The sequence below is a fragment of the Myxocyprinus asiaticus genome, chromosome 38 (assembly GCF_019703515.2).
Source record: "Myxocyprinus asiaticus isolate MX2 ecotype Aquarium Trade chromosome 38, UBuf_Myxa_2, whole genome shotgun sequence".
Classification (NCBI taxonomy): domain Eukaryota; kingdom Metazoa; phylum Chordata; class Actinopteri; order Cypriniformes; family Catostomidae; genus Myxocyprinus; species Myxocyprinus asiaticus.
In genome coordinates, this window is record NC_059381.1 from 17,437,870 (window position 1) to 17,509,958 (window position 72,089).

A 72,089-nucleotide genomic window follows, 5' to 3' on the forward strand; every position below is an offset into this window, starting at 1 on the left:
CTAGAATTGTGTTACTTTAGTTCATTTTAATTAAGTAAACTGAACAACCTGCAAAAACCTTTTTTTTTTTTATTATTATTATTTTTTTAAGTACAGAAAGCTCACTCAGTTCTGGTATTTAATTATTTTATTTATTTTAATGGGACCGATTCTGAATAAGAACCGATTCTCGGTTGCCAACCCTAAAGGCAAGGCTCTTCAAGTTGCTCCAGGGAAAGTGCCTCCTAGAGTCAAATAGCAGCATTTGGAAGGAAATAACCAGTGTGCTGCTTGATGGTAACAAAATGAATAACTAATGTGTCTGTTTTCCTAGTTACTAAGAAGGCTTATGCAAGTGAGTCTTACTCTGAGAGTGAAGAAGAGTCTGAACCCAACAGTCAAGCCAAGGACTTGAACTCACTCAAGCAGTCATTTGGAAAAGAAGAGAAAAAAGAAAAGGGTCAGAAGAAGAGCACTGCAGCTAACAAAGAAACCAAACAGCCATCCATCATGGGATTTTTCCAAAAGAAATGAATTTTGTCTTTCATGGACTTTTAAGAACTTCTCTTTCAGTGACCTACTCGCATTGTTTCCCATGAACCACAGATGATGTTGTAAGCATGATATGTCATCTTTTTCACTAAAAGGCTCTCCAGAGACAAGACGAGAGTGGATTTCTGCTTATACGTGAAAAAACGTATGTGTTGATTCTTCACCCAACTTCACATGCTGGAATTTTGTCCTGGGCCTGTTGTGATTGTCTGTTGTAGTCTGTAAATGTAGTGGTCCTGCCGAGCTAGCAGATGTCTTTAAAATAAGTCAGTCTGCAATTGGTGAATCATTGACACTTCACAATGTTTCTGTAATGATCATAATCATACTCACCGGGAAACAGTCTTTCCTCACAAATTTGTGTTACATAAGCGCTTTGTGGAATCAATATTCAGAAGATTGTAAAAAAAAAATAAATAAAAAAAAAAACAATTGAACACTTATGACCATTTTTAAAATGTTTCTGGAAAATAAATCAAACATCATCATAATTTGCCTCTTGCTTGTAACAGATATTCTATAAATGTTTGAAATTGCATGCCAGTTTGTTTAGCCAGGAACTCAGGATTTTTTCTGGCTTTCATTAGTTAAGCCAAGCCAATCAATTTAAAAAATAAAATATAATATAAAATGTCCCTGCTGTCTTGGTACGTTATGAGTATTTGCTAAACATGAGTTGTTTTCTCCTCTGCGCTTCATATTTCTACATGACATCAGTCCCTGGCACCATAGTTGCATTGATCTTGGACATTTTGATTTATAAAAACAAAACATACTGTGTGGAATGGCATGCCTCTGGAAATGCATATCAGGATCAATCCAAGCTCTTCTGATCTGGTGCCACATACATGAAATTGAGCATTTTGTGCCAAAACATCATTCCCCCATAAACTTTTTTCCAGAAGGAAAAGTTACTAACCTTGGGTTTCAGTGTGTGCATTTAAAATTAGAATTGTTTGTGACCAAATTCAAGAACAGAGTGCGCTATATATTATTGTAAAACATTTATATTGTGCTTTCAAACATGAGGTCTGGATAAGTAATTTTCTGACTTTATCCCATTTCCTAGGTATAGGTACAGTAAAAGTATTCAAATTTGTTTTCATCTTTGTGATCGTTTGATATCTAAAAAAATAAAATAAAAAATGTGCTGTATTAATGCTTACCTAACCCTAATTATCTTATCCAACTGCATGCTATGAAGAAGGAAAACAATTTTGTTTCTTTTGTTTTGCAGTTAGGTATTTGCTAGTTGTTCCCTTTGCATACCCCTTGCAGGCCCTCTCTCTGAGCACTCAGACTTTGGTGAGGCACCTGTCCTGGATAACTTATCAAACAGACATTTAAAATTGTGGGTGCCTCCTTGTCTTGGAGAAAATCTTTTGCTCGATTGCATAGCTATCATTGGAAAAATGAGCCATGCTTTTGGCATGGTGATGCTCCAGTGTGAATAACTGTTTCCAGGTTCACCTTCAGTCTTCCAAGGTGCACTTGTTCAGCTACCTGCTGGGAATTGTAAACCTTATGACTTATGGAAATTTATGGAAAAGGATTCCATATGAACCAATAAAATCCAATGATAACAGTGGAACATTTACTGCATCTTAAAGAAATGTCCAACCTGATCTTACCTTGAAAATACTGTATTATTGGATTGATAGTGAAATTGTGCTTACTGAATAGACTCTGGAGGGTGATAACTACAAATAAACTTTAAATGGCTGGTCAGTTTTAAGGAATGTTCCAGGTTCAGAACAAGTTTAAGCTCAATCAACAGCATTTGTGGCATAATGTTCGACTCAACCCTCATTAATTCAAATGTTTAAATACACACTGTTTCAAAAGTATAGCCACAACATATAAACATTATAGATGCTTAAACAAGGAGCTGGTTGAAATTATTTTATTTTGTGCTAATCTACATTATGCCACATTCCTGTAAAAGCTTCATCATCTGGTGAGGTGGGTTATTACACAACACTTTCATCTTAATCTGCAAAGTATCCCACAAAAACAGGTTTATTTTCAGTCCAGTATTACACTGGTTTTATTAAATAATATTAATAAAAATAATAAAATTGTAAAAATATATTATAAAATCAATTGTTTGTTGATTATCAAAGTATTATATCTGTACTATGATTTACTTTGATGAATACAGTCATTTATGTAAGTTTTCACTTCACACCTTGTTCTCGCTATCCATTTGATTTAAGGGACCGTACTTTTTCAGTTATTTTCTTCTTGCATAGCTACTCAGATGTGGAATGCACTTTTCAGCCCAGGTGGAATAAATCAATAGGCATTTTCTAAATATAACAAGTGAACCCACATTATTAAATTTAAACTTTGTAAAGTCATAAAATATGAAGTATTACCCCATATTTATATAGTTACATATTTACCCATGTGACCCCTAACACTGTTTGAAATAAAATTAAGTATTCTTCTGAATAACTAAAACTCAGAGTAATATTTTCCACAAGGATAATTGTCCACAAGGACTAATTTGTGACTGTTAGTGTACATTTAATCAAGATGTTTGTAATTTTTTAAGTTTCTTTTGAAATGTTTTATAGACCATCATAAAAGTTTATTTAGTGTAAAACAATTAATACTGAAGATGTCTTTAAAGTGAGGACAAAAGAGAATTCTCCTTGAGGGCATGTGAGAGTTTTGCTTTGTAGATTAATGGCAACAAAACACATCAAACTCAAACATTCAGCAGTGATTTATTTCTATAATCCCCCTCACTGTTCTCATGCAGAGTTCTTAAAGAATAAATCATTGTGTATTAATTGAAAGCAGATTTTTACACATGGTCGTCTGACTGGGTGATATAACAGTGCTTGGCTGGAGAACCACTATTCTTTGTCAGAACAGGAAAATATGCAACACATGATTGTAAGAAGGTGGAGCATGCATCACCTTTCTGGGATTTGATGTTTTAGGGACTATTTTTAGTGTTCGTGATGCCTCACAATTGGACCTGTCTTTGAAATCAATACGAATATTTTAAAATGCATTGAAACACTATCCCTGTGCTGAGGTTGGCATGAATACAAGCCAATACAAGCCCTGATTATCTCTAAAACACCTAGCCTCATCATTCATCACCATGTCACAGTTAACAGGCCATATGACACACATCCATCATGGAATGATATGGCATTCACTTGTGGCTTAATTACTGTTTTGATGGCAGAGAATACTTGGTCTGTTCTCACTCAATTAAGTGCCTTTTATTCTACAGACTTTGGTTAGGGTTTTTTTTTTATTTATTTATTTTTTTTAAACAAGAGCAAAATTTCTGACTGTAACTTGTCCCAGATCTTTCTAGCTACATCCATCAAATACGGCACAGACCTTCAGAATGTTCTGACTCTGGATTGCAATTACATTTTTAACTGATCATACTGTGCTTATTGGGTTTCCCTTACCGGCTGTTCCAAAATCCCAAAAGTCCCTTAGACTTGCATTTACAGAGTGTTCAAACTGGCTAAGACTCTTCAAACTGCAATTGTCCATCAATAAATCTATAACCTTCAAACTTTTAAAACTAACTAACATCAAAGTTTGTCTTGTCAAACCTATTTAACTATCTAGTTCATATCTGCTTTCTTTTGGGCAGTACATCTGGCATGTATATATACACCTTACTGTTTAAGGTTATGTTGGCTTGTTAAAACCAACATACTGTTATTCTACAGACTTTGGTTAAGGTTTTTTCAAATTCTCTATACCAAGACAAACATTTCTGACTTTAACTCAACCTAGAGAGGTTTCAAGCTACATCCACCAAGCTTGGCACAGACCATCAGGCTATTATGACTCGGGTTTACCATAGCATATGATTCAAAATCCCTTAGACTTACATTGACTATCTATCTTGCTCAGTGGTTCCTGGAGGACCCCCAACGCTGCACATTTTGTACATCTCCCTATTCTGACACACCCAATTAAGGTCTTGGAGCCTCCACTAATGAGCTGATGAGTTGAATTAGGCGTGTTTGATTAAGGAGATATCCAAAATGTGTAGTGTTGGGGGGCCTCCAGGAACAGGGTTGAGAACCACTGATTCTAGCTAGCTAAACTCATTCTGTGTTTACTGAAATTCGAAGCACTACACCCAGTGGCCGAAGCGGGAAGTGTTTTTGAAAGTAAGGGCACATGTGAGCTCCAGTTTCTGGGTGAAATGCCCACAGAGGGGCACCAAAAAATTTGTTGTAAAGGATGTAATACAATGAAGAGGAATGCATATTTTATTTACTCTCCAAAATCCCAACCCTCAACCTGTAAAAAAATAAATCTTAGAGGGAAAATGGAATGTCTGAATCATGCTCATCACTGATTATGTGAATGCGATTACTTCCTGGTTTCAATGCGGGATGACCCGGATTTCCAACGCTCCTGACACAATGCACTTCAAGTCACTCCACAAAAGAAGGTAAACAAGTTTGAACCAATGCAATAAGGTCTGATGGCAGATGGTACTTGTCAATAACTCTGCAATAACAGGGCCAATGTCTGGGTAAAGGAACATTCTAAATCAATATTCTGACTTCCTGTGTGATCATGTTGATTGTTTTGTGTTTTTAATGGATTAGTTCACCCAAAAATTATAATTCTTACTCACCTTTAAGCCATCCCAGATGTGTATGTCTTTCTTTCTCCAGCAGAACTGAAATTAAGATTTTTAAAAGCACATTTCAGCTCTGTATATCCATACAATGAAAGCAAATGGGTGCCATGATGCTGCTGGCTGTCTGATGGTCCAAAGGTCATATTTAGGCAGCATAAAAGTAATCCACATGACTCCAGTCGATCAATGAATGTCTTCTGAAGCAAATCAATAGGTTTGTGTAAAAAATAAATAGATAATTAAAACTTTATTAACTTTTTAAAAATGCTTCGTTCTACCAGTCGACCCATCACGGAGCTGTCGCGTGACATTAGCGCAATGGCGCATTCACACAAAAAGTCGGAAGCGCGTGCTTTGTATACAACAGGAACGAACATCACGTGAGAGTTATGTCATTTCAAATAGTTATACAGTGGTGGACGGAAGCAACAGTTTAAAGTTAAAAACGTTTTAATTATCAATTTGTTTCTTAAGCCCTATTCAGACTGCAATTATTTTACATGGGGATGTGAGGTAATTCCAGAATTTACAGGGGGTAGTCAGTGATTTTTTTGCCATCCGAATCTGAAATGTTGTGGGTTTTTCTCCCACCTCCCACGAGAAAATTCCCGGCCAAATTACCTACTGTTTTTTGACAAACAACAAGGTCGTGTGGTAATTTAATTACTGTCAGAATACACATCTCTGTGTTTATAATCCAAAAGCCATTTTGGATTATTCACGTTTGTGCTTTGCGTGGTAACAGCTCTGGTGGTAATGGACAGTTGTGAAAGTTGGAGGACTGTTATTCACAATAATAACCACAGTGAGTGGGTACTCTTAAGTAGAAGGGAAAGAAAAACGAGAGCCATCACGTAAACTTTTGAAATGGTCCATTATTATGGCAGCAATGTAATACATTTTTACACATTTTAATGTAGAAACATTTACTAAATACATTTATACATAGGGCTTGCATGACTACTCGTTTATATATGGGTTAAGTAGTCCCAGAAAAGTTGTTGGGTTAATATCTATCTTATATAAAAGGTTTAATTTCCACCTCCACTTTTTAAACACCATCAGATAATTCCAAATGATGTCCGTCATTTTGATAGATAAAACATAAGAAAACCACTTTTACCCTAGCTCCTCAAATTTCATTTTAACTATCTTTACTTTCCTTGATCTATATCTCCTTGCGTGCACTTAGGAGAGATTTAATTCAAATGAGGTTATGGGGGTGACAAAACGTGTACCCCCATTGCCAGATTTATTTGGCTGCGTTGATAAACAGTCGTGTCCCTACAGTTTCTTGATTCGTTTAATTGCTCTTTACAGACGTCACCCTGAGAAACAATTGCTGTCCGAATAGGGCTTTACACAAACCTATTGATTTGCTTCATAAGGCATTCGCTGATCGACTGGAGTTGTGTGGATTACTTTTATGCTGCCTAAATATGCCTTTTGGACCTTCAAACAGCCAGCTGCCTCACGGCACCCATTCACTTTCAAAATAATGAAATAAAAATAAAAATATAAAAATATATAAAAATCTTCATTTCGGTTCTGCTGAAGAAGGAAAGACACACATCTGATGGCTTAAAGGTGAGTAAATCATGAGAGAATTATCATTTTTGGTTTTGGTTAGTTTTATGTAGTAGGGCTGCCAAAGTTAAGGCATTATCTGATATAATTTAAATGTTAAATGGCATTAATATCTAGTGCCATTTTCATGTTAAATGAAGATGGGTCAGAGAGGTTTCATATTTCATAATATACAGTACTGTTTTTCAAACAAACATTACTTTGGGGTTATTTTTATTTTAAGATTTGTTCATGAAAGGCTACTCATATTTGTCAGCATATGCATATTATTCAGATCATTCCCTTGGAATGATGGGGGCAGCTTAATTAAGCTGAGAGGGAGGGTGTAGAAAAGCAGCACAATTAGAAGATTTCTGAAGAATTTTGATGGCATATTCATTCATAGGTTACATGAACACCTTAATCAGCTATGAAAGCAAACACATCCATCAGAGTTAATTACTTTAACACAGTTTAACTCCCTTTGAATCAAGAGTCTTTCATTTGCAATGCTTCAGTTGCTTGGAGACTGTGGATCTGGGAGGCACTGTGCAGAGCAGCAGTTCAGGGGCAGAAATTTTACATATCGAGTTTTCTCATTTTGCCGTCACCCAGGACATCATACTGTGCAGTATTTTTCGGACGTGTCTGAAGTCCTTGACTCAGATACATATAAGAACAATTTAGCTAATAAAATATGTGACTTTCAAATACTTGATGAATAAAACAGTGACATACAGTGGCCCAAAAGTATTTACACACAATTGGATACTTAAGTAACACCTAAAAAATGTCTAAATGTCATTGTCATTAGATAACAACATAAGTTCAAAGCAAGTGACATTCGCAAACAAATTATGTTAGACCTTGATGTTTCATTGCTATTTTTTCAAGTACATTACATAAGTATGGACAACCACTAAGTTCCAATAAGTTTAACAACTAGCAAGTGTCCAAATACTTTTTTCTTAATTTTTAACAGTATGTTAAAACTCCTTTTTGTCAAATGTTTTGCATGAAAAGAGTGTTTTTGCTATCTATCTTTAAAGTAAATGGCACTTGTTTTGATATTTATCTAATGCAATGACATTAATAAATGCTTAAGTGTGACTTAGGTGTCCAAATAGTTTTTGGGGCCACTGTACAAGTACAACTGAGCAAATAACACCAACTGATTTTCAAATACTTGAAGAACATAACATTGACATATGTAAGAGTGTAACTCCATTCACACTTTAACACACGCTATTACAATGGGAAACAAGACGGGAACACTCACACAGAGAACTGACCCATTCACCTGATTTATACCCACTGACTGCCCCCAGCTGTTCAAATTGCCAGAGCCAAGACAAAGCATGCATAGCTGAATGCTGTTTAGAGGGGATTCAAAACCTTTAGCAAAAAATGAAGAGACCATGTAGGTGCCAAATATTTAAAATCAAATTTGTGCTCCAGCAGCATGTGTTCAACTCCAGTGAGATAAAATTACTTCAAACTCTATGAAATCAACTTAGATTTAATAATTACTGTGCCCATAAGAACAAAACAATCTCAAATGAGACCTTGTTCATATCTCAGTTGTCTCTTCTATACAGTACTGAGATTAAATGAAAACTTTTGCTCATGTATGCTGCTTCTCAGATGTTCTCCTGAGAAAAAGACCCCAGTAATCTAACATGGGTCTCCTCTAAAGTTTCAGAAGAGATCACAGTGATGCCTCAAACTGTGCTCAGATTAGCAAGACAAAACCTGCAATCAAAAGTCAGAATTTCAATATGAACTCTCATTTGCTCATCAAATTCTTGCAGGGCCAAATTATCTGAGCTTTATAGCTCTTTAACCATACTACAATATATGTCAACAATTGTCTTTTTTGTTTCTATTATTTCTTTAAGAGAAATATCTGAGGCAAAATTTATACTTAAATGAAACATAACTAAACTCTGTCAACATGAACTCATCCTCATTTTGTTCCTACCCAGGACTTTCATTTCTCCCTGGAACATTAAATGACATGTTAGGCAGAATGTTAGCCTCAGTGACTGCTCACTTTCATTACATTTTTTTTTTTTTTAAACAATGAAAGTTAACATTGACCAGGGTTGGGCAGAATACTTAAAGAAAATATTCTGGGCTGAATATTAAATAATCTCTCTTAAATGTATTCAGTAATGTATTCCAAAACATCACATAAAAAGTAACGTATTCAGTATACAAGAATACTTGAATACATATTTATACAGGCAAGGAACAATTGGAAGAATTATGTGTGATATGTCTTCATTGTCTTATCTGAACCGCTACATCTCCACTATTAACATCTAATTGAGTCTAAATAGCCAGCTAGCTATTTGTCAGCAAATTTCATGAATTTAGCACTTCCTTGATGTCTTTAATCCACAATAGTACACATACACATTTATTACACTTTCACATGTCATACCTTAAAGCTAAACTTTTCTCAGTTTTGTCACACACACACACACACACACACACACACTCACTCTCTCTCTCACACACACACACTTTCTCACACACTCTCTCTCACTCTCTCTCACACACACACACACACACACACTCTCTCTCTCTCTCTCACACACACACTACACACACTCTCTCTCTCTCTCTCTCTCTCTCTCAAACACACACACACACACACTCTCTCTCTCTCTCTCTCTTCTCTCTCTCTCTCTCACACACACACACACACAAACACGTATTATATATTTTAAAATAAGAGGGGAAGTCAGAAACTCTTTTTTTTTTTCTTAAAAATTCATAAAATTCAAAATATATCAAATATTCCTTTGGATATGTTTTACTTAAGTCCAAATGATATAAAAAGTGACATGAAATGATTTTTTGGCTAATCACTTCCCATTCTTGCCTGGTCAAGGGTTAAATTAGATGTGGAGTTTGACGCAGAAGTTTTCTTTTTTTTTTTTTTTTATGGAAGGCAGAAGGCAAAGAGGAGGCGGTCTGCAGTCAACTACAATGCCTCATCCATTTTCCAACAAGAAAAATGCCTGTTCCTCCAAGACTCAAAAGCCCCTAGCTGTGACCATTGTGGCTGCCAAGCAGGGTTGTTTGTGAATGTTCAGAATGGTTTTTAGCTATTTTAATTTTTTTTTATTTTAATCTTCTTCTCAACCCATTATTTGATCGGACTGAAAAAGATTAATACATTTTGACACAAAATTCGAGACGAAATGCAAATTAACCATATTTTTGAGATGATAACTGGATGCTACTTGCAGAAATTAAACATGCAACATAGTGAGTTCTTGTGACAACAGTGTAGTATATGAATAATTTTAACTAGGCTTGCTTTCATATTTAGGCCTTTTTATTCTTTGTATTTTCTATTTCTTTTATTACTGACACTTGAGTGCTTTTAGTTCTTTTACTCATTTTATTTTAATTGTCAATTTGAGATTTTTGGGGAATAAATGTATTTACACAGCAATTACAATCTCAGGAAACAATGTATCATGCACTCGAATGTAATATTTGTGTAAGAATGTGGTTGCCTGTATTGATTCTGGTGCACAACTGACTGCTCACAGATTAAGAAAACAACCTTTGGGTGCGGTTGCCAGATATTCAATCGCATGGTCATTATACATGACTAAGACGTTGTATTATCATTACCTAGTAGTGTCTACTACTAGATATGAGAGAGAGAGAGAGAGTGAAAGGACAAGTGTGCAACACGCATCTGCGCTGTTCAGAAAAACAATCAAGTCTATCACTTGATTAACAGTGATTAAAAAAAAAAATGCCATATTTTGTGGTCATTATGAGATAAGTAATAAAAGTATTCTAACAAAATTGTATAAAGTAACTTTTTTCTGTATACAGGTGCTTGAAAAGGTAAAGGGGCTGAATACAGATACTTCATTTTGTATTCTGAATATGTAACGCATTAGATATATTTAGTTTTAGCCCAACCCTGACGGTGACTATAGCTGACAATCTGCCTTACATCTCCTTTTGTGTTACATGTAAGAAAGAAAATCATACAGGTTTGGAACAGCATGAGAGTGAGGAAATTATGATGAACTATGACTTTAAGTTTCTTGAGTTATGAAAGAGCACTGTGTGAGCAATCAAATTTTCCTCTGGGTTAATAAGGTGTAAATCTATGAAAGGGTCTTGACATTACAAATTGCTCTCTTTGTAAAAACAATGGTGAGAGTATGGATCAAACCCAACGTCCGACCATCCTCTTAAACTAACATACACAAAGGAAGAAAATGAAATAGGAGCACAGCCCAAAATCCCCTTTGTCTCCCTCCAAGCCGCTTAAAGAGAACAAATTGCCAGAAACTGTTAGATCCAACAGCCAGCGGAAATAATTCACAGCTTCATTGTGTGACTATTAAGGTCTGCAACTGAGGGGCTTCTGTTTCAAAATATTTTGTCAGGCCTTCAGTGAGAGATGAGCAGCACCGTCTGGCACTATGTGTGAGGCCAACACAATGACTCATTGTGAAAGAAGAGGAAAGTGGGCTTTTGGGATCTGGAGAGAGTGGATGTTAGTCACAACTCCGTGAACTGCCCCAATCTGGGTTCGTCGGCCACTCTGAGTTCACCGCAATGAGCATGACTGAAGTACAAAAGGGGATTACTTCACACCTGGTGACCTAAACAAGACTGTTGACAGCCTATTCACAGGCTGTCCCTTGCCAAAACATCGACATTTACCAATAAACCGTGTCCAGAGCCCTGCCATGGTGCACTAGGCACTGTGATGTGCCACAACAGGTTTCTACTCATTTTTCCCACAATGGATTGTTCATTTCTGTTCAAAGTAAACATCCCAGATGTCTCCCTCTCAGTTAGTTTCAATGACTGTGTGAACTAATGACCTGCTATTGTATGTGGATGTTCGATACCTTGAAGGGATACCTTAAAATAATTCATGTCATTTCAAACTCATATGTCTTTGCTTCTACTGTTGAACCCAAAAGGTGAATTTTTGAAAAATATCCTGGCCACTCTTTTCCATCTAATAAAGGTGAATGAGGACTTGGACTAGGGTTGGGAACCGAGAACTGGTTCTTATTCAAAACCAGTTCCATTTTCTTAAAAATACTGGAACCAAATGATTTTCATTACTTTTGGTTCTGTTCACGGTTCTCAAACGTGCATTCTTCTGCTAATGTGGACTGGACACCGTGCTAAAATAGTCTGACAATGAGCAACACCGTTACTGAATAAGCAGCACAAAATATACAGCGCGACTAGTGTGGTCTTATTACTTAATGAATGACTCTTATTTGCCGGTTCATTTTAGTGAATGCAACTTACTTAAACTGAAAGTCTACTGAAAAGACATTTTGTCATGTCTGAAATTAAATGATCTCATCATAATAGGCTGCTAAAAGTAGTAAATTCAAATAGAATTGCATTTATTATTTCCAAATAATTATTTCTTTAAAGTCCTAAATGAATCCCCGTTGGGGAACCGGAATGGTTAAATTCCTTATAATTCCCATCTCAAACTTGGACTGTCAAGCTCCAAAATGACAAAGTACCATAAAAGTGGTCCATATGATTTGTGCAATATATTACAAGTCTAGATATGATTCTTCAAACATTCTCCTTTTGTGTTCCACGGCAGAAAGAAAGTCTTGCGGGATTGGAACAACATGAGTAAAAAATGAGAGAATTTTAATTTTTGGGTGAACTATTCTTTTAAAACCTGTTAAACCTCAACAATCAACACATCTCATTGCTTCCAACTTCTGACCTACATTTATGGCATTAGTAGGAATTCCCTTTAATACATTTAAGATCATTATAACTCTTGGAAAACAAGCAAACAAGCAATAGAATTGTAATTTATGCAACAGAGCCTTGCACTGTAAAAACTGAAAGTCGTATTGTTCAGTGTCACACCAGGACATTAGCCCAATATATTTATGATCATTTTAAGTGCATAGGAATTATACATAACCAGATCAATACACATACATGCTACATGCATGACAGTGCAAAACATGTTCTATTAAAAACATCATTCTATTAAAGTTATGTTTAAAGATAATTATGTTTGCTGCTTTAAATGTACAATAAATAGTGTAGTTTATTCATGATACATATATGACTGAAGTGTAACTAAGTACAGAGGAAAAAAGGTGGCCTATGTCAACTTTATAAAAGCATTCTGGCCAATAAGCTGTTATCATCCTGTGCTATTCCTTTTATGTACATACAGTGGATGCTTGCTAGAATAACATACACCATTCCTTTTTAAGGGATAGTTCAACCAAAATGGAACATTCTGTAAACATTTACTCACGCTCATGTCATTCCAAACCCGTATGACTTTCTTTCTTTCATGGAGCACAAAAGGCAGAATGTTAGGGACTGACAGCCTCAGTCACCATTCACTTTCATTGCTTCTTTTTTCCATACAATAAAAGTGAATTGTGACTGAGACTGTCATTCTGCTCAGAAGAAAGAAAGTGTTACAGGTTTGGAACAACATGAGGGTGAGTAAATGATGTCAGAATTTTCAGTTTTGGGAAAAGTATCCCTTTAATGATGATTGCTTTACACCCTTTCTTTCTTGAGCACACCTACAACTTTGGCCCACTTAGTAGCCTACTGAGACATTTGCATGTATTCACTCATTTTCCATCTCAAATGTAAATTTTCCAGCAATGCCTGACCTCAGCCCGATTCAAGGCCTCTGAAAAAAGCAAGGTCCTACAAAGAATTCTGAGCTGTCAAACTCATAAAGACTTGTGCTGAACTGACTCATAGAAATAAACGAGATCTTTAGACTACCTGCTGCCAGCATCTGGTTTTGTACTACATGCACATTGTGTGGGGGTGAGTGTGTTCTTTGGGTAATAAAATGGGTGTCAGAGACTGGGTTGGCAGTGTTAGAGAACAGGGAGGAGACTAAGAACTGCAAAGACTGTCCAGCTGTTCAGGGTTTAAGTACTTCACTACTTCCTTTATTCCATCTTCACAGCTCCTAATCTTACTTAAGTCCTTCTGCTTGTCCTCCTCTTCTTTGAACTTTCTCCAAGTGTCTGTGCAAAAACATAGAAGGAATAAACAAATAGACAAATGTGTAATGACTCTGCCACTAGCATCACCAAATGGAATTGCAACACCAAATAATGACAACAGTTTTCTAAAACACTAGCCCAATCTGCCATTGGATGGACAAAAAGATAGTTTTAAATGCATGCCACTGGTTGAGTCAGGTTGAATCTACAAATGGTTTACTTATAGTTGTCTCTGCATATAAAGTATTGCAACACTGAAAAAATGACACACTTCACATATATGTCAGGTACAACAGTTTTGTTACTACTAAGTCTAGCACCTGTTTTAAGATGAAACACAGCAAACACACACAAGAAGCATAAAGAGTGACTGACTGAAATAGTTAGACAGAAATTTTTTAAAAAGGAAATTAAAAAGCTTTCCTTTATTTTTATATAATAGATGTTCAATTTCCTTTGGTCTCCTCTACTGTCTTATATTTTCTGACAGATGAAAATGCTCTAAGCGCAAACATTTAGAGTAGTCCCACGTAGAATCTCAGTTTTCAGGACTGTTTTAAATATAATGTTGGTTGACATAGAGGAATACTTTTTCCTTTTACTCACTATAATATCAATAAGGGGCTCTCCAGAGTTATCTGTCTGAGTATTCAATTCAAACTCAATTTAAACTGTATCAAAATATGCAGTGGATTTGTTGATGCTGTAATGTGTATCGTATGACTTTCCCTGTTTCATAATAAAAATGTATCCTAATGGAAAACAAATGTGTTGAAATGAAAAGAACTACAGGCTTATGACCAAACATACCCTCATCTAATGTGGTCAGTAAGATGTAACTTTCGGGATGTTCTATGAGGTCTTTCTTTTGAACATCACCTGTTTCCATTAGATGCAAAACACCTGCAAGGAATAGAAGACAGTGTCAAGAGACAATCAAGGTTAACAATTTTCATGACAATAAAAAGCTGAAGTGTGTAATTTCTGCGCCACTAGTGTCACCAAACAAAATTACAAAAATAAAAGTTTTCAAATTATTATTATTATTTTTTTTTTTTTTTTTTACAAAAACACCCTCCGTCTACCATTAGTCAAACAAACAGATAGTACTGCCCCATACTCATGTCATCAGTTGAATTACCTTTTCACCCCATTTTTTTCTTTTTTATCTCAGCACCCAGTTCCAGGGCTGCAATATCTGTAGTGTCTTTGATCTGTCTGAAAAGCAAAAGTACAACATTACCTTCAACTGTTTTCCAAACTTGCACCTCAACCTCAGTGGTTCCTTGTCTCTCGATGGCTATCATCCTCACTTCGTCCTCTAATTGAGTGGCAGATGAGGATTCAACTTTATATACCAGGAGACTGTTATTGTCCTGGCCAAGGTAGCACTCTGTCCTATTGCTCTCTGCTTTGAGCTCTGTAAATTTTAAAAGAAACACAATGATAAAGCATGTGGATCACTGACGTTATGCCCATTTTTTATTTATTTAGTTATTTTTGTCCAGCTCTATTAAATTATTAAAAAAGAAATAAAAATGCAATTCACACAAAATAATTACTTGAATACACCTCTTCTATCATGAAAAAGTAATTTTGATATTTTTTCTAGGGCTTAATGTCTTGTGGTGTAACCGTCCAGAGACAGTACACTGTTATCACTGATGTTGTTTTAACCCAAATAAATTGAGTACAATAAACATAAATCCTAACATATTACCCTCCATTACTTAAGTGTCTTGAGTAAGGTGGATAATTTTTATGATTTCTTTAATACTACTGGCAATGGCAATGACATGAACAAGATTTTTTAGAAAAGTGCTTTTTTTTTTTTTTTTGAGTTGGCACAATTTGAAATTTTGAAGTCAACTTAACATTTTAAAGGTGCAGTAAGCGATTATTTCACGGAAAGGTATGCAAAAATGTGTCCTACCCCTTATGAAATAAGTGTCCTGAGATATCTTACCAGTTTCTGTGACAGCTCTAGACTCTGTAAACAGCAAACAAAATATGTCCGTGGGCTAAGGTCTCTGACGCTTTCTGCCTGTCAATCATTTTGCGATTTCTCCTAGTATTGTAGTTGCAGTGAATTATTGAGGCTTAAAGCCATTTTTATGCTATGTTTTTCATACCAGCTCTCAGTTGAGGGCGCTATTTTGCTACTGTTTTGTTTAACAATGTGTGGAATAACGGTCTTCTGCTCATTGTCAGCCTCTTTGGTATCTTTGATGTGCCGGGTTTTGAAAAGAGGGGGCGTGGCTAATTCAACGGCTCAGCATGTGGAAATTCCAGAATGGTAAAATCGCTTACAGCACCTTTAAGTTGTCATTGTATCAATTTGTACACTTAAGTTGAATTAAAAAGCATACTTGCCATCTCAACTCAAAAACATATGTTTAATCAACTACATTTGGTGCCAGATAACTTCACATCATTTATCGCAAGATCTTCAGTACTAAGAAATGTAAATTACTTTGAATCTAAACACATGTTAGACAAACAATATCACCCTAAATGTTGCCCCAACTAGCTTAACAGTTTGTTCAGACAACTTTATCTAAAAGTGCACTCAGTAACTTTTGTCTTTGTTTCATCTTGAACTTACACTGACACCTAGCGGCTTGGATGCAGCATCAGTTATCAGTTTTCAGTTTCAGATGCCATTGTAGAAATGTAGTACTCACAGTCAGACTTATTAATTTAATAAATGAGTTAAAGTGTCAAATAACAGGACGATTACTGAGATTAAGCAAAGTTTTTGTAGCAAGTCAGTCCACTGTCGGCCATCTTTGGAACACTCTCTGGAGGCTATTTCCAGTCATGCCAGTGCAGCTCCTATCTACTTCAATGTAATCTACATGACCGAAATCTCCTAAACGGTTGGTCAAGATTACAATCAAAGAACATATTTCAAATCAGCAGTAAAATCTGACAACACTGGAATCATAAATTGTGATACTGTAAGGCGGGACTTGCTTTCTACATCCGCTGACCGTTGGCTGCCGTTGGGCATTCCAATTTCTCCCATTCATTTTAATAGAAGCGGCAATCTCTGGATTAATCGAGTAGTATTCAGCTGACCATGCGATTCTAACATGGCATCCCCCATGAGGGGACCCTCTCCATGTAAAATAAAACAGCTTACTGATTACTGAAGGTTACTGATATGACTGGAGTCTTCTTTTTAATGCGAGTGGTCATGATTTCCTACATATATTGCAAAATTACAGTTCATGTCTTTAGGAGTTAACCTTTTTTAATGAGGAAAAAAATTACTGAGTGCACCTTTAATATTGAACAATGTTGCTGATTTGCCAGCTCCCAGCATGAATTGTGGCATGAATACATTTTCATGGTTAGACTTTATCTTTGTTGTTGTTGTTTTCATTAGTATTGTTAGTTAATGGTTGTGTGATTCAGACCTCTAGCTTAACAAAGCAGCATATCACCCTGGAGTTCTCGCCTGGTTACCCACTGAAGCTAAGCAGGATTGAGCCTGGCTAGTTCCTGGGGAAAACTAGGTTTGCTGCCGGAAGTGGTGTTAGTGAGGCCAGCAGGGGGTGCTCACCCTGTGGTCTGTGTGGGTCCTAATGCTCCAGTATAGTGATGGGGACACACTGTAAAAAATATCTGTAATTTTAACAGTAAAAGACTGTAAAAATGCTACAGAAATAAAATGTTAATTGATTAACAAGTATTAACTGTAAAATATACAGTAACATTTTTTAATATATTTTTAAGACAATTCAGTGGTTTTTACAATAAAATGTTGTAAAAATTACATTTTTAGATTGAAAAAGTATGATTTTCCTGTATAATTAATGGTACAAAATGTACATTATGTTTAACAAGAGAGTACATGTACTTTTTACAGTAAATTATTGTTAAACTTACAGTAAAAAAAACAGTAATCGTGCATTCCCACAATTCCCTGCGTGACCCATTATATTTCATTATATTTTATGGGAATATTTAAGAATGTTTCTTCTTATTTTTAATATCAGTTAAATATAACTGTAGTTACTATGGTGATTAACAAATACCTTATAAAGTAAAAAGCAGATTTGTACAGTTTCAGAAGGCTAATATCAAGTTTATGACGTTTTTTTACTGTAAATGTAACACTTTTTTTTTTTTTTTAACAGTGCCATTGTGGTTTTAAACTGTAAAATTTACAGGTTGTTCTGTAAAGTTGTTTACATTTTTACTGTATTTTTTACATAATTATTCTGGCAACCACAGCTGCCAGGTTTTTTTTTTTTTTTTTTGTGTAAAAACAACAGAATTTTATTTTTTTTGTCTTTCAGATGAGATGTTAAACTGAGGTCCTGACTCTCTGTGGTCATTACAAATCCCAGGGCACTTCTCCTTAAAATGTAGGGGTGTCTCCTGGCCAAATCTGCCCATTGGCCTCTATCCAATATGGCTTCCTAATAATCCCCAATATATATGATTTGGTTACATCACTGTACTCTCCTCTCCACCAACAGCTGGGGTGTGGTGGGCATTCTGGTGGCACACAGGTGGTAGTTGAGGAGACTGTAAAGTGCTTTAAGTGTCCAGAAAAACACTATGTGCAGTAAATGTAACAAAGTATTATTATTAATCTTTTTACTTAATGATGTTTGTTGATTGTCACCATTACTGAGGTCTGTGTGTCAAGTGTGGAGGTCTATGTGCCTCCCGGATTAAATATCATGTGCTGCGTTTGCTTTGCAAGATGCTTGTACTTTATGTGTATACTTTATGTAAAGTATACAGTCCGAACTTTGCCCCCTAATGCACAACAGTACTAAGGCTACATCATTTAAAAACACATTTTTTTCTCAACATTTTGGCCTCAACCTCCACATTGCATTCTTTTAAATGCGACGGGAAGTTTACTCGGAATTGGTGTCCGGCGACAGAACACAAGGACAATTGTGTTTCAGCCCGTACATGCAACGGCGATTTTTCGCATGCGCAGTAAAGGGATTTAAGCATTTTCAAACATTTCATTGTGGACGAGCAACTTTTGGAAAACTCTTGAAAACAGCAGTGTGGACGGAGAGCGTTCTGAAAATGAAAACGCTGTTTTCAAATGTATCCGGATTAATGTAGACGTAGCCCAAGAACAAATTTAATTAATTAATTAATTAATTATATTTAGTTATTTGAAATAAACAGGTCAAGTCCACATTACTTAAATTAATCTGTTTTGTCAATTGTTTGATCTGTTGTCTCAACAAGACTTCTTATGTTTAATTTTTTTATATATTTTTATATCAGTGTAACTTGAGTCAAAGCAGAAAGTTAACAAAACTAAGTCAACACAAATTCTTTACCTCAGAAAAATTAACTTTTTTAGGGCAACGAGTTTCAACAAAATGTTTAAGTATACTGTATAAATCAACTTGTCCTGGCTTAAAAACATCATGGTATTTGTAATATTATATATATATATATATATATATATATATATATATATATATATATATATATATATATATATATATATAGTGTACACAACTTAATAATTTCAAAAACATTTTCAAACATATTGTTAAGGTAATATAGTGTATTGATATTTATATATATATATATATATATATATATATATATATATATATATATATATATATACACACACACACTATATTACCTTAACAATATGTTTGAAAATGTTTTTGAAATTATTAAGTTGTGTACACTTTCGAGGTACAAATAAAGTATTTAAATACCATTTACTTAACAATTACACTACATAACTTTTTTAAAGTCATTAAATATAGTTTTTATATTTTGTAGAAAATGCTGTAAATTTTTTTCTAAAAATTTGTGAAACCAATATGGACACAAAGATTACATTTTAAACTTGATTTTTAAAAGGTTTCTAATCTTTATCACCTCGGACAACCTTATTTGTCAATGACCCATGTGCTGAAAGCTGGGATGTAGAGTAATAAATCTCTTGAATATTTCCCTTCTTGATTAGAGCCCAAATTTATATAAAGCAAGCCTGTTGAATGAATGTTAATATCTTAATGTGTTGCCTAAAAAATACCAGCATGCTGTAAGTTTTGGATGCTTGTGCTGGTGTACCTGCCAGGCTTCTTAACTAGCTTAAGTAACAAAACTTCCTTGATCAACCAACTTCACCAGAGAGGCCATGCTGGTCAACCAGCTAGGTTGAAAAAGTTTTGCTGGTGGATAGAATAGCTGTGCTGGTCCAGAAGCTAGACCAGCACAAACCAGCATTAAGCCTTGACCAACATGGAAATTGAAGCTGGTCTTTTCAGCAGGCATGCCACTGACAAGCCTACCTGGACAAATCTTGCAGCAGTTTCCCACTGTCTTTATGGGATGTTGGCATGGATACTGGCTGGGACATGTGATGCGCCTGCATTCTTGAAAGCCATCCATGCAGGTGCACAGAATGCACTCCAAGACTTTGCCCAGCACCGGGTGCCACACGTCACCATGGGAGTAGGTCTTTCCGTTGTACACGCAAGCTTAGACAAAGTCAGAAACTCTTTGAGAGATATGATTTGTGAAGTGATTCTGAAAAAGCTAATTCTGTTGACATCTCCGTTGAGATGTATAAAATCATTTTTACCTCTCTGGTGTTTGCGCTGTAGAAGAATCTTAACAGTAGTCTCTGCAGCTCCTTTAAGGTGTAGCGTCTGTAGGTTGAGGCCTCTTGGAGAGCTCTGCAGTGTTGACGGTGTGGCCCTAACAGAGCGACCCCTGACCTGGTCCCCAGCACAGTGATCCACAGAATGCCTCTTGTGTTTCAGGACAAACAGCAAAAATTGTGACTCTGGACTTGTTTAAAAACAATCTAACTATATAGATAGTTCAGTGCAGCATGAATGAAACAATGGAATTGATGGTTTTAATGCATTTTAAACTAGCTGCTGCTGAACAGAACTGATTACTGTAAATACATACAACTCCTCTGTTAAGTTGTTGTCCTCCATCCCCAAATGAGGCAGAATTTATATCAATTGCACCCTCTGTTTATTCAAAAGAGACAATATTATTTCATTCACCATGATATTAAGGTGTGGAATTATACCTAAAATGAGAGTACAGCCACTAATAACCATTCGATTTCAGCCTAAACTACATTTTAGTAACATCTGAAGACTACAATACATACAGTAGTATGTTAAATAGGCTAAAATTCTCTAAACCAGAAAATAAATTATAATGTCACCTTTGCACACCAAGCAGCACGTATCTGGAACTGAAACTGGTGAGGAGCATGAAATGGGGTGACATGTTTTCAATGCACAGAAAATATTTCCATTCTATAATGAAAAAAAAAATAAAAAATGAGAAGAACATTGAGTAAGAACATTTATAAAGCTACGAGAAATAAAAAATTTTATAATTTTTTTTATCACAACTAGTAATAGTGATAGTCAGGATATATCTGTCAGGGTGCTTTATTGATAAGATATTTGGCTATTTTGAGATTATCAACAATGGTTGATAACTGTGCCCAGCTGGCTGATTAAAAGAAGTAGTTGTTCTAGTAAGTGTCATTTCCAAAACCTACCGACAACCTTGTCGATGAATAGTGCACATTTTCTATTTTAAAATGTATATTAGTGAATTGAGTAAAAAATCTGTGTAAAGTTATATCCAATTTCACATATTATTCCTGAGAGATATACTCTGGTGAATGCAACAAGAATGAATACAAAGAAAATTGCATGACTTACAGAGCAAGTGCACATGACACATTGGTTGGATTGACGGGATGGGAAGAGTTCATGGTTGGTAAATGTTTCCCCTGTTTGGTATATACTTCCATTATACCTACAGGTTTTAATGGGTGCCCGAAGACCAGCAGGAGTTCTGTGCTCATCTGTAATTATGAAAATATTCATAATATGGACCAGTTAGAAGAAGGTTCAAACAATGGTGTATTTGACATCAAATGCATCAGTGTGATTTATAATTCTGGAGGCATAATGCTACCCAAATATCAAATCATGATTGAGTCATATATAGTTATTGAATCCCAACATAAAACTACCTTAAAGTAATTAGACCTGAGGGGTGTGAAATTTTACCTGCACAACGAGGGCAGCACTGCTGTGAGTGAGTCACTGGATTTTCACATCGCAGAACAGGGCATTTGATGGGGTTGCATTTCACATGACCAGACTACGAGTAGTTACAAGGTTTACATGAATGTAAATGTGGTGATCGCCCCCACATGAAAGGAGACAGAAACACTGACAGATAGCAGACACATAACACATAGTAGGTGATTTTGACAAACCTGTCAAGAAAATGTCCTGGACCTATTTTACTCCAAAATCAAAAGAAACAAATAAGGAATTATATTTTACGTCTAGAAAATGAAGCCTCTTTTTAGAAATATTAAAAATGTTTTACACTGTGACATTATTTTCATGACCGCAATTCGAAAAAAGATAGTCATTGTGATATTATAATCAGTGTTGGGTGTAACACAATTACAAAGTAATTGGTTACTGTAATCTAATTACTTTTTTAGTCAAAAGTAGTGTAATGCATTACATTTTAAATTCTTGTAATCAGATTACAGTTACTGACTTTCAATTAATTTAATTACTTTTAATTACATTATAGGGTTATTTGTAATATATTATTAATGTAGAATACATGAATTATGGCCCCGTAACGAGTCACTATGAAGGAGAAATGTTAGGTGCTGAGTTAATGACTTGTGTGTAACAATTAACAAGAAAGAAATATAGACATTATTTTTCATTTGTTGAGCAGAAAAGTGTTTTAGAAAGGAGCTTAAAAGTAAAGTAATTAGTAATGTGATTACTTTTTAATGAAGTAATTAGTAAAGTAATCTGATTACAAGTTTAGATCAATAATTAGTCATTTGTAGTGAATAACTTTTTTTAAGTAACTTACCCAATTCTGATTATCATTACCGTAATGTGAAAAAAAATGACATATTATTTCAATTGTAAAGTATTTATACATCATCATAATATTCCCAAAGTCCTGTTTTCATTTTCACCAATTTTTATTTAGAATATCATTGTACAACTGCATTGTTTTTACTGTATAGGCTACAGCAGGGAAAAGACTGTTATGGTAATGAAAAGCATAATTGGAAACAATGGGAATAATGGGAATAATAAATGTAAAATGTCCGGATGTGTAACAGTAATAATTATAGGCTTCATTTTCAGAGGGCTGACGCAAGCTTGCTCATACACCCACAAGCGCAACTGAGAAAAGCAAATACAATTTAAATTTATGGGGAGATAACAGTATTATACACTGCCTGGCTGAAAAAAAATCGCTGTTTGAATTTAAATAAGCAGATACTTAAGAGCCTATGATTGGATCATTATTGCAGTGATTAATGTTTCAGCTGGCAACAGTTCTCTTAACCCTAACTGATGCAGTGTATAGCTTCTCATTTCTTAAACAACCATGTCGGAAGATGTATCCCGTGGTCTTGGAAAAGATGTTACTGTGTTTCAGAAGGGGCAAATTATTGGCCTGCATCAAGCACAGAAAACAACTAAGGAGATTTCTGAAATCACTGGAATTGGGTTAAGAACTGTCCAACGCATTGTTAAAACCAGGAATGACAGTGTGAACCATCAGCTTCACGGAAGAAATGTGGTCGAAAAAATCTTGAATGATCGTGATCGGAGATCACTAAAATGCTTGGTGAAATCACATCGTAAAGAAATCGTCAACAGAACTCACGGCTATGTTTAATAGTGAAAGTAAGAGCATTTCCACACGCACAATGTGATGAGAACTTACAGGATTGGGACTAAACAGCTGTGTGGCTACAAGAAAGCCACTTGTTAGTGAGGCTAATCGGAAAAAAACGACTTCAGTTTGCTAGAGAGCATAAAGATTGGACTGTGGAGCAATGGAAAAAGGTCATGTGAACTGATGAGTCCAGATTTATCCTACTCCAAAGCGACGGCCGCATCACGGTAAGAAGGGAAGCATATGAAGCGATGCACCCACCATGCATAATGCCCACTGTACAAGCCTCTGGAGGCAGTGTTGTGATCTGGGGTTTCTTCAATTGGTCAGGTCTAGGCTCAGCAACCTTATGAGGCAATAACATGAAGTCAGCTGACTACCTGAATGTACTGAATGACCAGGTTATCCCATCAATGGATTTTTTTCTTACCTGACATCACGGGCATATTCCAGGATGTCAATGCCAAGATTCTTCAGGCTCAAAATGTGAAAGAGTTCAGGGAGAATGAAGAATAATTTTCACACATGAATTGGCCACCAGAGAGTCCTGATCTTAAACCCATTGAAAGTCTTTGGGATGTGCTGGAGAAGACTTTACGGAGTGGTTCGACTCTCTGTCATCAATACAAGATCTCGGCCAAAAATTAATGCAACTCAGGACAGAAATAAATGTAGTGACGTTGCATAAGGTTGTCGAAACAATGCCACGACGAATGCGCGCCCTAATCAAAGCTAAAGGCGGTCCAACGAAATATTAAGTGTGATTTCTTTTTTTTTTTTTTTTTTTTTTTTTTTTTTTTTTGGCCAGGCAGTGTATATTAAAGGCAATTCATGTGTCATCAGCCGCTTACCAAAATTAAAAATCGTACAGCTTATTAAAACTTTAAACATTAATTTAGGCTTGAAAAGGTGGGTACGTACTTCAGTGCAAGTACAACGCATGCAGAACATGAATCCAAAGGGCTCCAAATAGGGATGCCAGCTATCTCCTGGCCTGTAAGTCTTCTCTTTAAAAGTGCAAAAAACGCCCGACACTGCATGTAACACAAAGACGACACTCGTGTATGACATGTCATAATAGTTTGAGAATCGATGTTATACCTGGGCATAATCAATTATTCTGAAAATACATCTGGAAGTTCAGTAAACCTATGTAGCCTAATTTAATCAAGATAAAACATCGTTGTTGTTATATAACTTAATCACACAGCCTTTTCAAAACAGTCTGTTTACCAATAAAATATTCTTTGATGTATGGGTAGTCACTTACTTTTTCCAGGACGAATTGCCTCTGTTTCACCCTGAACAAAACATCGCATTGTGACCAAAATGAAAAAGTGTTTCAAGTAAGTCATCGTTTCCTTCCTATTCCTGAAAACTGGGTACAGGATTTTCTTAACAAACTTCTCTGCACTTTATAAGTACGACGGCAACTCGCTAACTTCTGTGGGAGTCTCTGTAGCGCGTCTATGTTTTATCAAAAGCGCCTCCTACAGGAGAATGAACTTGACCGTTGTCTTTAACAAAGGTATCATCTTTTTAGCAATAATGTTATTGAGTGAATTCGCAATGAATTTGGATTTAAATGGTAATTTATTTACAAATGTGAGGTTGGTCAGAGACATATTCAAGAATGCAGTTTTGACATCCTCTCTATCAAAAACTAATTTAAACAGCATTTCATTATTTTATAACTTTTTACTTTCATATTTTATGACTTCATATTAACTGAGAGACATGAATTTTTTATACTTTTTTTTTTTTAAATAAAAAATGAATTTGACACACCGCAAAACTTTAAGTGCAAAAATATAGACATTCTGTTATAAATTGGGGGAGATCAGGGTAGGTTGTCACACTTTTTACTCCAATGAATAGGCATATTTCTGGGAACAGGATTTCAGAATCATTTTTTTCTGTATAAAAACATACCTTAAGGGGATGGTTGAGAATTTTCACTTTCAATTTCTAACCCTCATGCCATCCCAGATGTGTATGACTTTCTTTCTTCTGTAGAACACAAACAATGGTTTTTAGAAAAATATTTCATCTTTGTTGGTCTTTACAATGCAAGTGAATGGTGACCAGAACTTTGAAGCTCCAAAAATCCCATAAAGGCCACATAAAAGTAATCCATAAAACTCAAGTGGTTTAATCTATATCTTCAGGTGCGATTTGATAGGAGTGGGTGAGAAACAGATCAATATTTAAGACCTTTTTTACAATTAATCGCTACTTTCACATTCATATTCTTTCACATTTTGAAAGTGAAAGTGGAGATTAAGAGTAAAAAAGGACTTAAATATTGATCTGTTTCTCACCCACACCTCTCATATAACTTCTGAAGATATGGATTGAACCACTGGAGTCTTATGTATTACTTTTATGTGGGCATAGACCTAAAATCTTGACCTAAAAAAATGTCATGTCCATGTTATTTGTTCATACTCTCCACTTTTAGATGAATGAAAGCTTCTTTGAGGTAATGTCCTCTAGAATGCAATATTCTGTTTAATAATTAACAAAAAATTTTTATTTACACCATTTGTCAGATAGGCATACAAAGTACATGCCCTTACAATTTTAAGTTCTCAGCACATGATTAAAATAAATTTGACCCAAACCAAATACAGAATTAAACAAAATAAAAAAATAGGTCAATTTATTTCCAATCAATACAAAAACCACAAAATTCTCAATAACATATACTGGTCTGTGTAAACGTGTTTTGTTGCCAACTCCAAGAACACTATGAATATGTAAACTGTAACAAACAAATTTATGAAAAAAGAAACAGAATGTAAAGCACCTGATAGTTTAGATTACAGGTCTTCTCATTCTCAAGCTGTTTTTCTTGTTCCACTGTTTTCAGATGGGTCATCCTGTATCTCCTTTTCATGTCCTTCAGCAAAGTCATTGCTTCCTCATATTCTCTCTTACAAGTATCCTTCCCTTTGTTGAGGACATTATCTGAATAGAGATTATATAAAGCTTTACAACAGTGAACTCTTGAAAAAGCCATGGAAAAAAGGTCATATGAATAGCTTACTGAATGAAAGCTGCCAGCAACTAATGGATTTTATTAACATTCTATTGCTATTAAAAGTGGTTCGGAGGTTTCCAACATAGAACATCCACAATAATTCCACTGAGGCTCATGCATGCAGTACAGCCAAATACACTAGCGATCTGTAAAGTGTTGAAATAATAGAGGAACAGCTGCAGAGACAAATAGAGCTTTTCCAAGAAAACACAGTGCTGCATAACCACTAAAACATCTCTACAGTATGCTTGTAAGTTGACCTGTAAATCTTCAAAAACATGTTAGTTTGTGCTAGTTCATGGTCAGATTTCTTTACTGGTACATTTGTAAATGCATTAATGTTGAAGTCGCATCAATTGGTTTGACTTACTTAAATACACTGGATTCCACCCTTTAGCAATTTATCATTTTAATTAAGTAGTCCTATGTGACTAAGGGCATTTCAAAACAAATCCGGCAATAAAATGAGAGGGGTTGTTATTATTACCTAAGGGAACTTTGCTGATTGTTTTCATCTCCTTTATTTGGGTGAGGATTTCCTCAACTTGTTCTCCTTTTGACTTCTTTGGTCTCAAAGGTGGCAAATTCCTAATCTGCAAAAAGAATGCTTCAGCTATGTTAGTGATAATGGACAACACAGATTCAGTAAATGCAATTTATATCTTACTGGGTTTAGATGCTGATGCTGCACATGATTCATGTCCTCTGACCTTTTTCTCTCTTTCAGAGTATGGCTTCTGAGGACGGTCAAGATTTGCATTTGGATCTCTATACACAAGCAGGTTCTTGAAAGTGTGCTCTAAAACACTAATGGCATGTTGAATTCTTATGTCAAAGAAAAAGTCTTGTATTACAACACAAACAAACAGCATTTATTCAAGTAAAACAATAGACTGGTTCAGTTTTTAATCCTAAACCCTGGAAGAGAATTAGCATTTTCTTTTTTTTTTTCTTTTAATTTTTTTTTTTTTTTGGCTTTGCTAAAGTTCATTAGAGTGTACTTCAAAACTCCATCCTGAAGCTTTTTTCCTTTTTGATATTCTCTTGTCCAGTGTTTTTCTTTGTGCTACGAGCCAGTGCCCTGCCCCTTTAAGATTTATTAAAAAGGTCACTGTGCAGTGTTAAATAAATATGTTTTTATTAATGTTAAATTTTAAGAATTCAGAAGCATTTGTGCTACAGTAGTCACCTTCATTACTTGGATGAAAGAATGATCATATTGGGAAACAATTTGAAGGGTAATTTTCTTCATTGTCCAGTTTGTAAATCCCCAATCCTCTCATTTCTTTCAATTAAGTGGTCACCTAGACATCAACAAGATGTGGGCAATTAGGCTACAACAGAACAAAAGAAAGGCTAATGGAAACACTGTTTGTCTGAGAAGCTCTCTTTTTTCCTTTGAGATGCAGACAGACCTAAAAGTTATTATAGTTTTAGATAGCTCTAGGCTATATTAAAGACAGATCAGACATAAACAGGTGCAACATACACTTACTCTACTCAAGTTACAGTAAGCATGATGTTAGGCACTTAACAAAGATTGTGTACTTTAATAAGCACTTTAATAACTCTAGAAAAATAGAGTTACTAGAAAAGTAACTTACACAAACTGCAACCCGTTTCAAATATCTTCACAACCTAGACCTGACGTCCGTGTTGCATGGTATCCTAGCAACTGTGGTGAAACAATTTGGGAAATGTAGTATTTTCAAAATGTTTAACAAGTATGTTGAGATTCTGACTCAATTGATACAATTAGAAAAAAGATTCGTTAGAAATAAATAATTATTCAAGAACCTGTTTCATTAATACAAGCTAATTAAATAAGTTTATATAGCAAGAACAAGAGCACCTTGTTAGTTCTGAACTACATGTCCCACAATGCATTTGCACAAAACACAACGCTGTCATTTGTTCTGTTTGAAGCTGAAGCCCATTGTATGAAGGGGCCTCAGCTTGTTCCTGGGAAGCAGCAGATGTCCTAACTCCGCCCCCACCCTAATCTTTAACATATGAAGCCTGTAAGCAGTACCTTGCAAGGAACAATCAGAGGAACCTTTCTCCCATCGCGGAAACTGAATGGAGAGCTGCATATAAAAAACACGAACTCCGTAAACTCAAAGGATTATCAGCTGAGAGACAGGGGCGAATGGAAGGCAAGTGCAAAGATTGTATGTTTAAACATTATCTGTAATAGTGACTCAAGATTTCGCCTTTGCTTGTGCAACATTAGGCTTATTAAAAAGGCCAGTAGCTACTACACTCTCTACCTTTGCATTATTTTCAACTGCATATCTACATGTCTATGTGCAAATTCACAGAGTCTTTCGTTTTAGCGTTTTTAATGAACTGATATGATTATCATATTTACAATATGGAAATCGGTTGGGGCAATATTTGTAGAGACCTCTCAAATCCAAGAGGATGTATATAACGAGTACGAGTACATATATCAGCATAAACACACTGTACATACAGTCTGAGACCTAGAAACGCGAGTCACATGTTAAAGGTCAAAGTCAGCTGCATTGCAACGTGTCATACAACAACATGTAAACAGTAAAGAAAAAAAAAAAACAATTACATGACGCCAAATACAGATTCATAGAGCTTAACAAGGACAAACATGTACAGTTTTGCTTTAACATAAGTGACTGCATTAAAGAGACAAGTTCATTACAAAAAGCCTTGTAAGATGGAAGAGATTTAGAAATTCTTCATTTGTGAGTACAGAACATTGTTTGGAGTAATACGTTGTCACCACATTTGTCTTCATGTGAAAAGTAACAAATAATGTCTTTAAGTGTCAGCATTATATTTAAATTATTGTCCACATACAAAGAAGTACAATCCTTCCACAATTTCTGTACAAATAGACAATCAAAAGCTAATTATATAACTCTTCCATATGTTTATAAAAAAAATTAATAAGAAAAAAATCTGTAGTTCATACAGTATAAATATCATAATGTCTATGGAGAGTCCTCATAATGATAGCTGCACCAACGTTTGTGTGTATAAAACATTTGCTCTTAATGGTTATCAATTTGTTATTCCAAATTTTCATTCTGTGAGGAGAAAAAGAGGAGATCACCAACTTTCTTAAAAATATTATGGGGAAAAAATCCAAATTGAATTAGGATCACAAATAAATTTTATGATCCAATTTTGAAAGTATTATTAATGTTCATAATCATATTAAACCCTCCTTCACATTTCTTTCCAGCTATAACAAAAATTAACTAACAGTTTGTTAAATTCTTTGCAAGTGGAATCCAGTATGTAGAAACAAGGAAAGAAATCGAGATAAACCTTTTGCCTTAGTCAATAGGACACTCCCTAAAAGTCTCTGTAACCAGTTAGCTATGTTTACTTATTCATCCAGGAACGACTGGCAACATGACATCGAAGAGCTGCCCAGAACCCCACCGAGCTCAGTCTGCACGAACTACATTATTCAAACAGGAGAAAAATGGGAAAACCTACAGAATTCCAGCTCTTATCTACATCAGTGATGGACAGACCTTCCTTGTCTTTGCAGAGGAGCGCAGCACTCCACGTGACAGTGATGCAAAAGTGTTGGTCGTGAGGAGGGGATCACCCCAGAATGGATCCCTCCATGTAATGTATACCTTAACTTACTAGATAATAAAGATGATGTTTTTATATTTAATATTTTATTTCATAATTTCCATTCATTTTGTCCAGTTAAAGGCATACTTTAACATGTATAGTGGCACATACACAATTTAAAAGGATAGTTCACCCAAAAATGATAAGTCTCTCATCATTTACTCACCCTCATGCTGTCTCAAACTCGTATGACTTTCTTTCTTCTGTGGAACACAAAGATATTTTGAAAGATGCATGATGTGTTTTTGTCCATACAATGTATGCAATGCTGTCGAAAATTTCAAGTTCTTAAAAGGACATAAAGGCATCATAGAATAAATCAATATGACTTGAATGGTTTAATCGGTTTTCTGAAGCGATACGATCAAAATTGAAGTCCTTATTCACTATAAATCTTGATGCTGTATCCTCAGTTTCCTTGGTGCGTTCATAAGAGAAGCTCGTTCACACACTTCCTCACGCATTATGCATGGGCAGAGCACTGTATACAAACCAGGTATCAGGTTTGCGGTTTTCACACCCAGTTCAGCTATTTTGAAAATGCAGGCGCAAGTTAAAATGATAGAGTCGCAAGTACCTTTTAAATGTAATGTGGTCGCCAAAAGGTTGATGATAAACACTGGAAAATGAAAATGCAAGTAACTGAGATTTAGTACCTGGCAACTGTGTGCAACGTCAAAGTATCACCCTCTTGACCACCCTCACTGTGTTCCAATTAGACTGGATGTCAAGATTTATAGTGACTAAGGACTTACATTTTGGTCTGTTCCTCATACAAAGTGATTGTATCGGTTCAGAAGACATGGATTAAACCACTCAAGTAATATGGATTACTTTTATGCAACCTTTTATGTCCATTGACTTATGTAGACAAAACTACATCATATGCCCTTTAAAATATCTTTGTTTGTTTTCCCAAAGTCATATGAATTTAGATGACATGAGGGTGAGTAAATGATGAGAGAATTTTCATTTTGGTGTGAATTATCCCTTTAATGAATGATACTGTCATTGTTTACAGTGGTCTCCTGCGCAAACGCTCTCTTCTGCCTGTTTGCCGGAACATCGCTCTATGAATCCTTGTCCAGTCTATGAGAAGAAATCCAAAACTGTTTTTCTTTTCTTTATCTGCATACTGGGTAATACCACAGAGCATAACCAGATTTTTACAGGTAGGAATCAAGCTCGGCTGTGTTACATCACTAGTACAGACTATGGCCAGAGCTGGAGCGGGGTAACAGATTTAACAAAAAATGTTATAGGAGATGAGATTAGCAAATGGGCTACTTTTGCAGTTGGACCAGGACATGGCATTCAGATGAAAAACGGAAGACTAATCATTCCAGCTTATGTTTATTACATACATTGTAGTTGTTGGCCCTTCCATTTTCCACTCAATGTTAGGCCTCATGCTTTGTCCTTCTATAGTGATGATTGTGGTATCACCTGGCAGATGGGGGGAAAAGTCCAAATGAAATCATGTGAGTGTGAAATGGCTGAGATCATAGACCATTCAGATCGGAGTCATTTGTACTGCAATGCTCGTAGTTCAAGTGGCCACAGAGTAGAAGCTTTAAGTGTGAGCAACGGAGCAGCTTTTGACAAATCTCATTTTGCACAGCAACTTGGGGAGCCCCGTCAGGGCTGTCAAGGTAGCGTGCTGAGCTTGCCTGTGCCAAAGCCATCAGATGAAGATGACAAGAAACAAAACAATTGCTCAACACGGTTAGACACAAAGACTTGGTTACTCTATTGCCATCCAACTAATAAAACAAAGAGGGAAGATCTAGGAGTTTACTTGAATAAATCACCCTTGAATGCTTCTGGCTGGGGCCGGCCATGGATCATCCATAAGGGTCCCAGTGGATACTCTGACTTAACGCAGTTTGAGGAGCACTTTGCTTGCCTTATGGAGTGTGGCGAGAAAAGTGAGATTGAGGAGATAGCCTTTGTGCAATTTGAACTCAGTGATGTTATGGATGCTAGTGATGAAAGAGCAAGTTAACTTTATTAAGTTTACCTCGTTTGTAAAATTTGCTTCTAGATTAGGATTTGTATCTTTAATCAGTTGAGAAAATACAGCTGCATTTTAAATAATTTATTGAAATTATTCATTTAAATTATTTGCCATTATTTAAAGTTCCAAAATATCTTTAAAGCATGAAAGTGCTTGCAGGAGCCGTGCAGCAAATTCAGACAGGAAATGTCTGCTTTTACTGATGTTGTAAAGCGAAAGTGAAAGAAGTATACAAAATATTGCAGTATTTAGCCTATCCAGCAAAAAATGTTTTGGAAAGTTTTAAACTGAACATATACTTTTGAATTCTGTTAATTGATGAAAGAAACAATTCTTCATTGTTTTATCATTGTATTTATACAAGATTGCATGAAAGTATTATTGTGATTTGATTATGCCTCTATTGGTATAAGTTTGGTAAGTGTAATGACCTATGCTTTGCCATGTAGTTATGTTTTTGCTCTAACAAAAAAAAAAAGAAGCATTTTCAGAATTATTAACCGTAATTGTAGTATGGTTGTCACTGTTTATTTTTACAAAGTCATGTCTTTTAGCATTGGAATCCTCAACTCAAGGCTCAAACTGTAAATTCTGAAATGTTACAATTAGCATACTGATTATACTTCCTTTAATCATACTGTTAAACTCTCAAACATTGGTTTGTATGTGATTGTGTGTGTGTGTATTATATATTTGTTTGTTTTGGTAAAAAGCATTGCCTGACTGCTCCATATCAACATATGAACCATATTATTGAGAAAAAAAAAAAAAAAAATTATCTGCAATTTTCACTATACTATGAAAGATCACTTGTTTTTATAGAATTTTACATTGGCCTGTTAAGTAAGGGTTTGCGTTATCAGTGGATGGCCAGTACAGTATTTTTATTTTTATTCACTTAAACTGGTTCAATGAAAAAACAAATACGAAGTCGATATTTAAAATGTTAAAAATAATGTATTTCTTTATACCACCTGCTAGTGTCTTGGGGAGTACCTAAAAGTTGTTTTAGTGTTGCATTTGCACTTTGGTGTGTTAAACACTTATGTAATTTTCTTGTAAATATCTGTTGCATCTGTAAGTACTACTGTTGTAATTAATTTAAACATGGTTTAGTCCAAAGAAATGCTGTTTTCATGTAGTATGTGCTGTGTGCCAAAAGAGCCTCAAAATCTGGTTTTTGCTCTGTCATTATGGGTTATGGAGTGTAGACTGATGTGAAGAAAAAATCATTTAAAGCATTTTAGCATAAGACTGCAACAAAACAAAATGTGAAAAAAAAATGAAGAGGTCTGAATACTTTCTGAATGCACTGTATAGGGCCATGCATTTTCACTGCACTGTTTCCAGATTAATGACATAAAAATTTCTGAAACTGTTGATTCAGTTTTTGTCATGAATTATATATAATATAAATTATAGTTACATTATGAGTCTAGATAACACATGTAAACTTTAAGTGCTATGTTGTCTCCAGAATGTTTTTCTGATCCATAGAAATGGCAGTTTTATCATATTTTATTTGTTTAATGACTGGAAGATTCTGGTAATCAACATTAAAATAGGAGAGAATTCACAGAGCAGCTGATATAAAAAAAGAAAAATAGCTGAATTTATGTTTCAAGACAATGCAAAAACAGTCAATCAGTCTTTAAATCGTGTTACATAGATTTAGCAACGACAAAAAAATAAATAAAAAAATGCAGTAAGAAAGTCATCTCATCTGCTTCGTGAAACTACAACTGCTTTTGCATGAGTGGATCACATTAAAGAAAGATATTGCAATACATTTTGACCTTAATACTACATATATTCAAATTTACTGTCCATATACTTTAAAATGATTTTATTTTCAGCAAAATTAATGTGTAAATTTGTATAAACAAAGATTCAACAACTAAGACAAACTGAACAAGTTTCAGACATGTGACTAACAGAAATGGAATGTGTCTCTGAACAAAAGGGGGGTGGGGTTAACATTCAGTATCTGGTGTGGCCACCAGCTGCATTATGTACTGCAGTGCATCTCCTCTTCATGGACTGTTCCAGATTTGCCAGTTCTTGCTGTGAGATGTTACCCCACTCTTCAACCAAGGCACTTGCAAGTTCCCGGACATTTCTGGGGGAATGGTTCTAGCCCTCACCTTCCGATCCAACAGGTCCAAGACGTGTTCAATGGGATTGAGATCCGGGCTCGTCGCTGGCCATGGCAGAACACTGACATTCCTGTCTTGCAGGAAATTACGCACAGAATGAGCAGTATGGTTGGTGGCATTGTCATGCTGGAGGGTCATGTCAGGATGAGCCTGCAGGAAGGGTACCACGTGAGGGAGGAGGATGTCTTCCCTGTAACGCACAGCATTGAGATTGCCTACAACGTCAACAAGCTCAGTCCGATGATGCTAACACACCGCCCCAGACCATGACGGACCCTCCACCTCCAAATCGATCCCGCTCCAGAGTACAGACCTCGGTGTAACGCTCATTCTTTCAACGATAAATGCGAGTCCGACCATAACCCTTGGTGAGACAAAACTGCGACTCGTCAGTGAAAAGCACTTTTTGCCAGTCCTGTCTGGTCCAGTGAAGGTGGGTTTGTGCCCATAGGGGATGTTGTTGCTGGTGATGTCTGGTAAGGACCTGCCTTACAACAGGCCTACAAGCCATGAGTCCAGCCTCTCTCAGCCTATTGCGGACAGTCTGAGCACTGATGGAGGGATTGTGCGTTCCTGGTGTAACTCGGGCTGTTGTTGTTGCCATCCTGTACCTGTCCTGCAGGTGTGATATTCGGATGTACCGATCCTGTGCAGGTGTTGTTACACGTGGTCTGCTACTGCAAGGATGATCAGCTGTCCTTCCTGTCTCTCTGTAGCGCTGTTTAGGCCTCTCAGAGTACGGACAATGCAGTTAATTGCCCTGGCCACATCTGCAGTCCTCATGCCTCCATGCAGCACACCTAAGGCACTTTCACGCAGATGAGCAGGGATCTTTCTTTTGGTGTGTTTCAGAGTCAGTAGAAAGGTCTCTTTAGTGTCCTATGTTTTTATAACTGTGACATTAATTGCCTACCATCTGTAAGCTGTTAGTGTCTTAATGACCGTTCCACATGTGCATGTTCATTAATTGTTTAAGGTTCATTGAACGAGTATGGAAAGCATTGTTTAAACCCTTTACAATAAAAATCTGTAAAGTTATTTGGATTTTTACAAAATTATCTTTAAAATACAGTGTTGTTTCTTTTTTTTTGCTGAGTTTAAGATAACAAACACACAGACTATTGTCGTGTTGTTACCGTATACGTCACATATCTGTCTAATCATGTCCATTGACACTTTGTGAGCTTAATATAGAGTAAATGTAATTTAAGGAGCCACAGCTTGATCTTGTTTTGAAGTCTGTGGGGAAGCAAGCACTAGTAGTGCACTTTCGCTTTGCTGCAGAACATTTCTGGATTTCTGTGAGTATGACCGTAATTCTCGTAGTCTACCTTTGATTTATCATATTGGATGAATGATATAATAAATGTATGTGAATTATGCAATTACGCTCTGAAGATCATAACTTGCGGTGTACTTTCACATTTAATTTCATAAGCATACGGTCATCCAAAATGTGTTAGTATACAGTTATTCTACATGCTATAGCATATTTAATGTTAATAGCAGGAACATACTTCCTATTTAAAGTATATTTAAGTTTGGGGAACAAATCCAGGAACTTCTGCTCTTCATGATTTGATTTGTATGTTTGTTTGTGTACTAGTGACTCGTGGCATATAATTAAATCGATAGAAGAAACGCATGCATGCAGCCATTTCACAACCCAGAAGGATTGGAAACTGCAAAAATAATAGGAAAAGTATGCGGAACATATGCCAAAGCAGTATTAACTTTTTAAGTATCAAGAAAAGCTATCCAGCAACAGAAACATGAGACCTTGTTTTGTACATGAGTGAACATTATGGTCAAAACATAGCATGTAGGCTACATGCACTCTAAGAATAATTAAGAAGAATCACCCTAATGAGAGAGAGAGAGATGTGTTTATCACAAAAATAATTATGGACATTTTCCACTAAGATTAGACTACCAGAAACTTCTCAAATACTTTCTCTTTATTTTGAACAGAAAAAAGGAATTCTTAAAAGGACAATTTCTTTCAGTAAACAAACAACTAAATGACTGCTAATTAAAGAAATTAATGGACAAGTGCTTGAACCTGACTAAAGCCTGCATAGGACATTTTTAGGGCATCAGTGACTGAACAAACAGAATTTCATAGTGATACCATCAAATAAATATTGTTCATTGTTAGTTTACATTTACATCTTACATTTAGTCATTTAGCAGACACTTTTATCCAAAGCGACTTACAAATGAGGAACATAGCAAGCAATTTGTCATACAAAAGTCAACAAGATCTGCAGTATCGCACTACCAAATTAACTGATGTAGTAATTTGACTAATGTTAATGAATGCAATCTTATAAAGTGTTAATGGTTTAGGATTGGGGTTAAACTTAAGAAAATGTGTAAGAACGCTTGTTTAAAACCCTGATATTTCTCTTCTGTAGTACATGTGATTTTCCTATTAAGATTATGGTTAGTTTTAGGTTAGGTTTAAACATAGGAAAAATCATAATAGCACAGTTAGTTGGTTCATTATTTTTCTCTATGGGAGTAAAAGTCATGAGACCGGGTTGGTAAAACTGGTCAGGCAAATATAGCTGAAATTTTAATTCAGATAATTTTCCATTTAAGTCACAGTATCTCTTAATTATGAAACACCATTTGAAATTAAGAAATGGCTCTGATATCTGCATAATAATTCTTGTTGAATATATGCTGGTCAGATGAAATCAGACTGAGCACTGAGAAAAATGCAACTAAGAAATAATCAATAAACTCTTCTTCTCCTGTCTCTGTCTCTTAGCTGAAGAGTTAACAAGGTGTTGACTGGCTTTGGGTACCAGACAAAAATCAGATATTTTGTTATCTTCCAATGGACAGAGAGATCTAGTAAAGAAACTGGATCTATGAAGCGCCCATCTACTGGGTTTCTTTTCATTTTCTTTATCTTATGATGTTCACTTAGTGGTGATTACCCATAATGACACTTGAGACTCGGTCACCTCTTTGATTACATTCATGTCATGCAAATCAGTGTTTGGTGTTATCATTCTCTAAGCCACCAGATGTCCTAATCATTAACTCTTTCCATGGAGTTTAGTGAGAGAGAGAGGAGAAATATCCAGGGTCTGATTGGCCATAGGTAGAAGTGGGACTTTTCTTGGGGGGGGCCAGTGGGTGGCTAGCATTATATAATACAAATAAATAAATAAAATAAATAGCAAATGAAACCAATAAATCGAATTTAAAATATGTTACTATATTTGTACAATATATTTAACTTTGAAAAAAAAAAAAAAAAAAAAAAAAATGGCTCCCATTATGCTTAATTGCTTTTTTCATTCATTCAGTGTCATGAGGTATTTGTACAGTCACATAAATACATACTGTTGCCAGAAAAAAATAATCTTACATAAATTCCAGTTCTTCCAAAACTTTACATGTTTTCAGTGCTATTTAGTTTTTCCCAAAAGGTTTACATATGATTCAAAGTAATTTTTGAATAAGAAATTGGGTTTACAAAGAGCCCATTTTTTCTGTGTATATGGTATTTTCCAAGTAAAATATTTAACTGTACTATATGTTGTTCTTTACATCTCAAAATATAATCTTTATAAAAATCACATCGAATACGCACATTTTTATCATACTTCTCATTTTTTTTCTTAAAGGTTTCCAAATCTTCCAAAACAATCTTGTATAAGTACAATGATAAAACAATGAAGAATTGTTTCTTTCATCAATTAACAGAATTCAAAAGTATATGTTCAGTTAAAAACTTTCCAAAACATTTTTTGCTGGATAGGCTAAATACTGCAATATTTTGTATACTTCTTTCACTTTCGCTTTACAACATCAGTAAAAGCAGACATTTCCTGTCTGAATTTGCTGCACGGCTCCTGCAAGCACTGGTATAAATGTGTGTGTGCAGATATATATATATATATATATATCTGCACACACACATTTATACCAGTGCTTGCAGGAGCCGTGCAGCAAATTCAGACAGGAAATGTCTGCTTTTACTGATGTTGTAAAGCGAAAGTGTGTATATATATATATATATATATATATATATATATATATATATATATATATATATATATATATATATAATTTATTTTTTTATTTTTATTTTTTTCACATTTTAGAATAATATTTACGTCATCAAAACTATGGAATAACATAAATGGAACTATGGGAATTATGTTGTGACTAAACAAAATCCAAAATAAATCAAAACTGTGTTATATTTTAGCATCTTCAAAGTAGTCACCCTTTACCTAGAATTTGCAGACATGTACTCTTGACATTTTCTCAACCAACTTCTTGAGGTATCACCCTGAGATGCTTTTTAAAGAGTATTGAAGGAGTTCCCATCTATGTTGGGCACTTATTGGCTGCTTTTCTTTATTATTTGGTCCAAGTCATCAATTTCAAAAACTTTTTTTTTTATTTAAATTGTAGTTTTATAATATGGTGGCACAATTATATTTTTGTCTACAAAACTAATTTCAAACATTTAAGTATACACCTTCAGATCAAAATATTTTTTCATAGGTGTAATTTTATGTAGGGATGATATGGACATGTCCCCATTAAATTTCAGAAATTCGGAAATGTCCCGACCAACATTTGGGCAATTTTACCACAATTTTTCTTTTTTTTAAACTTTATACTATGTTTTTACTTTCATTTTAACAACTATTAAATGTCCTTAGTATAATTATTAATGTGTAAATTATTGTCCTACCTCTTCTGAAGTAGCACATAAACAGTGTTGTCATGTGGCCCCTGTTAATTTTCTCAGTGTGTTCGCGATGCACAAATCACAGTTGTTTGTAAGATTTAAAAAATAAAATAAAATAAAATAAACTTTTCTGGAGATTGTGCGGGCGGATTTCCATTTGTATCTTACGTCCAGTCCTTGAAATAAGTAGATTTAAACAAGCATACTTTTCTTGTACAAAATGTTAAAAAGTCAAAGTCGAAAAAGCTTCTGAGTTTTGCATGCAGCCCTATGGAGGATTCAGCATTTTCGGTTGGTAAGCACCCTCTTCAGGAACACACCTTAAAATGTTAATGATTGTGTCAGAGGTTCAGGACTTTAAGATGCTAGTATAACTCCAAAAACATATTTTATTTTGCACACTGGAGAAGAGCATCTGGATTAGAAAAATAAGCATTTATTTTATTGTCACACATTATACATTTGCAAATATACAGTGAAAATCTTTTTTTTTTTTTTTTTTCCACATTTCCCAGAGCGCAGGGTCAGCCATGATACGTCGCCCCTGGAGTAGATAGGGTCAAGGGCCTTGCTCAAGGGCCCAACAGTGGCATCTTTATCAGCATGATCCCCCGACCTTCTGTTCGGTAACCCAGAGCCTTAAGCCCAAAGTATATTTCACCTGTCCGCGTTCCTCGATGGTCCATGCACAGTCCACGTGACGTAATTTTCGTCATCGAGTGTCCGCCGACGTCCACCCACAGGGTCCGTGTGCAGCCAGATTTTTCTGTCTGCACGGACGATGCACGTACAAACGTGCATGCGCTAGGCTAGGTTGACTGTTGACACAGAAGAGTCCACTAGGTGGCAACACGCACAGTTGGGCTGTACTGTCAAGAAGTAGTCGAAGAACATATCCTTCTCCATTGTTTTGTTGTTGTTGTTGTTGTTGTTGTTCTTGTTCTTGCTTCTTCTAAATGGCAGATCCCAATTTTTCTTCTTCTTTATCCTTCAGAGCAGATGTCCTGTAAATGACACAACTCGGTGCTGCCCTCTAACATCTGGTAGCATATAACAAAGCAATTGTACTGCATGTGTGGAATGCGTCCATTCGCGTCATTGTCCTGTTGGAAGATGAACCTTCGCCCCAGTCTGAGGTCCAGAGCGCTCTGGAGCAGGTTTTCTTCAAGGATGTCTCTGTACATTGCTGCATTCATCTTTCCCTCGATCCTGACTAGTCTCCCAGTTCCTGCCACTGAAAAACATCCCCACAGCATGATGCTGCCACCACCATGCTTCACTGTAGGGATGGTATTGGCCAGGTGATGAGCGGTGCCTGGTTTCCTCCAGGCATGACACTTGCCATTCAGGCCAAAGAGTTCAATCTTTGTTTCTTATGGTCAGAGAGTCCTTCAGGTGCCTTTTGGCAAACTCCAGGCTGGCTGTCATGTGCCTTTTACTGAGGAGTGGCTTCCGTCTGGCCACTCTACCATACAGGCCTGATTGGTGGAGTACTGCAGAGATGGTTATTCTTCTGGAAGTTTCTCCTCTCTCCACAGAGAAATGCTGGAGCTCTGTCAGAGTGACCATCGGGTTCTTGGTCACCTCCCTGACTAAGGCCCTTCTCCCCTGATCGCTCAGTTTAGCCGGGCAGCCAGCTCTAGGAAGAGTCCTGGTGGTTCCAAACTTCTTCCATTTACAAATGATGGAGGCCACTGTGCTCACTGGGACCTTCAATGCTGCAGAAATCTTTCTGTACCCTTCCCCAGATCTGTGCCTCGATACAATCCTGTCTCGGAGGTCTACAGACAATTCTTTGGACTTCATGGCTTGGTTTGTGCTCTGACATGCACTGTTAACTGTGGGACCTTATATAGACAGGTGTGTGCCTTTCCAAATCATGTCCAATCAACTGAATTTACCACAGGTGGACTCCAATCAAGTTGTAGAAACATCTCAAGGATGATCAGTGGAAACAGGATGCACCTGAGCTCAATTTTGAGGGTCATGGCAAAGGCTGTGAATACTTATGTACATGTGATTTTTTAGGTTTTTATTTTTAATAAATTTGCAAAGATTTCAAACAAACTTCTTTCATGTTGTCATTATGGGGTATTGTTTGTAGAATTTTGAGGAAAATAATGAATTTAATCCATTTTGGAATAAGGCTGTAACATAACAAAATGTGGAAAAAGTGAAGCGCCGTGAATACTTTCCGGATGCACTGTATTGTCCAAGTTTTTATCGCATATCACATTTTTCCTCCTAACCGTGCAGTGGTCAGTTCTTTATTTGTTTATTCTTTAGAAATTCTTAAAACAAAAGGATAATATTTAATATGGAGGGGCAGAGAAATACTGTAAAGAAATTATACTTGTTATATGAGGTAATAATGTTATTTTGCCTATATTACCAGACTGAATTTCTTGCATTTTCTTAATACCAACATTTTGAATATGATCCTTGCTATATGTCCCTACCAACTTTCAAACCAAACCTACGCCCTTGATCCCCACAGCCACCACCATTATCTCCTTGAGCAAGGCACTTAACTCGAGGTTGCTCAGGGGGATTGTCCCTGTAACAAGTGCACTGTACTGTAAGTCGCTTTGGATAAAAGCGTCTGCCAAATGCGTACATGCAAATGTAAGTGTTCGGTGGGTGAACTCAATTCTTTTAAATACTCTAATATGTAAAATTCAGGCAGAAATCAAGCATTCAGTGGGTAAACTCAATTCTTTTAAATACCCTAATATGAAACACTCAAGCAGAAATCAAGTACGCACTCAGTGGGTGAACTCCCTACCTTTAAATACCCTTATATGTAAAACTCAGGCAGAATTCAAGTAAGAGTTCAGCGGGTGAAATGCGTTCTGTTAAATTCACTGATATGAATCATTAAGGCAGAAATCAAGTAAGCATTCAGTTGGTGAACTCCAGATATTAAAAAAAAAAAAAAAAAAAAAACTCAATAAGAAATCAAGTAGGTGTTCAGTGGGTGAACTAACTTCCTTTAAATTTACTGATATGAAACATTTGGAGATCAGGCCTTTGAAGCTCCTAAAAAGCAGATAAAGGCAGCATAAAAATAATCCATAAGACTCCAGTGGTTTAATCGATGTCTTAAAAAGTATATACCAAAATATAACTCCTTTCTCACTGTACATCTCGCCATTGCAGACTCATTGCTGACTTTATCTGCTTTTTTGAGCTTCAAATGCCTGGTCACCATTAACTTGCATTGTATGGACCAACAGAGCTGAGATATTCTTCTAAAAATTTTTGTTTGTGCAGAAGAAAGAAAGTCTTACATATTGTGGATGGCATGAGGGTGAGTAAATAAAATTATTTATAAAATGTTAATTTTGAGGTGAACTAACCCTTTAAGCCTTTTTTGTCATGTGGACCATGCACTGACGGGCCCCTACAATATGATTTCTGGCATTACTATCCTTTTGGGGACATCTGATCCCCACAATGTAGGCAAAACACACACACACACACACACACACACACACACACACACACACACACACACACAGGGTGACCATTATACTTCATACAGTTATAAATAACAATAGAAATACAAAGGTTACACCCTTTCAAAACTACTCTTAATAAAATTGTGTTTTTTATTAAATTCTACAAGATAGTTTAGCTAAATTAATGACTTTCTCTGCTTTACTGTTACTGTCAGGTAGAGAAGTTATCAGGGGTAAACAGAGGAGGTAAAAAATTTAATCTAGACTTAGAGAGTTACTGTAACTATTACATCAGTCATTTACAAAAATGACCATTTTAAGCACACATTGCATTATTAAAGTGTACTGTATCTGATTAATGCTAAAACTGATTTCTGTACTGATTTTGTGCTTGCTGATAAAGATACTTTCATCTCTCAACCTTTTGTCCACAGACCAAGTACATGTATGGATCCATCTGAACTTGCTTAGAGAACTGTAATTACCATGGATATTAAACATGGGCGGTAACCTGGAAAATCACCAGATTTGTGCTTTATGACATATCTTTACATGCTAGATGGTCAATGGACATTGGTCCAATATGTTGTCAGTTTTTTTTTTTTTTTTAATTTATTTATTTATTTTTTAATGTAAGTAAATATCTTGTTTCACAATATAAAACAGGAATACAGAAGGTCTACCATTTTTTTATGTACAGGTATCCAGCACAGCCCTACAATATTGCAACAATCAAGAGAACTAATGCAATATTCTCTTCAATTGCATTTAGCACATGCATGTAGAAAAGAAATGCACATAGAGTAGTCACATATTGTATAAATGCAATGCAAAATGTGTATGGAATCTGTTTTACAGATTGAAAGGTGACAACTCTGAACATGTTCTGTTGATATTTGGGTAATATCCTGTTTCGATACAGTATAAATAATGGAGCTACTGCAGGGACTTCTATGTATTTTTCTGTGAAGCCCCCTCAGTAAGCATTTTGTTGTTGCTGCAGGAAAGAACGTTTCTGTAAGTACTACTTTTAATAGTCTACTGATGAATTATCAACTGAAGCCCAGCTGCAAATAACTCAAAATATCATCTTTTATCTGCACAATTAGTATTATATGTTATACATTTTGACTTGCTGAATTTTACATTATTTAAAGGGCTAAAACATTATGCCTAAGCTTTGATAGTCTTTATTGGTTTTTCAAAAGTTAAAACTTCCATATAGGCCTATTGTAGATATCTTGGATTTGCCCTGTAGACATCGAAGTGTGAAATTATTTTATGTATTTATTTATTCATTTTTTTTCTGAAATCTATCTATCCATCCATCCATTTTGTTATTGATACTATTTATTCTATTTCTAGGCTAAAGTTTCACCATGGGTGACAAGACACCTTCAAGAAGCAAAACAATTTCCCTATAAAAACAAAACATTATTCAAGCAGGAAGAACCAAAATATTGTTGTTGGTGTTGGTGTAAAACACAGGTAACATACAGAATCTCAGCTCTTACCTATATCAGTGATGATAAAACCTTCCTTGCCTTTGCTGAAAAGCAGAGAACAGAAAATGACATGGATGCAGTTGTCCTTGTGATGAGAAAAGGAACGTGGAAGAATGGAGAAGCTGAGGTGAAGCTTACAACATGTATAGTCAAAATTGTGGAATTCTATTTCTATATTCACCTTATGCGAAAGAGAATCTAGCGCGCAGCCATCTTAAGAAGTTTGTCTTTGATGCACATGCAGAAAGCTCTGCAGATATTCAAAGAATTTGAATGATTGTTCATATATTAACTCATATCAGCCAATTTTCTTAGAACAACTTTGCATTATAAGAGAAGTTATGTTATGTACTGTTATGCTTTTTATTTCAGTGGGCCAGTGGTCATCAGGTCCCTTCAGCCTTTCTTTCAAACCAACGTTCCATGAATCCATGTCCAGTCTATGACAGACCTCCAAGATCCTGTTTCTATTTTTCATCTCCAGAACCTAGAGCCATTTTATAGACTTGACAACAGATGTGATTGGTGTCCAGGTTAAGGACTGGGCCACCTTCGCTGTTGGTCTAGGACATGGTATTCAAATGCAGACTGGAAGACTGATTATACCAGCCTATGTCTATCATTGCCATGCAAATTATAAGCCCACACCTTATGCATTTGCATTCTACAGTGATGACTATGGCAGCACTTGGCATGTGGGAAAACAGATGGAGGGTGAGTCTTGTGAGTGTCAAATAGCTGAGATCATAGACCATGAAGGAAAAAGTAATCTGTACTACAATGCCCGTACAAGCTCTGGCTACAGAACTGAGGCTCTAAGCAAAACTTCTGGGGAAGTTTCAAAAGAATCTAAAAAGCTGGTAGAGACCAAAACTGGATGCCAAGGCAGTGTAAGTTATTATAAACAGAAGAGACTAATCTATTCCCATCCATCCAATCCAGATAAGAGAGTGGATCTCGGTGTCTACTTGAATACATCCCCATGGGATTTCACAGGATGGGGGAATGAACCAGTAATAACAATCCAAGGTCCCAGTGGATACTTGAGGGTATGAGGATGGACATGTTGCTTGTCTCATGGAGTGTGGAGAGCAAAGTGAGACTGAAAAAGTAGATTTTGGGCTTTTTGAACACCCTGAAAAGTCAAGTGTAAAGATAAGGGACAAGCACCTAAAAATCGATAAAGGTCTAATCCTTCATAAAACATCAAATATTTTTTTACAATTTAGAACATCCAATTATGTACTTCATACTGACCCATTACACAATATTTATTTAATAATTTTAGTTTTCTAGGATGTTAGTGTTTTTAAAGTGTTTATAAATTAAAGTGGAGACTGTTGTTAATTCAAGTGGTAATGTGTCAGACTTTCAAATAGTTGATTAACTCCGGTGGTAAAAGTTTACTTCATATCCTATACCCAAGCAATCCAGCTTGCTTTCTTTATTAAAAAATAAGTTTTTGTTGTTGTTGTAAAAACAGACATAATAACATACATTTACATAACCATGTCTGCCTTTAACCCAGATTATTATCTTAGCATTACATATGATAAAAAATGTAGTAGCATAACAGTCAACAACTCAAGAGTGTAAAAAAAAAAACTACTTTTTAAACAGAGTTAGCCTTTTGCAAAATAAATTAATATAACAGACCATTTGAAGCATGCAGTGTATTATTATTATTATTTTTTATCTCTGGTTAATAATAATGTAACAGCTTTTGATCAAATATGTGGCACATAACCATACAAATCTGTAACATTTTAAAGATGGTGTCCATACAGAGACATTTCCTGTGCTATTTCCTCAAGAATGATCTCAAAACCTTTCATCTTTACCTAAATCTTATAGGTTATTGTAACCAAATAGTGTTTTGAGCAATATTTCCTCTAATAACAGTGCATGGCTTCACTATTACCATCCAATGAAGGGCAGAGAGTATCTTGGCATCTACATGAATAAAACTCCATTGGATCCCATGAGATGGGAGGCATGCAAAGTGATAATCCATTAGTATTATCTATAGTAGATACTCAGAATTGGAAGAGTATAGGAATAGACATCAATTTTCCTGTCTCATAGTGTCATGTAGTATGTCCCAATACTTGCATAATTTTTTGCAACACACTCAAAAGTATGTACTTGCTCATATATATATATATATATATATATATATATATATATATATATATATATATATATATATATATATATATATAAAATAGGGAAAAAAGTATAAAAAGGCGAATCAGGGGGCCTGGGTAGCTCAGCGAGTATTGATGCTGACTACCACCCCTGGAGTCGCGAGTTCGAATCCAAGGCGTGCTGAGTGACTCCAGCCATGTCTCATAAGAAACCAAATTGGCCCGGTTGCTAGGGAGGGTAGAGTCACATGGGGTAACCTCCTTGTGGTCACGATAATGTGGTTCGCTCTCGGTGGGTCGCGTGGTGAGTTGTGTGTGGATGCCGCAGAGAATAGCGTGAAGCCTCCACACGCGCGGCAACGCGCTCAACAAGCCACGTGATAAGATGTGCGGATTGACTGTCTCAGACGCGGACGCAACTGAGATTCATCTTCTGCCACCCAGATTGAGGAGCGTCACTACACCACCATGAGGACTTAGAGTGCATTGGGAACTAGGCATTCCAAATCGGGGAGAAAAAAAAAAGAAAAAGGCGAATCAGGATGCAGCCATTTAATGTGGCCTTTTCCTTCTCTTTAAGTATGCCCATTTTATTGACCCAGATTATTCAATACCACACCATAGACATTTTTTTTCATTAGCTTAGCTATCTTATATTATTTGTAATTTTGTAACACTGACACTGAAAACTGCTTTTGTAAAATACGGATCTGGAAATTGGTATCAGACTCATTGACTAATATAATACTTTTTTTTTTTTTATAATGTTTTAATGTACAAGTAGTCAATTTAAACAGTCATTGTCAAAGACTAAGAAGGACAGTATGTTACATTTTTAATTACATTATGTCCTGAACTCATGGATAAATGACATGAAGATTTGCTCCTTTTAAAATTGAATAAAGAGCATCATATACACACAATAGTTTTGTCCTGTCAAAGGAATCTCAACATATTCTTATCTGTCAGTGTTTTTGTCCACCCAGTCCCAAACATGTATAGATCCATCTGTTGCTGCTGAGAGAAGAGTATTTGGTCGCGATTGATGCCAAGCATGGGTAGTAACCACAGGCTGGGAACTACTGTACTTTGCTTCATATAGCATTTCATGACCTTGGTGTGAAAAAATCGGCTGAGGGTCCTGTGCCTCTGTGCTCCAGTTTGTTGTGTTATAGAGCTGTACTGTGCCATCAAATCCTTTAAAAGAAAAGTTTGTCAGGTCATTAAAGTGAAAACAAATGTTTCTATACAATGAAAGTGAATAGAACATCTCGTTCTGCTTAACATCTCCTTTTGAATCCCACAGAAGAAAGTCATGTGGGTTTGGATCAACAATGTTAATGACGATAGTATTTTTATTTTTGGGGTGAACTATCTTTATATAGCTAAAAACAGGAAAGGAGCTCAACTTACCAGACACAGAAAGACAGCTGTCGAGAACAGGAGCCCAAGAAACATTCAGAAAGTCATTGTTTGGTGCACTATGTTTGACATTTAGTCGAGTTTGACAAAATGGACTCTGTAAATCTCTTAGATCAGACAGCACCATGTGACCGGAGGAAGCGAGCCTTGCTATAGTACAAAAGGAAGGTTCTGACTGGAACCTGTCCCTCCTCATCCCAAAACACCAATGCAAACCACCACTTGTCTCTTTCAAAGTCTCTTTCAGAGGATAATGACTGGTCAAGGGATCTCTTGTGTCACCCATAAGCAGAGAGCCATTGCTTGCACAAATTAGAAATACACAAGCATTCACAAACTGTAAGCCACTCACTGAATCAGATGACTCTTTTCCTATCAAAAAGGTAAATAAGATGAAATGAGCTGTACTGATCAATTTCTAAATATTTCAAACAAAACTATTCAAAGAACTATTGTAAAATTTTGAGGTTTGACATTACCTACTGTATACAGAACTCTTCCTGTTGCTATCTGTGTCAGTTGAACATCATTGATACAAGAACCATGAAGGACTGTGGCTTCTTCAGTCAATCCAGGAGCTATTTTACTGCATTTTGCTGATGTGCTTTTGGGGTTTATAACCCCAGTCCTTTTAATAACATCTGTGTTGTGAAATCAGGTAAGACATTAAATGGATAGTTAACCCAAAAATGAAAATTCTCTCATCATTTACTCACACTCACATCATCCCAGATGTGTATGACTTTGTTTCTTCTGCAGAACAAAAGTTTTTTAGAAGAATATCTCAGCTCTGTAGGTCCTTACAATGCAAGTTAATGGTGGCCAGAACTTTGAAAGTCCAAAAAGCACATAAAGGTGTCATAAAACTAATCAATACACCTCCACTAGTTAAATCCATATCTGTAGAAGTTAAATAAGTGTGGGTGAGAAACAGATCAATATTTAAGTATTTTTTTACTATAAATTCTCCTTCCTGCCCAGTAGGTGGCGATATGCACAAAGAATGTGAATATATAAAAACAAAAGAAGAATCTGAAAGTGGAGAATTATAGTCAAAAAAAAAAAAGACATAAATATGTATCTATTTCTCACCCACACCTATCATATTGCTTCTGAAGCCATGGATTTAAACACTGGATTCATGTGGATTACCATTATAGCCTTTATGTCCTTTTTGGACCTTCTGAGTTCTGGTCACCATTCACTTGCATTGAGATATTCTTCTAAAAAATGTATTTGTGTTCTGCAGAAGAAAAGTCATACACATCTGGGTTGGCATAAGGTTGAGTAAATAATGAGAGAATTTTCATTTTTTGGGTGATCTATCCCTTTAAGTGACACATTTTTAAACATTTTAAAGGTAATACTATAATTTCAAACCATTTGTAATGAAGTACAAAGACACAAATCTTACCACTTTCATCTCCTCCAATATCCCAAATATGCAATGTCGAACTAGAACTTCCACTGGTCACCACACACCTGTGAAGAATAGCTGATATTACATAAGGAAAAATGACATTTTCAGTGGTTTAATTTACAGAATTACAATAATAATAATAATAAATGACATTCTTTTAACTAGTGAATTACATATGTGGCACTTCAATCATGCTCCATATACTTACTGGGTGAACTCGAGCTAAGTCTAGACTACACTTAAAAAGGCATTCAGACTACACAGATGCAGCACTGACATGTGAAGTACAGAAGACAGTTTTGTGTTACCGTGTTCCAGGGATATGTATCAAACACTCAACAGGTTCTTCTGAAAATCCACCATGCTGTACTTTGAAGTCTCGCTCTGCACAAAGACCCTTAAAATGTGATTAAAAAGGTAGTTAAGATTAACTGCAGTTTTGGAATGCATTTTGTAGGTAACTATTTGGACGAGGCAGAATTCATCTTCGTCATGTCAGTTTTTGTTTATTTACCTGGTTGTCTCCTGCATATAACTTTAGAGGCAGAAGTAACTCTAAGATTTCACTCCTTGAGCTAGTGCATCCTGCGACACAAATACCTGGAAGATGAGAGAGAAACCTGCCTTTAAAACTTAATTCACGTCTATATTAGTGACTCAAATCTTTCAGAGATTCAAATATGCTTTACTTTTGTCACCCGTCCACTCTATTACTTTTGTCGGATGCTCGAGGTGAAATACATGCAGGTCTTTGTATCTGAAATCAAGAACACAGCCACTGTATGATGGAATCCGCTATGAAGGCCAGAAAAAAATGCTTTCTATGTAGGCAGCTCATTAGGTTTTGAGACATTGCCATTATTTAACGGAGATTAAACGGAATATCAGTCTACTGCAGTCAGACTCACGTGTTTAGAGACTCCATAAACCAGTCATCAGCTTCATCAGAGGAGATGTCCATGTTGATGATCTTTCAAGCTCAGTTTCAGTAAATACTAAAATCTTACACAGCTTTATTTCTCCAGATATTTAAGAGCGGTTCATATTTCCTGGACATGTTCTTCAGTACTCCTAATGCGTTTTTAAAAGTCCAAAGTTGCGTTAGCGCCACCTGGCGACAAATATACCTATTTCACGTTTGCCAATTTAGCATGGTACAGATACATATTCTCATATTTTAACTCTTCACAGTGTATTCAACCCCTAAACACTAATGTAATGGTTATTAAAGATTCTCAGTGACATTACTGAAGTTAAATTAGCATCTAGCCCTTATTTAGAGAAGCGACATGTTTAATTTTTGACGGTAATGAAAACGAGTCTGTGAGGAACAGACTTTAACTCTGTACAATGACATTCACTATATAAAGCTGTATAATGGTCCTAATAATCACATCTAATTTTCACAACTAGTGTTTTCTGGAGTTGTCTGTCTGCTGAAGTTTTTGTAAAGACATTTTTTTTTTCAATGGTCAGTTGAACGATCAACACCAATTTAAACAACAGTACAACCAACTGAAGACAGTTGCGCCTCTTTTTCATTCCTATTAAAAAAATTAAATAGGACGCTATAATCTGAATAATGGATTTTTGACGTGAATGGCAACGAGGCTGTGAGGGATAGACGTACTGTCTCTTCAATGGGCTTTACAGTTGTTTAAAGTGTTTTTGGATCTTTTCCGCTGACGAAACATGAGTTGTGGAAAATTATCTTTGATAGCCTCGTTTTTCATTTCCCTCAGAAATCAAAGATGGCGCTACTGTGAATTAGGTCTAGACGACAGAATAAAAATAAAAATGATTTATGAACTGTTGCATAGGATAAATGTGAAACAGTTTTTAGAGAACCGGAATAGAAAGGCTCTGGATAGTGATTAACCCTCCTATTTTCTTAAGAAAATGCACCATCTTTTTTTCCTTCTGATTATTTTTGACCTGCATTGAAAATGAAATCAAAATGCATAAGTTCTTGATTTGTGTAAAACAGCACTAAAGATCCCCTTTAAAGGAATATTCTGAGTTCAGTACAAGTTAAGCTCAATTGACAGCATTTGTGGCATAATGTTGATTACCACAAACATTTATTTTGACTTGCCACTCGTTTTCTTTAAAAAAAAAAAAAAAAAAAAAAAAAAAAAAAAAGAAAGAAAAGAAAAGAAAAGCAAAAATGTGGGTCACAATGAGACACTTACAATGGAAGTAAATGGGAGCCTAAAGTGAATACTCACTTTTTCAAAAGAATAGCCACAAGATGTAAACAATATGCATGTTAATATTATTTTATTTATGATAAAATCACTTATTAACCTTTTTTGTGTACAGTTATTGCCAATTTTACAACTTTGTTGCATGACGATAATGTCAACACACCATAAAACCCTAAAATTACCATAAAAATTAAAATTTAAACAGCTTATACAGCTCAAATAATACATGAGTTTAAATAGAAAATTAATGTAAGTTCTTTTATAAAATTATAAGCTTCACATTTCTGCCTTTAAACCCTCCAAAAATTGGTCCCATTCACTTCCATAGTAGGGGCGTCACTGTAACATCGAATTTGCATTTTTTAAAGGAGGGGATGAATCGAAATTTTTTTTTTTTTTTTTTTTTTTTGTGGTTATCAACATTAATGTATGCCACAAATGCTATCAATTGAGTTTAACTTGTATTGAACCCTGAATATTCCTTTAATGAAAATCTGTTTTAATGTGGTCCCAGCATGTGTTATGATAGGGAAAGTATGAAATATATTGATTATAAAAGGAGTAACATATTTTTTTTAAATAATTTTTAAAATTAAACAAAAACTGTTTAAAAACTTGGCAAATAATATCTATATTACACCTATATATTAACCCATACTATATTATTAAATTCTATTTTATTTTGTTTGTAAAAAAAAAAACAAAAAAAAAACAAAACAGAGTACATCTTAGAGTTAAATTTTAGTACATGCCTGTTTCACAAATTAATCTCTATAGTCTTTTCCAGCAGTCCCATTTTGCACGTCCACTGAAACAGATCCATTCCTTCCCACTATTGTCAAACAATTTGTTGCAGTGTTACAGGGGTTTAGGAAGGTGCTCTTCTGTTTTTTTCTTCTGCCATCTAGTGCTTCAGAAGAAATAGCATCCAATTGGTCTTTTACCACTGGGCACATTTAGCCCCATTGTACCCTATCATATAAACACATGGATAAAATCAAGTCAAATCATGTTCAAAACTGTATAAAAATAAATAAATAAATAAAAAATAATACAATTTGCATGGGAAAAATGCAGTACCCAGTGAAGCAGGTGGAGAAGCTAGAGAACAGTATGGGATAGGTTTTTAGGTTAAATTTGATACATAGATGTGCAAAAAAATATTTAAAGCTGCATAACCTCCAGAAAGTCAGAAGGTGAATGTCCACAACATCCCATACGGGTCAAAATTTCACAAAGACAATAGGAGCATTGAGTAAAAAGTAGCAAAAACTTTGGATAACATTTCGTTCACAAATGTGACATTCCACAACAGTTATTTGGGTCAGACCCTTCACTAGACATATTATTGTCTAGTGGTTGTACAATGCAGGCCAAAGCCTGCTCCACTTAAACTAGATCATCCTTTTGATTTTCATAAACACACACTGAATAGAGTTAAATGTTGGAAATGCGAGGCATGCCTCTATTAAAAAAGAACAATGTATTTACTATTATCCAGGATTTGGTGACTGCTGCCCCATCAGCTTTATTCAGTTTGTGTTTCTAAAATCTAAGCCACCTTTGCAATTACAGTGTTCCACACCTTGTTATTTATTGTGCTTTTTATTTTGCAATTCTCAGACTCTGTTATTCAGTTTTTTAATATTTCACTCCTGATAATTGATGCCTAACATTTTCATGTATTTTCACACAGGAACTGTTTTCTATAAGAAAACCTCTAGAACTTCATCATTAAACTTATTAGGAGCTGTCAAAAGACTCACTAGATAATAATTTTTTTATTGCCCCATGTCAGTACTAGTACTGTAGATCTAAAGAAAAATGTGTCCTTGGTGATGATGCCTTTGCTAAAACCGTACAGCACAGCATCTGAAAATGATGGACAAATCACTGTCAGGAATTATGACCTTCAAATAGGTCCTAAAGCAGTTGACACTAGCATGATATTTAAATATGGCCTATTTATAGTTTTTCACCTTTTATATCAGCATACCTGTATTTGCGTGGACAACTATGGTGACCAACTATGTATTCCTGGTCAAAGCAGAACCGACGGCAGAGTCCTCCATAGCCACAAGTCCAATTCTGCACTTCAGCATTATCCGCTGGTACAAAATGTAATGTAATGTCAAGTAAAGTTTTGCATGTGTCATTTGCTCAACAAAAATATTAATGTAAACACTGCACCCAAGTTTTTAATGCTATTGGTTAATGCAAACAGATACAGATGTGAGTGATAATCAAACACATTTAAAGAACATTATTACATAGTTAATACATTATCATTACATAAATGTATAAATTAAACTGGTATTTGAAAGATATACGTTCTGCTTTCTTTTAACACATCTATATCATACCAAAACATCCCTCACACTCTCATCTTATCCACATACAAAGCATACTAACACAGACAAATCCTCCTACCATTCCCTGCAAAAAGGGCAAGCAACATAACGAACAGAACCATGCCAAGTTTCTTCATAGTTTGGCAGTCTCAGCTGTTTAGGCTGTGCTAATGGCAGTGCTGATGATTCATTTATACACCATTCAAAGGGGAGGAGTCCAGAGGGAGCTGGCTAAATTATAGCTAGAGACACATTTTCTAAGAGATACCTCAAAATTAGGAAGAAGGATTCTGTCCTGGAAAGTTGCTGACCTGAGGATTAGCTTTTACTCTGCCACAGCTTCTGAAAAAGCATTTTATCTAAGGCTCATCTAAACATATTCAGAACTTGAATTTTAACAGTGCTGTGTCAACAACAACAGAGAGATACATATAATTGGTGTCATTGGCATCACAGTGGGTTTTAGCATTAGAAACATGATCTGGAAAGTCATTGAGTGTCATGCTTATTAGCATAGTAATGTAATGTTAAGTACACTGTAAAAAACAATAAACCACATTAAACTTAAGTTAAAGGGGTCACGACATACTCTTTTTATAATTTTATTATCTTTCCTGAGGTCCAATTATAATGTTAGTTAAATTATTTTTATTTATTTATTTATTTTTGCACCAAACAATCATAATTTAAGGCCCAAACATACTCTACGTAAGTACGTGAATGCAAAAGCATCTTGCTACGCAAGACACATCCAGTTTAATGGCTCAGACATTTGAAGGTAACTCTATCGCCCCCTTGAGTACTGAGGTTTGTTCCCGCCATGGTAACGCAATACGTCGTGTTGGCAATGCGGTGGCCAAGTGATCTCATCTGCGTTCACGTACTTGTGTAGAGTATGTTTCGGTCTTTAGTCATATATAATAATTTTCCACCCTGTCACTGGCCCTCTGTCTGAAATGCTCGGTTTTAAGCTGTATGGCCCTTTAAGACTTCAATGTAATCGCCCACTGTTGTGACTGGCTCACATCGTGCACATACACATAACGTACACCCAACACATTTCATCTGAATGTCTCAAACTGTTCACTCAAGTACAGCATAAACTTCCCCATCTTTCAATAACAGTTCCTTTGCAAAGCTTGAATCATATTGTGACTGTTTCACAAGCAATACATGCTGAAATGTTCTGAATACACAAAGGTAATACAATCCACAATAATGTTGGGTGCTTCACCCGGCTTCAACAGGCCACAGCAGAGATGCTGGTCTTCACATCTCACATCTTTCATGTTTGTTTACACACAGGACTGCATGTGTTTCTCCCAGTCAGTAGCAGCAACAGAAAGAGATGCATTTTTAAAAGTTGTGCTTGTACCGCACTTAAAACATGGAGCACAACACCGGAAATGCATCAAAACGATCCAAGACATCCATGATTACAAAAGACCAACAATTAAAAATAGCACAGATGGGTGCAAAAATGGTCCAGGATGCCTTCAAAACAGCACAAAAGATAGAAAGCGCAGCTGAATGAAACACAATGGGGGATCTTTTTTAGAGTTATAACTTGACATTACATCTTTTAAAAGTGGCATGAGAGGCATGATAACGTGCACGTTTATGTAGAAAAACATTTAAATCCAGATGAAGGTGTCCTGTGTAAGTCGATTTTGGATGAATCTCCCATGACAGGCCCCATCTCTCTTCTCTTCACCTGTGTAACTGACTGAGCACCAGTGGGTGGGGCCAAGGGTGCAATGACAGGAAAATAGGCGTTGAGATGTCCACAAATTCCAAACGAGATGTTTTTGCAGCTTGGTTTAAATAAATGCTCTTTTTCTATTAAGGGGGAAGTTTTCAGTACTGAAACTTACAGTATGTTTTTATAGTACAATGACATCTTATATGTCAAAAGATCAAGGAAAATTTGATTACTCATATCATGACCCATTTAAACCAAATTGGTGACAGCCTTCTAAGTTCAATGACTTTTTGCAACCACTTTTGAATTAAATCGAGTTTAAACTTGATATAATAAAATAGAAATTACAGTCATGATTGTGACAAATTAAATGGATGGAAACAAAGCTGTAGTAATGACATAATGATGGTATTTATTTATTTATTTTATTTTATTTATTTTTTTTTTACAGTCCAATAATATGCATGCAAAACAATGAGCAGGAAAATCTCAAAACCATTAAGCAAATGTACATGCTTTTAAATTCTAAAACTACACTCAAAAGAACAGCTCTTTGGCTGAACTTGATTCATTCGTGGACAGTGATTCCACATGTTTGAAATTAGTTTTCTTAATTTAAAAGTACTATGTAATCGCAATACAAAAACTTTGTGTAGAAAGTACCTAATTGAATGGGGTAAACTCAACAAAATTAGATGTTTTAATGTAACTTAAATAAATCTCTTATATTTCTTTATGTACTAACTAGTGAAAGTGAATGTAAACATGCTACATGCTGGTTGGAAGAACTACAGAGTGTAGTTTTGTAACTATGCTATGGTTAGCACAACAATTGCTCAACGAAGTGACCAATCAATTGCACGTATGTTATCTACCATTTCCTCATTAGCTCAAGCGCCACTCTTCACCATAATGATAACCCCCAAAACTCCAACATAACAGAGACTCTTTAAAAATCTCAACATAAAAAACATTTAACTCTAACAAGTGTCCCCTTAATAAACATCTTGCACAAAACAGATAAAATAACATTTAATTTTAACCCAATTTTAACCAAACAGAAAATGTCTCAGTGGAAATCCTACCTAAAGAAACACAGCGTTATCTGCTTTATCAGTAGCCTCATATTGTATGCCTTCATTTAAAAACAAATCCTGCAGCACCTGTACTGCAATAGCACTCTGTATTTAATTTAATTTAATTTAATTATTTTTAATAGTTTATCATATCTTAAAAAGTAAAAGTTTTTTTTACTGATGGCAGTGTACTCGTGGCCTTATTTAGACTGGCCCTGGCAGGCTACATTATACAGTAGGCTAATCAGGAATTATAATTTTAATATAACATCTCTGTTAATTAAAGGTGGATGTTACATGTAAACAAAATAATAAGGAAAAGACCTTCCCTGTATGTTTTTCCAAACACTGCTGAAAACATCACTGCCTTGACATAATTTGGAATAAATGCTGGATTTTAAGCGTCATACAACAGTGATCACTGTACAGATCTCATATATCGAATGCATGTGTAAACCAGCAGATGTCACTGTAGTATTATAAACAGAACATCGGATGGCTGATAAGCTGGAAGCAAATGTCCATACCATCAGCACTGAATGTCACTAAATCATGTTTATGGTTAAATTAATCAAGTTTCTTTCTCTAAATTCCCTTATAATGTCAATATCTTGTTGATCAAATCTTTTATTCATAGTAATGCATATTTTCAGTGGAACAAAATGTTCTATGTGTACTTTCTTCAATAATGTTACAGTATACATTTTAAATAAGCCATCTGATCTTAAAAATGTTTCTGCAGGAAATTTAGTTAGTGTCCATTAAGTGTTCACAAAAGCAATCAACCAGACTTATCTGTTTTTAAAGTAGCTCATTCTTCGTTCTCACCTAATTTTGTTTAATGGAATATGGGTCCAGCCACATCTTTAAGATAACATATCAGCTTATGGGGAATTTAACAAAGCAAGCTAAATTGGTATAAAGAGTGAAAATGGGTCATGGCTTTATTAGCCATTTTTCTAATGTGATTCATCCAATGCATCACAAGGCTATTATAGAGGGACCAAATACAATATATATATATTCTCCCTGGGCACAGGGAGAAGAACATTAGAGAGACTGTAAATTAATCTCACTGTATCTACTGTAGTGTTTGAGTCTAACGATGGAAACCCAGAATTATGTTGGAAATGTAGCACTCTGTTTTAAAACTTCTCAAGGGTGCACACTGCGGACAATTCATTTCTGACTTACCACACCGTTGCTGAAAATTACTGTAGACAAATTATGCTATATGACAGGCTTTTAAGCCATCTATAACTGTAAATGGACACATTTCCTTGTGTTTCATTCTACTTTTATTTCAGAAGGGTGAAACCATGGAGACTGGATCTCCAACATACTGCCAATAAAAAAAAAACCAAAATGGAACTATGACTCACTGATCTATATCATGGTGAAGATTGAAATGCCTGTGACAATGACAGCAAATGAACTGACCTTGCTTTCAAACTTGAAATCCCCTCAAATCTGTGGGTTGATACTGAGGACCAGGGGTGCCTGCAGGATTTAATCTCAGGGTACGCACAGAGCCACAATTAAACTGCCTCCACAGCTCCAGTTCAACATCAGCGGCATCCAGATTGGGTATCAGTGCCCTGTTCTCATTTTTTTATCTCCTGCCAAACCTTATCCGACAATAATGACAGTTTGTCCGGCAGCAAACACTGGCCTTTTAGTCGTGGGAGTGCCAGGCAAACTCGGTCTCTCACTTCAGATGCGAGGTAGTCGATGAATGGAAGAAACAGATTCTGTTGACCATCGCCAGTAGTCCTCTGGGGTTGTTGCTGGTGTGTTTGACCTCTTTGTCTGCATTGTTACTATGCGAGGAACCGAGGGATTGATATGAAGTTTGGCAGCCAACTCACAGCTTTGATCCCATATTTTTCCAAATGTCTCATCTTCCCTTTTTATTTTGAAGCAGCGACAGTAGCGCACTGGCATCACTTGGTAGATCACAAGTTGGGTTTTGCAAACTGTTGCAGAGAGGCATTAGATATTGCAGCAAACCCTGAATCACAATGATGCTGATAATAAAATCAAATGACTCCATTGTTCTGCTTAGAGACATCACTGTATTGCAGCTTTTGGGGTCCCCCTCAGTCTTTAGTTGATCCATTGTCACACAGATGTTCTCATAGTTTTGGATGACAGTGCTAATGCACACATCGTGCTGAGACCAGCATGTATTGGAAAACTTTTGTAAACGCTGATTCGTGCTGCTGTCACTTAAAAATATTTGCAGCCATTTTGGTGAAGCTGTTATGAAGAACATATGTCTTGTATGGCATTCAGTGTGTTTCGAACCAACGGGATATGCATTGAGTGCACTATTGCCAAATTAATTGCATGGTTTCTGCAATGCACATAGGTGGCAGCAGGATACAACAATTTAATGCAGGCTTGTACACCTTGCACCTTGCCACTTACGTTCGCAGCCCCATCATATCCCTGTCCCACCATATTAACAGGTTGTAAATTAAATTCTTCTAGCTTGTCCAGAAACATTTTTGTCAAGGTCTCACTGGTAGTATCAGTAGTGGAAATATCTCAAGAATTGTGTTCTGAATCTGTTTCCTACACAACTCAATTAGTTTGTTTTGTATATGATGTCCACAGTAATTTGCGTTTGAAGGTACAAGCTGCAAATACTGTTCCCTTATGAGTACACTTGACATTGTGTAACAACGCATATGGGAATACCTTCTTATACGACCTAGTTGAAACCTCTATACAATAATGCCAATATTCTAAAATTGGCTTTGGTGTTTGAGCCCCGCCTGTTTTGGTGCAAAACTGTCCACTATAAAAACAGGTGCACAAACACCATTTCCTCAGAATTTCTTCCTTCAAGACAGCGATCATCTCTTGTCTAGAAGCCCTCTACCTTCGCCTTCGATATACACAAGTCAGTGGGTGGAATCTTTGCGGGAATACTTTCCGCTCCACTGCAGTGCTCCGGCGAACATCACACCGCCTCACAGATTGACGCTTCGCTGGTGAATGGGCGTCAGCATCCCGATTCCCCACAGTGCTTCGGCAGGGTTTGTGTATCCTTACAAAGCAATTGTATATTGTGTGATATAAATATATATTAACTTATATATTTATAGATCTAAAAGAGTCACTTATGTGTTCGCGACTTTTTAAAGATGTCTTTCCCTAAGTGTTCCTTGTGAGAGAGGCACATCCCACCATCAGTTCAGCTTGGGAGCTGCGTTTACTGTCTGGGATGCGCCCACACAGAGTCAGCTCTCATGGAGACAGACTGTCCTCCCTTTGAGGGCATGAGTTACAAGACGCTTCGCTCATGAATCACCCTCGTTCTGAGGGACAATTCAGCCTCACACGCCCTCCCCCTCCTCACGGGTGGTCTCTTCTGTGATACCCGAGGATTCACATAAGGAGGCTCAGCGGGGCCGCGAGGTCGAGCAGGATGACTTTGAGGTGGTCCTCATGGCGGCAAACGCCCCGCAAGCCCTCAATCTCTCCGAAGCGCATATTTTTCGATACGCTATGTACGAGACGAGCTCTGACTTTCTGAAAGAGCGGGCAGCCTCGTTTCGTGCAGTGGTTCTGACATTGGGGATGATAACGATTAAGTCATGTCTCTCGCTGCATCAGGCGAGTGGTCAGTGGATGATGCTGCCGCCCCTCCCCCCAGCGATGGAGAGGAACGTGCACACGCCATTGACAGGGAGATGCTACGCATCCTTATAAGGGCGGTCGAAGAGCTTCACCTTGAGTGGTCTCCCCCAGAAGAACCTGAACAGTTTCGCCTCGATGAATGGTTCCTGCAGTCCAGATGCCGTCAAACGGCAGCATCCCACAAATCTGCCCCATTCTTCCCCGAAGTTCATAACGAACTATCTAAGTCTTGGCACGCGCCCTTCTCGGCACGCTCGTGCAGTGACGCCATCTTCTTTAATGTGGATCATGGGGAAGAAAATGGTTATGCCCAATTACCCCCTGTGGAGGAGGCGGTAGCGGTACACCTCTGCCCAGCGAGTAAAAGGGCGTGGAAATCCTTACATCCTTCCAAACCATGTCGACAAACGTCCGCACTGGCGGGAAAAGCGTACTCAGTGGCAGGACAAGCTGGATCAGCACTCCACGCAATGGTGGTGCTTCAGGTATTTCAAGCCAAACTCCTCAGGCAAATGGATGAGCATGGCTTCGATCCAGAGACATTCAAAGAGCTCCACACCGCTACAGACTTAATGCTGTATACCACGAAAGTCACTGCACAGGCCATCAGCAAGTTCATGGGCAACCTGGCAGTTCTGGATTGACATATATGGCTGACCCTCACAGAAATGAGTGATAAGGAAAAAGCCTCTCTTTTGGATGCTCCAGTGTCTCCAGCCGGCCTATTTGGTGGCTCTGTGAATAAGTTTGCTGAGCGTTACTTCATGACTCAGCAGCAGTCACAGTCTATGAGACACTTTATGCCCAAACGGAGTATATAACAGCCAGTTTGCCCTTGCTCTGTTTTGAGCCAGCACCCGACTAAAAGCCCCATACCTGCTGCATCACCGGCACCTGCATATCAGCAATTGCAGCAAAAGCGCTCCTGATGCGCGCAACCCTTTGAAGTGTAAAGCAGAGCCTGCAGTTCCCTCTGAGTCTGCTCCAAGAAAGGCTCCATTGGAGACACAAAACACTGTTCCCTATCTCCCCACTACTGGTTGTCGGGAAAGGAATATTGTTGTTCACAATATTGTTCAAAATGTTGTTTCTGTGTCTTGCACTCAAATAAATGCAATACAAAATGCAATAAGAGCAAAAAAGAATACAGCTCTCGTTGCAAATGCATGAGATGCTCACACATTCTCAAAAAAGAGCCCTTTTCCTCTTCAGACCACACACATTAAGCGCAACCACTTCCCTATAATGAGCGTCGCATCATATCATAGCAAACTAAATCGCCCCCTGTCCCATTACACGGAGGTGTGGCGAGCCCTAACGGGTATTTCAGAATGGGTGCAAAAAAATGATCGGACATGGTTATACGATCCAATTTGCACGCCGGCCACCCCCTTTCAACGGCGTTCTGTCTTCCACAGTTTCACCCGAAGATGCGCCAGTGTTACGAGCTGAAATACACAATCTCAATGTGAAAATTGCAATAGAGAATGTGCCAAATTGTCAAGCACAAAAAGGATTTTACAGCCGTTATTTTCTTGTTCCAAAGAAAGATGGTGGACTTCGGCCAATCCTGGATCTGAGACATTTAAATCGCGCACTCATAAAGCCCCCATTCAAAATGATTACTCAGAAATGGATCTTATCACATGTATGCCCACACGATTGGTTTGCGTCGATAGATCTGAAGGATGCATACTTTCATATCCAAATTGTATGACATCACAGGATGTTTTTGAGATTCACGTTCGAGGGAACAGCATATCAATTCAAAGTCCTGCCCTTCGGACTGTCTCTGGCTCCTCACACATTCACGAAGTGCATCGATGCGGTTCTCGCCCCTCTGAGACTGAGCGGAGTACGCATCTTGAACTACCTCGACGAATGGCTTTTACTGGCGCAATAAGAGGCTTTGTTATGCCAGCACAGAGACTTACTGCTTCAGCATCGAAGAGCACGCTCTCCCCAAGTTAACAAATCTCCTTTTTGGAAGTCTGCCTCGACTCCACGAGCGGGCGCGTGCACCTCACGAGCGAGCGCATTCAGGCCATTCTACAGTGTCTGTCTCAGTTCAAACTGGGGAGAACACTTCCACTGAAGCTGTTTCAGAAAGCATTGGGATTTATGGCGGCGGCATCTAAGAGGAAAGCGAAGAAAGCACGGCACATCAACCGCCTAGAGGTATAGGTTGTATTTCTAGTCTTAAAGGCTTTTCAGTCAGAAATAGCGAACTGTTATGTCCTGGTTCATTCAGACAACATGACAGTTGAAGCACATATAAACCGCCAAGGCAGAATGTTATTCACCACCACTGTTGAGACTGACGCATCGCCTCCTCCTATGGAGTGAGCATAATCTCCTCTCCCTGAGAGTGACATCTATCCCAGGCTGCCTGAATTATGGTGCGGACCTACTGTCACGCCAAGGGGTGTTACCTGGCGAATGGAGACTTAATCTTCAAACTGTATTGAGGATTTGGGAAATATTTGGCATAGTGTAGAATGCCCACTGTCCCCTCTTGTACTCGAAGTCCCAAGCCCCGCTGAGAGCAGACGCAATGGTACACAAATGGCTGGCGAAACGCAAATATGCGTTTCCCCCGGTATGCCTGATTCACTCTGTCATATGCAAAGTCCGAGAGGACAAGGAAACAGTTCTATTAGTTGCGCTGAAATGGCCCAATCAGCCATGGTTTCCAGAAATTATGGAGATGCTGTACAGCTCGCCATGGGAAATACCTCTAAGGAGGGATCTCCTTTCTCAAGCGCAAGGCACAATCTGGCATCCACAACCCCAGCTGTGGAACCTGCATGTGTGGCCCATGAACGGGGCGCACTAGACTTGCCAGAACTGATGCGTTCAGTCATGAACACCATTTTACAGGCCAGAGTACCGTCCACGAGACGCCTCTACGTGCTTTTAAATTGCAGAAATTCTGAGGAAATGGTGTTTGTGCACCTGTTTTTATAGCAGACAGTTTCGCGGCAAAACAGGCAGGGTTCAAACACCATAGCCAATATTAGAATATTGCCGTTATTGTAGAGAGGTTTCAACTAGGTCGTATAAGAAGGTATTGCCACATGCGTTGCTACGCAATGTCTCGTTCCCTTCGTCTCAGAGAACCGAGGTTATGTACGTAACCGAGACGTTTTAAGGTTGCATCACCATCTGCACGAAAGTTAAGGAACGCATGGAAATTGCTGTGTTCGTCTGTAAGCAGACCTCTAAGAGGTACATTTTGCTGTCTGCAAATAGCAATTAAATCAATTATTGCTTTTACACCATACCTGTTGTGTTCTGTTGTGTCTTGGTGGGAGCGATCTAATGCTGTACAAATTGACTGTCTCTTTCCTGTACACACACGTAGAAAATCTGTTGCATGTAACTGAGCACTCTGATATGCTTGTGTGGATAGATGCTTCGTGACAATTTTTTTGGCATTACTCCAGTCATTGAGCAGTTTTGTCCTGAGAATCATGTCGCCAGATGAGAAAAGTATGCAGGCCACACAGAGCAGGCTATCCTTTGATATGCTGTTTCTCAACATTGGATATAAAGCCTCATTGAAAAACTCATTAGGGATTTTCTTTGCTCTCCAAAAATGGACCTTGATGGAGCGAACCAGTCTCTGGGCGGTATGAATCTACTTTGCAGTGCATTGAGTTTAACAGAATCAGTGGCCAATTTAGGCTCATCTCATTTAAATTTGCCAATATATGATACGTCAGTTACTGGTAGGGCAGTTAACAGATATCTGTGGGCTGTCAGGACCAGCAGAAGGTTGCTGTAGGAGGGAAAAGGCTCCATGGGAGGAGGCTGAGCACCTAGCATTAGATGCATCCTATGAAAGAGGTGGGGGTTCCCTGGACTCAGGTGCCAAGGAAACTGCGATTTCCAGGGGAGGAGGAGTGATTAAATTTGCTTCATTTGCCACAATAATTTTAGGCATTTTTGCAAATGTTTCAATCACGTTTAGCTGTTTTAGGGTTTAAACACCTTTAGGGTTAGGGTTGTAATTACCAGTTTGTAACCTGAAAAAAATGTCCTCATAAACCACCCAAACCTGTACACACACACACATACACACACACGCACGTTGATGCGGCTATCCTTATGAGGACTCTCCACAGACATAATGATTTTTTATACTGTAGAAACTATAGATTCTATCCCCTAACCCTAACCCTACCCCTAAACTTAACACTCACAAAAAAAAAAAAAAAAAAAAAAATCTGTATTTTTACATTTACATGTTTTTTTTAAGCGATTTGAATTATGGGGACACTAGAAATGTCGGTAACACTTTAGAATAATGGTCCATCATTAATAGGTAATTATGCAGGAATTAATACAGGATTGATGAGTAGTACTACATTATTGCTTTAATTAATTTATTGTTACAACTATTTACTAATATGGAAACATGATTAACCAATAAGTAAGTAATAGTGAATTGATGACTGAGGTAGTTCACTGTTAGGTAATCACTAATTAGTGAATTTGATTTTCCTCATTGAGAACTATCTACTAACTATGGCTAATTTAAAATAACTACTTATTAATTACTAATCAAAACATAAACAGTGTCTAAAATGTGAATGATTGTTTTTATTGTGAACATGATCATGAAATGCACCTTCAGAGAAACATGCGCCTCACGTGTGTTCTTTGTGGGAATTAATTTGTATGGAATTGAATGTAACAGCTCCCTAAATCATGGCTACAGTGTCTGATAGAGTATCATAATCAGCTTACAGATGTATGTGCCCAACATGTGTATTCCTTAGGATATCTCTGTTCATTACAAATTATTAACTTCGGCAGGTTTGATATTGCTGGAGGCCTTTTTTAAATAATTCTGGTAACCCATAAGTAATGAGTCAGGTGTTACCACATAAACACGAAGGAATTACTAATTATTTAAAAGGAGGGTCATGGTAACGCATTATTAATTAATGAATACACACTTGAATATACACAACATTTTATTTATTTATTTTTTTTTACAAAACATTAAAAAAATTAATTTTTTATTCCTAGATACTGTAGGTTAATCTTACAAGAAGTGTTTAATTTTATGTAAAGTGTGGCAGGGCGGAGGGCAGGGCCGGGTCGTGATTCCGCACACCCGGCCCCTAATTAGGCTGATTAAGCTTGAGAGGGATAAGGCCGACTGGAGACGGCAGTGCGAGAGAGAGAGAGAGTTGCGGACAGCTGTCTGACACCTATGTGTGTGTTTGTCTTTTTGGTTCAGTTTATCATTAAACCTTTATTTATATAGTGAGTGAGTGTCATGTCCATCAAGCTTCTAATCCAATCAGGGTTCGCCATATTCAATGCTCGCGCTGAAACTGAAAGAAGAGCGAGTGCGATTTTGCTCCGCCCTCCTGTCGATCCGCCTGCATGTGGTAAACTTCAACATCTGTTCTGTTCTGTTCTGTTCATACCGAACATAGGCAAAGGAGTAAGCATGTCAAATTAATTTGATAATAACTGTACCTATTTACAGAGTGGGCTGTCTAGGGCGGAAGTACACAGGTGGAATTGGCCTAATGGTGCATGCTGGTTTTTTCTCTGTTTTCTGTTGAAGTCTTGTGGAGATCAACACACTTGTCCTTTTTTGACACATAATTTTATTATTTTACTTTATGTTAAGATATAAGACTTTTAAAGCATGTAGTAACCATGAGCACCAGCAGTTAAAAGCATTATCCTGCTAAAGGTTTGTAGCCTGTGCAATAGAGAATGTGAAGCTATGTCACGCCGCGTTGCATGCTGGGATGGGCCACGATCTTGGGAGGATCATGCTCTGCTAGTGTTAAAACCGGAATTATATGGAGAAGGGAAAAGAAAAAGAATGTGGGCCCTACTGGGACAAACTGAGAAATTAAACACCATTAATGACATAGATCCATATGAGTTGGCAGCCCAAGAATGGATTTCAAACCCCGAAGCACTACCTCCACTGACATACCCAGACATCGTGAACTACCTCATTTTTGGTAAACACTCTGCACGAGTTTAAATGCTACAAATCCCTAGAAGCTCATGAACAATTTTGCAGTGGCTGGGTGCAAGATCTGCTAAGCCACAAGCTGGCAAACTGCGAAAGCACAGTCATACTTGCAAAGGTAAGGTGTTACTCCTCAGTTTTGTCTTAATCATTAAACCAAACCATACAAAGAACGTTAAAAAATACTCAGCTATGTGCATAATACACACACACACACACACACACACACACACAAACCTATGTTTACACTTCACATGCCGTCATAACATTTTTTTGAAGAAATATATTGTACAATTAAGGTCAAAGTTACACACCACGGGACTCACCAGTGGCAGAGCTAGGGGGTGGCCAGGGGTGGCCAGGGGTGGCCATGGCCACCATGGACCGAAGCCTGGCCACCCCATTGGTCACCCCACTCGCAACTGTCGCTTTGGTCATTTTTTGTCTTGGACACAATTTAGTTTTTAGAGGTGGAACTGTCTCTGTACAACCGCAACACACAGGAGTCTTATTATGTGTACACACCGAGGTCGCCGCACCTCTCTGTCCCGGGTGTCACTGTATCAACACCACCCCCCCCCCCCCCCCCGACGATACGGAAATGCTGCCTGAAATTTCTGTGCCACTACAGACTGATCGCTGTCCCCTGCCAAGCCACCCCTGTGAAAAACTCCTGGCTCCACCCCTGGGACTCACCTGATTGAAAATGCAGAGAACACACTCTCATTGACACAGAGATGTTGCTATAACTAATGTCTTTTCGTCTTGCTGCCGCTATCCATGCCATGTGACGTCTTCTTATTACCTCCTCAACATGCTTTCCTTCACATTGTTTACACATCGGAAAAAGGAAAAAACGTATCCCATTGTTCAGTTTATTTCCTGAACAATCGTGTGACTTGCTATTGCAGTTTTTAATGCAGCAGGAATGACCTACCATGGTGATATTTTCCAAAATCAAAAAGAAAATCAAAACACCGCCATAAACGCACTAGCAGAAAAGAAGCTCGATCCTCCTAATATGGCGTCTACACTAAACAGTTACCCAGAATTCAACACAGTGCGATGTCAGCTTCACATTCTCTATTATGTTCAATTATTTCAATGATTCATAATTCAGTGATTCATAATTCAATGCCAGTTTTTTTTATTTATTTTTTTATGTCTGTTTGTTTGATCTGTTTGATTAAATGAATAAAATATAGGAACAAACACTTGAGTATTCATTACTAACTGACAAGTAACACCTCAGTTACTATTAATGGTTTATAATGTATTTTCACTTTAGAGTAATGGTCCAGATCATTAGTAATTCCTTCATACTTATGCGGTAACACTTGACTCATTACTTATGGGTTACCAGAATTATTTAAAAAAGACCCTCAGCAATATCAAAAATGTAGAATTTAATAATTTTTTAATGAGCAGAAGAGATATCCCAAGGAATACACAGGTTGGGTATTTGTATTTCTGTATTAACTGTATTATCTGTAAGGTAAGCTAACAATGATCATGGCCATAACCACCATAGACACTGGTGTACTGGTCTACTGATATGGGTTTTTTCCATGGTTAATTATTAAATTATTTCATTTGGTCCCCATCAATCCTGAACATGTGGTTACATCCTTGCTTTGATACTCTACCAGACACTGTAGCCTTGATTTAGCGACCTGTTACATTCATAAATTAATTCCAACAAAGAACCCATGCATGATCTTGTTCACAACAAAAACATAATCATTCACATTTTAGACACGTTAATATTTTGATTAGTAATTAATAATAGTTATTTTAATTTAGCCATGGTTAGTAGATAGTTCTCAATAAGGCAGATCAAATTCAGTAATTAGTGATTACCTAACAGAGAACTACCTCAGTCATCAGTTCACTATTACTTACTGAATGGTTAATCATGTTTCCATATTAGTAAATAGTAGTAACTAAAGTGTTAATGTAGTACTACACATAAATCCTGTATTAATTCCTGCATAATTACTTATTAATGATGGACATTATTCTAAAGTGTTACCGAAATGTCCTCATAAACCACATTTATACATAATACCCTTGTAATTACCAGTTTGTAACCTAAAAAAATGTCCTCGTAACCCCCCAAACCCACACACGCACACACACACACATCCCTGTCAGTCATGCTGTAATTGTGACTATTTGAAATGACGTAAGAAACATAATTGTTTGCTGTATTGTAGTTTTGGCTCTAGGATTTTTCCTGCAGCAATTGTTGAATGTCAAACCAATGATGAATGGTTTACAATTCCTAACCCTCACAAATACGTACTTTTTATGCCACATACAATAACAACATCGCTCAGCCGTGTCTTCTCATGGTAACTGTCTGCTGATCATTCTCTATCTTTCTTTCTTTCTTTCTCTCCATCTCTTCTTATTTGATTAAAGGATCATATAATGAAAAATCTGATTTTCCTTGATCTTTTCGAATAAAAACTAGTACCCATCCTCTTTTACAGCTTAAAACACCCTCCCCAGTCCAAAAAGACTGAGATACTAATATTGTTAAAAAACAGAATTGCATTTTTCTTTCATAGTGTTGCTGGTGCCATTTAAACAGATTTTCGAAGCTAGAAAATTAACATACAAATCACATACACCAGTCAGGAGACAGCAAGACTCTCACAGCACAAGTCGTGAAGCGAAAATATTTTATCAGTCCAGACAGTCAGAGACGATATTATCACCTTAAAAATCAATAGGCACTCTACTTGGCCAGGGCTTATTTCTTCAGTTTGGTCTTCAGTTTGGACCTGCAATGCAGCAATTCCACATTTGAATGTTGCTTGGTGTGAGGTCAGTTGCTAATGCAAGCACTTTCAAATTTAATTTCAATATAATTTTTTTGAAACATGTTGTTCCAATTGGACTATTTCATGCTTCATAACAGGGTGAAATTACACTTTTGTGATCAGGCACATATGCCATAAATCTAATTTAGAGGAACTAGAACTCAAGGGTCAAACCTATTAAAATAGGTCATATGATGATCTGATGGATTGCCTGAATCCCATACAGAAAATGTTCTTTGCAGAATATAATGTCAAGTGTCTATCACGCAAGAACCTCCATTGGTGTTATAGGCAAAAAACTACCTACTTGTTTAGGAACATTTAAACACTTTCCAAAAGGCATTACAGCATTTATAATTCTCTGACTTTCAGTAGGGATGCTTAAATCAAAGGTTTACAAACTTAAGAATCCAAACCCCATTCATTACTGTTTTATGATCAACTCTCAAGAGAAACTCTCATCCTTATGTTGTTGAAAACCCTTGTGACTTTCTTTCTTCCGTGGAACACAAAAGGAGTTATTCTAAAATTGTCAATGCTCTTCATTTCCATTTTTTTACTGAATAAATAAATAAATAAATAATAATAAAATAAATTGTATTCGGTAGCGATACCACTGAAATTTCCTGGTTCTCGGTACCACTTCAAAAATATGCTAATATGGTAATGTGCTATTGAACACACTCCTTTAGCTTATTTAAAGGATAATAGGGACCTATTATGCAAAATTCACTTTTACATGGTGTTTGAACATAAATGTGAGTCGGCAGTGTGTGTACACAACCACCTTACAATGTTAAAAGTCCACCCACTCCTCTTTCTTATATGTCTATTAATCAAAAACAGTGTCTCAAAATGACTGGTATTCGTATCCACTCTAAAGTGATGTCACTTTAGAGCAGGCCACGCCCACGACTAGTGACAGACTCCACCCTATTATCATAGATCTCCCCTGAGTGATCGACACACAGTCCGCCATTTTTTTCCATGCTGTAGCAGCTACAGTGAGAAGAATAATGTCTCAACTTCGTAAGCATCATAAGTGTTCTGTTGTTGGCTGTAAAAGTGAACATAAGAGTCTTCATGTACTCCCGGCATCAGAGCCACTGAAGACGCAGAGCACAAGTTTTGTTTTTGAAGAAAATGTGCCCCAAAACATACCAAAATTCGTGTATGTTTGTGCAAATCATTTTACACCGGACTGCTTTGTGAATGAGGGTCAATATAAAGCAGGATTTTCAAAAAAATTTGACTCTCAAGCATGGATCAGTACCAACTGTTTGTGTTCCAGCTTTATATCCTGAAGATGTAAGTATTGCACTTTATATTTTGTGAATGTTTGCAAATCGCCTTTCCAAATGTGCTTGTTAGCTGATTCCACGGCTAATGCAGCTAAAGTTACCATTGTCTCTGATTGTATTCACGGAGACCAGAGCTATGTCGTTATAGCTTGTTTGCACATGACGTCACGTCACTGCGTTGCTGTGGTGTGAAATGCAGATGGAGGGCAGGAAGTGATTTTCTACATAAGAAGCACTATCACAAACTCAAAATGTCTATGTTTTGCATCGTTTACGGTTGCTTATACATATATGGCTGAACTCCGGTATTTACGGTGCCAGTCATATTGGTTCTGATTTGTTGTTGCTATAGTATCCGAAGCACGAGCTGTAAAGGCACAGCCCTTACATCTTGTAAAAAGGGGCATAATAGGTCTCCTTTAAAGTTAAATTTCAATGTAAATAATACATTAAAAGAAATGCATGTTTCCTTCAAGTGTTTCTCAATTAAGTATGCATTGCTTAAGTGTTTTTAAGTAGGGCCCTACTGAAATCTGTTTAATTTTTTTTCCCAAATCCTTTTTTCCTTTTTCTTTTTTTTTAAATAAAACTTTTTTCCCGAAAATTTCATGTTTTAAAGTTTCATTTAATTTAACAATTACAATTACTATAAAATAACAATTACTTTCCAACACACCATTGCATTTGAACAAAATGTTATTCAGTACAACACCACTCTTGCTTGTGATATATTGCTTAATTTGTATTGAACATTACATTTTACTCTACAGTTGTAGTATATTTATGTTGCAATTTCTTCAATTTCAGGCATCTAGCTTTTATTTTGAATCGTGCTTATATTTTGACGTGTGATCATTCCAGAAACGTCACTTTCTACTTATGATGGATAAACAGTTCACATGTGCTTCACAGTGGATTATTGCTCTGCTTTGTCATCTCATACAATGCAAATTGTTCTCAATGTCTGTGGAGTTCCAGTTAGTGTATAAGCGGTCTGCTTCACACATTCATTTAAAGCTCATGCAGCTCATACAGTCTAAGATTGCAGCCTTTTGCGGTTTAATAATCACAGTAGGACATAACATGATTGTAATTTGATTAATTATGCATTTCAGTGTCAAAGCAGTAACAAAGCATATGCTCAAATAAGTGTGTGAGCATTTAAAAGCAGCCATGTGTCAGTGAGACAACGTGCTGGGACCGAATTAAGTTGGTGCTCAGTACTACCGTTACTGCAGAAACACTAGTATCGTGACATCTTTTTTATTTTAGTACCGACTTGGTGCCAAAGTACCGGTACGTTTGATAACACTAGTCAAGAAGAAAAGAAGTCCCATATGGTGTAGTTACGGCATGTACCTGCAGGGGCTAAAGACCAAAATATACTTGTGATTTATGCATGTTGCTACATCTCGCACACAGTGACACGAGACCCAAATTTTGTCATCAACACGGTACGAGCATACTGTCTGTGTGGAACCCAGTTTTTGTAGACATGTAGACAGACTGTCTATCTTTCCTGTGCCTTCAGGTTAGCACTTTTGCCGCTCTGTTTGCTTAAAGAGAATCTCTGTACTCTTTGAAAATAAAATACAAAATCCATAATTTACTCAAAGGTGCTGCAGCATCGCCTCAGTAGTTTGAAAAGTCATGGGTCAAAAGCCAGCTTGTTGTTCTGGTGGCCTTTGATACGTATCATTACTCATTGTAGGTGAGCATATGCAAAATCCAAGAAAAATAGTGGGCATACGGTGTATGCTAAGGTATACGCTAAACTTCACTTGTGAGCGAGACGTACTGGCATGTGGAAAAATTAAGTATACCACAGCCTAACTGGGCCATGCTAACCAGCCAAACCTTGATCCCTTGGGCCTACCTTGTTGCCTTTGTTGTGGAAATGTTTAGAAGAAAAAAAAAAGAAAAAAAAAACAGCTCTCCAG

At 36.7% G+C, this 72,089-nt stretch overlaps 4 protein-coding genes and 1 pseudogene across 9 annotated transcripts in view; 3 read left to right on the forward strand and 2 right to left on the reverse strand.

The window, feature by feature from the left end:
* LOC127428716 (DNA polymerase delta subunit 3-like) overlaps positions 1 to 1,165 on the forward strand; it is a 13,280-nt gene extending 12,115 nt beyond the window's left edge. Inside the window, exon 12 of the mRNA XM_051677271.1 lies at positions 314 to 1,165. Coding sequence (XP_051533231.1) covers positions 314 to 513 — 200 coding nt within the window. The 3' untranslated portion in view covers positions 514 to 1,165. The remainder of the gene's footprint in view (positions 1 to 313) is intronic.
* Positions 1,166 to 12,340: 11,175 nt separating this feature from the next.
* Positions 12,341 to 28,693, reverse strand: LOC127428718 (chordin-like protein 2). 2 transcript variants are annotated; one of them, XM_051677277.1, is made up of 15 exons: positions 28,147 to 28,693; positions 27,210 to 27,846; positions 27,030 to 27,135; positions 26,309 to 26,469; positions 25,432 to 25,509; positions 24,421 to 24,533; positions 21,834 to 21,927; positions 21,480 to 21,625; positions 20,969 to 21,062; positions 20,701 to 20,765; positions 20,366 to 20,534; positions 20,073 to 20,261; positions 15,014 to 15,190; positions 14,581 to 14,673; positions 12,342 to 13,791 (listed from the first exon to the last, which is right to left on the reverse strand). In XM_051677277.1, the coding sequence occupies exons 6-15, from the start codon at positions 24,448 to 24,450 to the stop codon at positions 13,658 to 13,660; spliced, it is 1,191 nt and encodes a 396-aa protein (XP_051533237.1). In that variant the 5' UTR covers positions 24,451 to 24,533; positions 25,432 to 25,509; positions 26,309 to 26,469; positions 27,030 to 27,135; positions 27,210 to 27,846; positions 28,147 to 28,693; the 3' UTR covers positions 12,342 to 13,657. The 2 variants fall into 2 exon arrangements, with proteins under 2 accessions (XP_051533236.1, XP_051533237.1); XM_051677276.1 differs by lacking the exons at positions 25,432 to 25,509; positions 26,309 to 26,469; positions 27,030 to 27,135; positions 27,210 to 27,846; positions 28,147 to 28,693 and adding an exon at positions 24,770 to 25,378 and having other exon boundaries at positions 12,341 to 13,791.
* LOC127428719 (sialidase-3-like) lies at positions 28,548 to 33,572 on the forward strand. 2 transcript variants are annotated; one of them, XM_051677278.1, is made up of 3 exons: positions 28,548 to 28,698; positions 29,928 to 30,163; positions 31,197 to 33,572. In XM_051677278.1, the coding sequence occupies exons 1-3, from the start codon at positions 28,692 to 28,694 to the stop codon at positions 32,178 to 32,180; spliced, it is 1,227 nt and encodes a 408-aa protein (XP_051533238.1). In that variant the 5' UTR covers positions 28,548 to 28,691; the 3' UTR covers positions 32,181 to 33,572. The 2 variants fall into 2 exon arrangements, with proteins under 2 accessions (XP_051533238.1, XP_051533239.1); XM_051677279.1 differs by having other exon boundaries at positions 28,578 to 28,713.
* Positions 33,573 to 44,107: 10,535 nt separating this feature from the next.
* LOC127428567 (sialidase-3-like) lies at positions 44,108 to 45,527 on the forward strand (annotated as a pseudogene).
* Positions 45,528 to 46,353: 826 nt separating this feature from the next.
* wdr73 (WD repeat domain 73) lies at positions 46,354 to 50,140 on the reverse strand. Of its 4 annotated transcripts, XM_051677273.1 has the most exons (8): positions 49,935 to 50,130; positions 49,716 to 49,783; positions 49,541 to 49,626; positions 49,335 to 49,423; positions 49,021 to 49,088; positions 48,086 to 48,247; positions 47,598 to 47,978; positions 46,367 to 47,381 (listed from the first exon to the last, which is right to left on the reverse strand). In XM_051677273.1, exons 1-8 carry the CDS (start codon positions 49,985 to 49,987, stop codon positions 47,143 to 47,145), a joined length of 1,146 nt encoding a protein of 381 aa, XP_051533233.1. In that variant the 5' UTR covers positions 49,988 to 50,130; the 3' UTR covers positions 46,367 to 47,142. The 4 variants fall into 4 exon arrangements, with proteins under 4 accessions (XP_051533235.1, XP_051533234.1, XP_051533232.1 ...); XM_051677274.1 differs by lacking the exon at positions 47,598 to 47,978 and having other exon boundaries at positions 46,356 to 47,381; positions 49,935 to 50,137; XM_051677272.1 differs by having other exon boundaries at positions 46,360 to 47,978; positions 49,935 to 50,135.
* Positions 50,141 to 72,089: the final 21,949 nt, after the last annotated feature.

Coding starts and splice junctions, on each gene's coding strand:
- wdr73 (XM_051677272.1), bottom strand. CDS start 49,987: ATGGACATCTCCTCTGATGAAGCTGATGACTGGTTTATGGAGTCTCTA. Junction 49,424..49,540: donor TATATGCAGGAGACAACCAG/GTAAATAAACAA, acceptor TCACATTTTAAG/GGTCTTTGTGCAGAGCGAGA. Junction 47,979..48,085: donor AAGAGTTCTGTATACAGTAG/GTAATGTCAAAC, acceptor CCTTTTTGATAG/GAAAAGAGTCATCTGATTCA.
- LOC127428718 (XM_051677276.1), bottom strand. CDS start 24,854: ATGACTTACTTGAAACACTTTTTCATTTTGGTCACAATGCGATGTTTT. Junction 21,063..21,479: donor GTGTCATGTGCACTTGCTCT/GTAAGTCATGCA, acceptor TTTTCATTATAG/AATGGAAATATTTTCTGTGC. Junction 20,262..20,365: donor ACAGCGCAAACACCAGAGAG/GTAAAAATGATT, acceptor ACTTTGTCTAAG/CTTGCGTGTACAACGGAAAG.
- LOC127428719 (XM_051677278.1), top strand. Junction 30,164..31,196: donor CCCAGAATGGATCCCTCCAT/GTAATGTATACC, acceptor CATTGTTTACAG/TGGTCTCCTGCGCAAACGCT.